Raw genomic sequence first — 67088 nt, forward strand, 5'->3', positions numbered from 1 at the left:
AGATGGTTTCCAGGTCTGAGTGATGTTTGTACATCGTCTCCAGGATGCTGTGGTCTGAAGTCTGAAGTGGGAGAGACGATCAAATCAATCGGGTGCGTGTCCAATTGAGAGGAAGAGGATGAGGAAGAAAGACTGACCTCCAGTCTGGCCTCAGTGATGGAGAACTCCTTCATCCACTGCTGATAGTCCATCATACCCGACTGGGTGCTCCTGATGAGTTGGGGGCGCAGGACCCTCCAGGGCAGACCCAGATTCAGGACTCTCTCGGTGGCGCGGGCCCAGTGCGGGAGGGAGATCAGCCCTGATAGGAAGCCAGGTGGTCATTGTCACATCCACACCGTCAACACGGGTCAGACCTGGTCTCTCTAGGTTCTACCTGTGTTGTCGGGGTCCAACTCCTGGAACGCACTCATGAGGTCGGATTTGTGAACGAACAGCTGCTCCCTCAGCGCTCGCAGAGCCGACCTCTCCGTACGGCCGACGCTGCCGAGAGACAACGCTTTTACTCCTGGTTGGATCCACAAGACGGAACTTTGTGGAACGTTCAGCTGTTCTTGTGTTTTCCGGTGTACCTTTGTCTCAGGGTCAGCTCTCTGCTCGTCCTGCTGGCCTGGTACTGGACAAAGTGGGGGATGAGATCATGGCCCATTCTTATATAGGCTCCTCTGTTGCTGCCGACCTCATAGTAGTTGGACGCAGAAAATATAGTCAGCACCTGATGCAAAAGGAAAAGCCGATCAATCCCAAAATCCCAGCCGGCGGACGTGTCCTCTTGTGAGGTGCCAGTCCCTAGGGGGTTTGGACTTTTGTGCTCACCATGCGGTTGTGGCAGAACTCGTAGCCCTCCTGTTTGCACTCATGGGAGCGGATGAGGAGCTGCAGGTCGTGTTTTCCCAGCACCTCTTTGGTGACATCTGGCCCCCAGTAGCAGCCGCCGCCTCGCACTTCATTGGGGACGCAGCCGTTCTGGGGCATTGGGTCGCTCCACAAGACATCCACTATCTGGGTGGTAATGACAGCAATCAGGTTCATCTTAAAACTTGTCCAACACCTCATACCTTCGGGTCGCTCACCTGCTTCCAGTCTTGCTCATCGGTCTCAGTGGTTTCTCCGCTCTCCGGGTCAGAGTCAGAGTCCGAATTGATCAGCTCTATGTAGGACTGGTCAAACCCAGCTAATCTGCGCCTCCTTTTCAGTTCCTCCTCAAGTGACCGGTTGAGTTGACCAATCATGGGCTGGTTGTGGAAGGAGCGGCGAGGGAGGTCCTGTTTGTGAGCCGAGGCGTAACTGTTGTAAGTCAGGGAACACGCTCGGCGCCGGCTTTCACTTGATCCGCCGGTCTTGACGTTGGACGCCAACTTGGGAGGCCTGAGAGCGGACACATACTGAAAACACCCAAAAACACGCATGTTAAATCCCCTTACCTTTATACTCATGGGGAGTAATGGACGGTCTTCACGATGACCTCTCTTACTTTGTGCCGGTCTACTCTGGCCATCACGTCCAGGTCCGTCGTGTCAGAAATGCCTCCATGAACAATCAGCACCTTGTGGTCAATCAGCGTGGCCAGAGGCAACCAGCTGAAGATCTTCTGCAGCAGCTTCAGGATCTTCTTACCATGAACCTGGAGTCATAATGGAAGGATTAGAGACAGTGGTGAGACAGAGACAAAGTCAGAGAGAGCAGACTCTGATGGTTTGGACACGTCCAGAGGAGAGATGGTGAGGATGGAGCTACCAGGAAAGAGGGCAAGAGGAAGACCAAAGAGAAGGTGGATGGATGTAGTGAGGAAGACGTGAGGGCAGTTGGTGTTGAAGAGGAGGATGAAGAAGATAGGGTGACATGGAAATCCTTTTATGCTAAAATACTAATTGGATTTGAATCAGTTCAGATGCACTGTTTGTTTGGAGCTAATTGTTAAGCTAACTGCAGTAGCTTTGTTGTTGTGAGCATTTAGCATTCCGATGAGACTCAGCCTGCAGAGCCAGACGTTGAGAATGAAACAACAGAGATATCTGTCACCCAAGCTACAGGGAGGCGGACGTGCTGAATCAGCGTTCTGCTGGCACAGAAACTTTCCTCTGGATCCGACACATTAATGGATGTCAGACGATACAGTGTGAAGCTTCATCTGACAAGTTCAGGCCTGAACAAGGTAAAAATGTCCATTGAAGCTACTTTTGTCTCCCTTCAGGCCTCCTTCCAAAGTTAAACTTTGAAACATAGGCCTACACTTCCTGTCATCAAAGACTGACCTCCAGTTCCATCTGGAAGATGTAGGACTGCCATGTTTTAATGCACTAATTAGAATTCTTTATTGTCACTCACTGCTGAGAGAGAAAAAACACAACCCACCCTGTATTTTCCCAAAACTTCCTTAGTGAAGCCGTATCTGTGGAAAGAAACACAACGAACAACCAGATCATTTGCCTTGAGATCGGGAGGTTGAACGCAAACAAAGAAGAGGTCACGGAACAGGGTAGAACCTGTTACCTCAGGTTGATGATGTGGTCCTCGTGGTTCCCCCTGTTCAGATGGACGTCATTGGGATAGACGAGCAGGAATCCGAACAGGATGAGCAGGATCTCTAGGGAGTTCTTCCCGCGATCCACAAAGTCTCCGTTGAAGACGTAGGGCTTCTCGGAGGACGGCAAACCGTTCTGGATGGCGAACTAAAGGTGACTAATGTGACATCCCGGTGTGATGGGAATAACCTAATGTTGTGAATACCTTATAGAATATCAGCAGCAGGTCCTCCAGGTGTCCATGTAGATCTCCTACATTAAGAACATGAATGTCAGCGACAGGGTGAAAGCAACGAGAATCAGAATTCTCTGTGAAAGCTGTGTGTTTGCTACCACATATGGTAATCTCCTTGGTGTGGCAGGCGGAGACGTGATTGATATTCGGAAGGATTCTTAGAAGTCTCCAAGTCTCTCCAAGAAGCTGCAGAACATATCGAGCATGGAGCTGCTACTGGGGGAAAAAAGTATGAATCACCTGCCGACAGGGTAGGAGCCGCCACGGCTTTGGCTCTGATGACCTCGCGCTCTGCCTGTGGACCTACTTGTTTGTGCTTGAAGGCCTCCACCAGCTTAGAGACCCCACAGTAGGTCATGGGGAAGGTCGGGCGGGGGCCGCCGTAGCTCTCGGGTACCTCAATGCTCTTGTAGCAGAGGTACGTCTCCCATTCTGCGTTGAAGCAGATCTCGTTCTTACGGAAGATGTGGGATATCAGGTTTCCTACGTCAGGCGCCAAGAGGGAAGGAAAGATAGGCGGCCTAGTGTTAGCTCGTGTTAGCTTGTGTTAGTGCTCGCCAGAAAGATAATGAAACCTGCGGTGGGTCAAGCAGGAGTCGGTCTTACGTTGGCTGCTGGCTGGGGTGAAGTGGTCCATCAAGAAGCCAAAGAAGTGGTAGAGCTTCAGACAGGGGACAGATTGGACTTTAAGGTTCAGTCGTCCAAGTTGTTCATCCACTGGTTATTGATACTGATATTGATTATTGACCTCACCTTGATCTGGTCTTGCTCCCCTGCATATTCAATAGACTGGAAGATGTTCCAGGTGCACCTGCGCCTCATCTCCAGCCGGGCCACATACTGCCGATACCAGCGCTGGATCAGGAGGGCCGCCCGGATCGCTTAACATAAAACAGGAAGTCATGGGTCAGAACTGCACTCCTCTTCTTTTACCTCTATCTCTACCACTACCTCTACGTCTATCTCTACCTCTACCTCTATCTCTATCTCTATCTCTATCTCTATCTCTATCTCTAACTCTACCTCTACCTCTACCTCTATCTCTATCTCTATCTCTATCTCTATCTCTATCTCTATCTCTGTCTCTATCTCTATCTCTATCTCTATCTCTATCTCTATCTCTAACTCTACCTCTACCTCTACCTCTACCTCTACCTCTATCTCTACCTCTTCTCTACCGGTACAATCATTCACTTCCCCACATTGACACAGGAAGACTCACCAGTGGCGGCTTTGGCGTGAGCAGTGGAATTGAAATGCAGACGTTATAGAACCTTTATTCTCATGTATTTTTTTTGCAAAAAATGGGATGGAACACATATTTACCTGGAACTGAGATGCTCACTGGAAAAAAACAAAAAAAGACAAATCATAAGGAACAAATTAGAAACATCTCTGAGACATTTCCCGAGCGGTTTCTTGAGCGGTTCCGATAAAGGACGCACCTTTGTCACATTTCTTCAGCTGTGGGTGCGATTTTCCCATGCCGCATCCCATCGTCCCGTTCCCCCGTCAAAGACAAAGATACTTTCATGTGAGACTCCACATCTGGGACGTCTGACCTTGTCCTCACCACCTGGGATTATGAATACAGTAATCCCTCGTTATTCGCGTTAATGCGAAAAATTAGTAACAAACTACTTATTTCATTATTTACAGTAATTTAAACATTTATGAACCCTCCCCATACTGATATTAAACCACCTTCTATCTGTACTACTGTAATGGAAATTTGTATTGTGTGTGTCCTGATTTGACTCTTATCATGTCATTACTGAGAACTTGCTTCAAAACCTCTCCATGCAACTGCTGGGCTAAGTCACATCTTAGTTTGTTTGGACAAAGAGGTCACAGCAGGTCACAGCCCATCCAACCAGATGGAGAACCAAAGGAGAACCGATGGAGAGGAGATGGAGACCTGTTTTCAGTCAAGGTGTAAGATGTTTTATGGGTGCATGAAAGCCTTTAAATTACATTCCGATGTGTAATAAAGATCTCTTAGTTTTCTTAGTTTTGGTGTGATAGGTTTGGTGCATTCCAAAGGTGTAAGGTCTCCTGATACAGATGGTTTACGAGTGCGTGAAAGCTTCCTACACTGCATTCTCGAGGGTGGTGATGTTTATTCCTCAGCGGGGGGTACCACCAAAAGGAGGGCTGCCTGAGAGCTGGAACTGGCCATTCCTGCTCGCATGCAGGCCTTTCTTCTTAAAAGGTATAAAAGGTGAGGAGTTTCAGTCTCAAGTAGAGAGAAAGAAAGTAAGAAGAGAGTAAGAGAGCGAAAGGGAGTAAGACTCAAGAAGAAGTGAGAAAGAAGGTAATAGAGAGAAAGATAGGAAGATAGAGAGAGTCAGCTGCGGGTTACAGACGGACGCCCAGCCTGGTTGAAGCTACTCTGCCTGGGTTGTAGGCTCTCCTTCCCTGTGTCAAGGTAAGAGGCCAAGCATATTTGGAATGCCACCATATATTGCCTTAGCTCAACCAACTATTTGTTTGTTTCTGTGCTCTGTGGGGAATTAAACTACAAGTTTATTCTAGCACCATAGAATTGTTTCTGTGCTCTGTGGGGAATTAAACTACAAGTTTATTCGAGTATCATAGAATTGTTTCTGTGCTCTGTGGGGAATTAAACTACAAGTTTATTCGAGCATCATAGAATTTGTTTGTTTGCATTGCTATGCGCTGCGGGGACTAAACGACACATTTGGTCTAGCATCATAGAGGTCTTTTGACTTATTGTTTGTTTGTTGTTTGTACGTATTGTTTCTTAATATCTCTATTCTCTGCGTGTAATAAATCACACATTTATTATAGCCCTAGAGGAGTGGCTTGATTCATTGTGTGAGTGAGTTTTCTGTGTACCCACCTCCTACGAACCTCTTTATTCAAGTTTTTCACAAAACAACTACCTTTTCCCCACACTCTGAGAGACTGTTTAAAGCACTTTTAAATGAAAGACAAGTGTTTCTTTAATACACGAACAGTATCATGTGACTAGCTATGTCAGGGACATTCTTCCTGCTAAATTAGATTTGCTAATTCTCAATTCTTATAAATTTCAAGCCCATCCCAAATACAGATTTGCATTTTACTGCACACAAATGTTCACCTTCTAGCTACCTTCTAGACTTCATCCCTTCTTGGCCCCCTGCAATCCAGGAAGGATCATCACCCCCTGTGACTGGGCTTGTTTAGGGTCGGTGACATGTCCCTCAATGCATTCACAATCCTTTTGATTGAGGCCATCGGAAAATCATATCAAACCCAAAACGGCACATTGACTCTGAGAACTTTAATGCAAAAATTTCTCACTCCTACTAAAAATCTGCGATGTAGGGAAGCTGTGCATCTTTAAGCTCAAACATGCGAGAAAATACTGTATAAAAGTTTAACAGTTTGTCCTATTTCATGTCTTCACGAGTTTTTATGGTATTAGAAAAATGTGAAAACAGAAACATGTTGCTTTCAGTAAACGGAGGTTGTCCAATATGACACATAACCGGTTACTTTGATGTCTAAAGGGTATATTTGAACTAAAAGAAGCACCTGATTGGCCCAAAGCACCCTTACCTGACCAGGTTAGCGTTTTCTCTCCACCTCTTCTCACTTCATCTGCATCTTTAAATGAAGTTGGTTATTTGAAAATTTTCCATCAACACTTTTTACATTTAGCAGAAGTGTAAATGGACGTGTCTTTATGGGAGGTGCAGCTCAGGTCCAGGAGGACATGAGGTGGTGTGGCCAGGGTGTTGGGCGGGTCTAGTGTCCAACACAACAACAAGATGAGACTGGATTAGGATTAAACCTTACTACGACTGGCACCTAAAATGAATTAAGGGATGAGGGCTCTGATAAAGGGCAGACGCGTTTTCTGAAAAGGGCTTTGTGTCGGTCGGTGTTATTTCATCACTGGTCATTCATTCAGGTAAACCTGGGTGGTTACCGACCCTCAAGGACAGCAGGAACATTTTGAAGATTGAGACGATGTGAGCGGCAATATTTTCCTCAGTGTTCCATCATCCATCCATCCTTTATACATTTACTAGAAGTATTTTCATAAGTTATGATTCTAAATACAGTACAGACACAGATGTGAATTATTTTATCTTTATAATAAAGTCCAAATGTCTGCTCTTTATTCTTATCCCCTTTCTTGTCCTGATTCTTAGATTTATTTATGCTTATCTACTGAACATTTATTGTACAGTAACATGATATTATGTGCTTTCAAAGTGATCTTCACAGTGCAGTATTTTTGGTGGACAAACGTTAAGTTCAGAGAAATGACGTTTTCTTGGTATTCTTGGTATTTTCTTGGTATTTTTTTCTTTGAAAAGCAACGTAAAATCACAGCGACTGAACTCCAAATGACCTGAACCTGTATTTTATTTATTATGTGTTGTTTTAATATCCTTTAATTGTTTCTGGTCAGTCTGAGGGAATAGAACTTCAGTATTTAGAGTATTAATGACATTTAAAAGACCTCAGATGGAGATTACAGATTGAAATTGAATAAATAACAACTTACAAACAATTCATCTTACAAACAATCTCTAGGAACCAGTTGTGTTTGTAGGTTGAGGACTGTTGGAATTCTGATGGGGTCTTGACCGACTCTTTATTCTGCAGAACCAACAATCTTTCATGAGTGACTTGAACAGACAGAAACCTCCAGCAGAGCCTAGATTGTAGGTGGGCGGAGCCTCTACTTGACCTGCACGGGCCACTGACCCCCTGCATGATACCATATTCTGTATGAATGTATGGCTGTATTGTTTAATTTCTGCCACAAGGGGGCAGAAAGAAAAAAACAAAAAACAAAAGAAGAAGGTCTTTGTTTCTTTAATGCAGATTTGCATCATTTAATTTAAGATGGAGCATTTCTGACCTCTATTAACACCAACAAGATGTTAATAGAGGTCAGATGTTTGTGCGAAAAGGTCATAGCACCTAAATCATTTCATTCTATTATCACTTTATTATGTAAAACAAGAAAAACGACTAAATCTGACGTGCTTTCTCCATCAGGACTATCACTGGATGAACCCCAGGTTCAACTCTGAGCTGAGCTCAGGTCTGTCATTTCTCACAGGTTGAGACCTGATCATCTGGAAAGAGACCAGATCTTGGTGGTGTTGTCGGAGCATGTGCATCTTACCCAACATCTCATGACATATTTGTGTGATGTTATCACGGACACGAAGTGTGTTAGGTTTATCATTCGATTCAATCAAGTTCAAGTTCAAACAAGTTTTATTTATAAAGCGCTTTATCACGTCAACAGACATTTCAAAGCGCTTTACGACATCAGATCCTTGACACAAGTATAAGTACAAGTACTTACACGTTTAAATGTGTATATCGTCTACACACATGCACAGTATATATCTATCTGTCTGTCTGTCTATCTATATATATATATATCTATATACAGTATATATATATTGCTATCTATCTATCTATATATATATATATATATATATATATACACACACAGTATATATATACTGTATGTGTGTGTGAGTAATTGTATACACTGTATATATATATATGCTGCATACACATATATGTACAGTATATACATAAACTGTTTACATTTTATGTATATAGAGTCTATACAGATTATATATACATACACTGTATATACTGTATGTATATGTATATACTGTACATACTGTACATAGCTCTGCCGGGTCGCGTTCTCTGCTGAACAAAGTGACTTTTGTTCCAGCGTGTTCCAGGCGTTCCTGCGCTCTGTTGATTAATTATGGTTTGATATCCACCGCAGCAGATATGCAGGGTATTTTGGGCTTCATGGGAAAGTTTCTGCTGCGACCCAGTTCTGGCCCCAGCGAGGAGGACTCACGAGGGGAGGGGGGGGGGGCATTTTTGGCCATCTCTTGGCCTCGTTGGCTCACGCCACCACCGGCGCCGATCCGGGCCTTCAGATAGGAACACGCCTGCAGCGGCCATCGCCGTGTGTGTGACGCCGCTCCCCTCCACATCCTGTCCTTGAATGACAACTGCTCTTCCTATCAGGTCAACAAACGGGAGGCTAATAGGGGGCCGATAAGCACCCCAGGCAGGAAAGAATGGGCATCTTGTGTCTAAAGGGTTTTGGGTGGATTATGAGAAAATATGTTTTAAAAACTGTAGAAAAGTTGACTTTTTTGTGTGTTTCATCTTTTTTTTTAAAAAAACATACCAAAATCAGGATCAATATATCAGATTGATATAGTACAACTTTATCAAAGATATAACAAAGATGATATGCAAAGAAGAAAAAGAAGAAAAAGACTGATTTGATTTTTAAATTCATGTTTATTTAACAAAAGCCAAATTACAAGATGGTCACTGTGACACAAGATCCAAATGAGATTCACGCAAAAAACAACTCACGTTTCAAAAATCATGAACCCAAACACCAACTGAACACACGTTCCTCCCTCAACACGGAACATAACACACCTTTGACACCTTTGACACTTTTGTAAAAGTGTTTAAATCAAGAAAGAGAAGAAAACCGATGATTTCTGTCGGAAAATTGGTTTTTTTCACTCTTTATTGTTGTACATGTATTTTATAGACGTTTACACACCGGTGACCCTCTGGTACCCCAACTGGGACCCTGGACTGGGCTCCTGCCGCCCCCTATGGAACTACGTTATTTTAATTATTGTTAATTATAGTTAGGTCGTAGATGTATTAACACTCTGATTCGACGGTTTTCTGGCAAACAAATCGCTGCGTTCGGCGTGTTTCCCATGTTTAGTGATTCCCCCCCAGGCGTCTCATTCCTGCCTGTTTGTCTGGGGTCTCGTGGTTCTTCTTCCTCTCTGCTGGGTCGCCCACCTCGGGCCCGTTCACAGGGGGAGAGACAACATGTTAAGTATCTCAAGGCCAAGCCGCCGCTCGCCAAGATAAAAACTCAGGTTCCCAGGCCCTGACAAACAATACCTAGTGCAGCATCACGTCTGGTCACTCCTATCTCCTCGTCCAACCAGACGCACACAACCGACCGCAGGCTGTGTCCCTGGGAGTCCAAGTCGAGCAGGTCGTCTATAGGTTAGCGTCCGACCCGTGCACCATGTCCTTTACCTACACTGTCATGATGGCGCTGCTGGGCTCTTCGGTGGCGCTCGCATTCGTCTTGCGGCCGTCCAAGGAAGAACCTGCACACGCTCCTGCTTCCCATCGCAGGTCAGTGTCGAAACTGTCGTCGTTTGGCGGTTTTTAACTCTCACATCAGTTTTTGATGCAAACCATCTTCTACGCCCATGAAGTGTCTTTTTGTGTCACACAGCTTCTGTTTTAAAAGAAGACTTCCATACTTGTCACGTTGACCGTATCAGATTGTTCAGGTTGATGTGTTGTTATTTATTTTCTATTTTATTTTATTTGACTAACCGCCTTTGCCGTGTGATGTCAGGTGCGAAGGCGGGTCCCTGCAGTCCATCAGGAAGAGCCTCCTCGCCTCCCTCCGCCTGCAGGTCGAGCCCCAGCTTCCTGCCGGGGGGCTGGATGCCATCAGGGAGCAGTGGAGGAGCACCTTCAGCAGCATCCGTCACGTCCTGGTGGACGCCGCAGGTGAGTGGAGCAGCTGTGTGATCGCAGCTGATGTGGATCCGCCAGCCAGAAGCCTGACTCCCTCTCCTCTGCCCCCCCCACCCCCCACCTCCACCCCCAGCTCCTGCAGCCTCCGGATCAGCCGACGGCGGGAACACCACCGGCCTGAGGTGCTGCTCTCTGGACTCTCAGGTGTTCATGAAAGGTGTGCAGCATCAGCCTGTGTTCACGTCTGCGTTCACGTCTGCACACGTTTAACCCGACCTCTCCTTGTCTGACAGATCTGGGCTGGGACAGCTGGGTGGTCTATCCCGACAGCCTCACCATCACTCAGTGTGCACTCTGTGACCCCGAGGTGACCCCCGTGCAGTGCCCGGCGTCCCACAGCCACGCCCAAGACGCTGGCTCACAGGTATTGTGGACGTTGGAGGTTTAACCCTTAGAGACCTATTTAAATGTCTACACACATTACCTAATCGGGTCACAAAAGGGCCGTTTCATAGAAGTGAAGAAAAAAAAAAAGTAATACAGAAATATTTTTTTGTCTTTCAGTGCATCAAATCTTTTCCATTACTTCAGACCTATCCATAGATATAAAGTTTATTATACTTTTATTATTATTATAGATGTTTGTATGGAATTTTTTTTTCTAATGGGAAAAACAAAAATAGAATATTTCCAAAAGTTAGTGCACAGTTTAATACTTCTAATAAAGATATGACAACACTTGACCATGCCAATAATTGGTATCATTATTAACTTTAATGCATTATTAGTTTTTGGTACAAGTAGGATTTTAAATTTTACTCACACATTATCTAATTGGTCTACAAAAGGGTCGCCTCATTAAAAAGTGTTAAAAAAAAATAATACATAAATATTTTTTTCGTTCAATGCATCAGATCTTTTCCATTACTTCAGACCTATCCATTGATATAAAGTGTAATATAATTTTTTCATTATTATTTGTGTTATAATTAGTGCAAAGCTTAATACTTTTGATAAAAATATTATAACCTTGACCATGACAATAATTGGTAACATTATTAAATTTGATGCATTATTAGTTTTTGATACAAGGATAATTTAATCTTAATTTTACTTGAAGATGTTTACCTTTACGTTTGAAATTTAAAATTTACATTTATTAGTTGTCACAAATTCTCATTTATACATGTGTGCAGTTCATTTATGAAAGACCACATTGGTGATTTGGTCATGAATCTTTATGCCTGACTCTTCCTCTCCGTCCCGCTGCAGCGGCCATGTTGCCAGCCCACCTCCCAGAAGATGGTGCCCGTGGTCCACGTGGACGAATCCCACACCGTCTTCATTTCCTCCGTGTATCTGACCGCCAGCTGCGGCTGTGGACACGGCGACGAGTAGAGTTTCCTCCCTCAGTGTATGTGAAGCCTCTGCCCACACTCAGATATAACGTGCACAGTCTGCTGTCTCACGAGCTCACGTCAGCGTTATCGTAGGCCTTATGTTGTGTATTCAACACTGATCGTGGGATCCAAAGCAAAGTCTCTCCAAGAAACTCAGCTTTGCATTCCAGCTCCTCTGTTTGAACTTCAGTACCACAAGTTTAAAAACAAATTGACTTTTTTGTTGCTGTGGGAAAATAAATTTGAAGATTGGGCTTTAATCCAGCGTTCCAAATCATTTTTTTGCACGGACAGAAACACAGGAGATAGTTTTGGACGTGAAGGGTGCTGCAGAACACGCTGCCAGTTTGTCTTTAAATAAACGTCAGGAGGTTTATTTAAAGGCCGCCAACTGTTACTGAGTGTTCCCTCCAAAAATGTGGGGCGGTCGTGAGCCAAACCTTCTAACCGGGGCCAGATTTCTCTCTTCTGATTGGGAAAACAAGGAGAAGGAACCTGAAGCAGGACGAAAGCAGCTGAATGTGCAACTTTTAGAGTAACAGGAGGAAGACAAGTTGCATCCAATAATTCTCCCAGGCTCAAACATCTGCGCTCCACCAACGCCCATTGGCCGCGTTCCATTTTTCCTGTTTAAACTGGTAGAAGATATAAAGAGAACAGTGCAGCCCTGCAAACCTCCCAAAGTCCAACTTCATTAGTGCACATTTGAAACTCTCCCACACAAAAAAGTATGAGAAAGTGAAATTAATTCTAATGAGATGTAAAAAACAACAACAACAAAAATCAATGCTTTAACGTGTTTAATGTCACATTTCAGTTTGCATAAAAAAGAAAATTACAAAAAAAGAGAAAATATAATCCTAATTTCTTTTTTATTCCTGTTGTGTTCTGATTTTATTATTTGATGTGGGGGTTTTTTTTAAACATTTTAACAGCATAACTTTTGTTTTTCTCTGAATTCTATCTTGTATTTTTTTTTTGTATTATATCTGTTACAGTATTGTGTGTTCTTATAGAAGTGTGTTCCCACTCACTCTACAGTTACCTCACCAGTCACGTTTGTGTCGTTCACGAGTGGATTACCACATTTAATCCAACATGTTTATTATCTTTGTGATCCTGATGAGAAATATTATTCATTTGTAACAATTTACTGATTTCTTGCTCGCAGTTCTTTTGAATAAAAGCTGGTTTAAACGGATCGTTTTTGTGTCGACTGCTCAGTGCCGGTGAGGTTTTGTCTTGGATGAGCATCATATTCTTGAAAAGCGTTCTGATTCGTGGCGGCCGACCCGTCCAGGCGCTCAGGACGTCTCTCCAGTCAGACGGTTCATGTTTAGACAGGGGGGGGGGAGGAAATAGCACAGGAAGAAATCTTGGCTCTGCACTCCAGGCGCTGGTGAGGAGGAGAGCAACATGTTGCACACTTTCCAGACCTCCTCTGTATTTCCAGTCGCTCTGCATCCACACTCATGGCTTTTTAACTCTTCCTCCTGCTGCAGCGGGATTATAATCTGTCATTCTGAAAGTGTGCAAACCAGATTTAATCCGGGACTGAAACAACTCTGAAGGAGGCCAGGAAAGGATCCGATCCCCAGCTCATCTCAGCTCCAGCTCAGTGTTCTGACCGTACGGGACAGGATGTCCGGCTGTTTGACGGCGTTGGTGTCGCTCTGCATCCTGTCGCCTCTCCTGCCGGCCGCGGGGGGGCTGGTGTGTTCGGAGAAGGAGACGCTGCTGAGGCAGATGCCCAACGCGGGGGCCCAGCTGACCGACTGTCTGATGGAGTGCACCGGGATGACGTACTTCAGGAAGATACAACTCCAGGACGAGCACAACATACAGTTTAAAGACTCCACGGAAGGTAAGACGTGGTAGCCTCGAACACCAGCTGCGTGACATCGTTGTTTCCAGTGACGTCACAGGAGCTGCAGCTCAAAGCCAGGCTTTGAGACGGTTCATGGAATGAAAACGGAAACCAAAAACTTTGGGTGTTTTGCCAGGAACAAAAACAAAAGCGAAGACTTTATGTATTTTTTAATGTTCTGGAACAAAATCGGGACAGAAAATAATTGTAACCGGTTAAAACCGGTGTTTGTTTGTTTGTTTGTTTTCGTCATTCACTCAATGTGTGATAAGAACGGAGAGAAGGTGAGACAAATCAGCAGCAGGAAAGGACAAGGCAGGCTGTCAATCTGGATTATATTCATAACAAGTAAACAGTGCAGACAGTCAATCTGGATTATATTCAGAACAGGTAAACAGTGCAGACAGTCAATCTGGATTATATTCATAACAGGTAAACAGTGCAGACAGTCAATCTGGATTATATTCAGAACAGGTAAACACTGCAGGCTGTCAATCTGGATTACATTCATGATGGGTAAACAGTGCAGACTGTCAATCTGGATTATATTCATAACAGGTAAACACTGCAGATTTTTAATCTTAAAAAATGTTTAATTTTATAATTTTATTTTTTTAATAGAGATTAACTCATTTATTTTTGCTAGCCGTGATGCTACTTTAGGGTCTCATGTTCCTTCCATCAGTGCTTGATGAATCATTTGCCCCCCCCCACCTTGACCCCCCAGGTGACCTCGGGGAGTACTGCTGGGCCACGGAGCTCAAGTGCACCGTGGGAGAGAGCTTCCAGCGCGCGTACGTCGTGTTGCCCGTGGACACATCCGCTATCGGACACGAGATGCTGGAGGTCAAAGGTCAAACCTCCTCCGCCGCCGTCACACTTCAGGCGCACTGGAGCCACACCGTCATCTCAGACCACTGCGGCCTCCGCTACGACGTCACGCCGCACTTCAGCGCGCAGGACCCCGAGGCGGCGAGCTGGTTCTGCGTACGAGTCGCCGCCGCGGGGGACGTCCTGGGGGACGAGGCCCTCAAGTGCCCCCCCTACCTGGTCACCCTCTGGAGGAGGAATCGAAATCTGTCCAACCAGGAAGGAGGAGGATAAAGTCCCGGAGCGGCCCGATGTTTTTGCTCCTGATGACACTCAGTCAAGTAAACGTGAACGTACGCGAGTATAATCAGAATTTATTACTTTAGACTCCAAGTCCAAATAATTAATGAATATTCTGTCAGTGATTTGTTGTGTTCACCATGTTGGGTAGTTTGATGTTTAAGAATGAACGATACTTTATAAGCTCTTCATGCTGTGGTTTAATGGTAAGTAGTAGCAGTAGAAAAAATGTAATAGACTACATCTGAGCAGTATTTAGTTACATTCAACCAGTGTAACGTCCACAAGGATCACTGACATCTGCTGATTCATGATTTACATGGAGTGTTCAGTCTTTGTGTTATAACCGTGATAATATCTGAGTCATAATTTATTTACCGCTCACAGATCTTTTTTTTTTTTTTTTTATATCCTCTTAACTTTCCTGTCTGTGTTGGACGTCAGTTAAAGTTTTTTCTGTTCAAATCTCTCACGGGACGTTTCTGAAAAAGCCTGTCGAGGTTTTCCTGTTGGAGGAAATGTGGATCAGGTTGGAACAGAACTTTACAAAGAGATGGGAGATACTTCGTTAAAAAATACAATCTGGATGCAATGGAACAGTTCTCATTAAATGAAGGATGTAAATAGATTTGAACAAATATTAAAACTTTTTAAAATCTTCCTTTTCTGTCATGTATTTGAATGTCGGGAAGCTTTAAAGTCAGAACTTTTCAATTAGAATCTATTATCGCAAATGCATTTCTTGTTTCCACTTGATCACTGATGGGATTAAACCAGACTAACAGTAGTTTAATCTGGTCTGCTTCATTGTGCCTTCAGCTTGGATTATTGGGAACTTCTTGTTCCTGCTTGGGTCTGAATGGACCCCTCAAAGTCCTACTAAACTGATGTCAGTTAGTGCAGTTAGTACTGAACCTAATGTAACCCTAGTCCTCCACGAAGAAAACAGTATGGCGCCACCCAGTGGTTGTTAGTGGAACTTCTAGAAGTGTTGGGCCTCGGTCTTTCCTGGATAGCCTCTGGATGGCGCTGTTGTTTCATCACCATATCCTCTGAAGCATGTCTTTCACAACAGGAAGTGGAAACGGTTGAAATGTGGTCAGAAATATGAGTGATTTTAAAATCCACACGTTAAAGTAATGTTTGTTTGGACCAATCACTGCTAAGAGATTGAAGGAAGGCAAATGTTTGTGACCCTGATTAAAACGAGAAAAGGAGCTGGGGCCGTTTATATTGGCATATTATCAATGTTAACTATAACCCCCCCTTAAATCTATCACATGGAGCTTCACAGTCATCTGACAACACCCCAAAACATCTGCAGACCAGGTGTCATCAAGGCAACCGCTGGGCGGCCTTTAGTCCGGCGGGGGCAGAGAAACGAAACAAAGCTAAAAAGAGCAGAAAACAATTTAATGCTTCTTGAACAGTGGACAGATCAAAGTTGGGGGTTTTTAGTTGGAGTTTTAAGAACAGCAGAATTTCAACATGCAAAGAACATCCAGGATGAAATCCATCAGGAAATCTCTAAAGATATGAAGATGCATAATCACATATCGCTTTAACCTGTTTATGTTCAAAACAGCTTTTCAATGAAATAATACAGCTGTTTTTTTTGTTGTTGTTTTTTTAAAGTTGTTCAGCCTTTCTGTGGAGACTCAAATCTTCCACTGTCACTCCAACGCTGGAAACACATGTTTGGAAAGTGTCCTTGACTGCCACGCTCAGGTGCTTTTAATCCATTACATGTACCGTTGTGTTCCATCCATCCATCCATCTATCCATCCATCCTTTCCTTGAGACATTTTCCACCACTGGTCGGTGTTTTCCCCCACCAGCCTCCATCCCAGCCGTAATCCTCCTCCTCATGGACCGAATCAACTTCCAGAGGGCGCCTACTCTTCAATCAGGATGTTCATGTCATCACATTCACTCATTCAACCAACCCCATAGGTCTGTTTTTAGCTGTGATGTCATCCCCCTGCAGTAATGAAATGCACCCAGGGGTCCGATGACCTCGTCCTGTCAGACACAAACAGTGTCTGCTGCTGTGGCGGTGGCCTGTCCAAACCGGTCTCCGACATGCAGGAGACGAATATGTAGACCGGACTGTGATTCTGGGTCGATACACATGGCTAATCAGGACACAGGCGGTCTGTCATTGTTCCTCTGTCCACCACGAGTGTAGATTCACTATGGAGGAATGGGTGTGTTCTCTGCCCTTTGTACCTCTCTGCTGGACTGCCCTGCCTCCAACATTTAGTACAATCCTAGTCTTGCTGCTACAGCAGTTATTCTCACAGATGTCATTTTTCTTCCAAGTCTTGGTAAAAAATTTTTTTTAAAGTTATTAGCTTAACAAATATTGAACAAAAAAAAAATTAGGTCAGAGTCAAAAGTAGAGTTAACAATGGCCAAAACGTTGTATGCTGAGAATCATCACAAACACGTTTTGAAGGTAAATAAAAACCAGTTTTCATTAAATTGATTTGAGAAGTCAGTGATTTATTTTTAAATTAATTGAGTATTACATTACTATTATATCCCTTGAAGATCATTCAAAAAAATGTCCATTTTCAACACGTAATAAATCACACGGAAGAATAAAAACAAAAACATTGGATTTTAAATCCGGGTGTCACGTGACAAACGAGGACGACCTCACAACACGAGCTCATCCAAACACAGCGGACCGTACCAAGTACGTCAGGCGGGGGGTGACGGTGGAAAGTTTTTCCAACTCTAGAGAAGAAGAAAAAACGTTGCATGACAAAACTTCTGTTCGGCCCACCCGTTATATTAATATTTAATCTGGATTTTTAACAGCAACAAAGCGGGTTTAGGAATGTTTTCCGACGGGTTTGCGCTGCATTGAGTGCATAAAACCGAGCTGGACCCCCGGATGGCCGAACGGAGTGGAACAGTCCGGTTCCAGATAGATTGGACGAGCCGAACGGACGACTAGCAAAGAAGTCCGAAACAGCGGCGGCCTGACGGCCATTAGAACCGACGACCTGCCTCCACCCGTCAACAATGTGACCGCATGAGGGGGACGCCGCGGTGAGGACCGTCAGAAACACATGACAACCAACTTTGGTTGTTGTGAAAGGCGCACCATGGCATCTCCACCGAGGTAGGCAGCCCCCGCCGCGGCTAGCCGCTAGCAGCCGCTGGCTTAATTATCTTGGCTCGTTAGCCGAGCTGCTAGCGTCTGCGGGAATGTTGGCCCCCAGAGTCCGTCAGAGTACCAGAAAGGGGGTGCTGGTAGGGTCCTGGAGGTACTGGTGAAATGTTCTGTGGGGTTTTCAGCGTGATAAGCACTCCTGGGTCGGGGGGAGGGTGCGTGGGGTGGGGGGAATCAGCTGGTAAGAGCAGCGGACGTGATTCACCAGTCAAAGGCAAGTCTATTCAGGTAGGTCGTCTACACCAGGTGATAGATGACCTACCTGTACAGGTTTACACCAGGTGATGGATGACCTACCTGTACAGGTTTACACCAGGTGATAGATGACCTACCTGTACAGGTTTACACCAGGTGATAGATGACCTACCTGTACAGGTTTACACCAGGTGATAGATGACCTACCTGTACAGGTTTACACCAGGTGATAGATGACCTACCTGTACAGGTTTACACCAGGTGATAGATGACCTACCTGTACAGGTTTACACCAGGTGATAGATGACCTACCTGTACAGGTTTACACCAGGTGATAGATGACCTACCTGTACAGGTTTACACCAGGTGATAGATGACCTACCTGTACAGGTTTACACCAGGTGATAGATGACCTACCTGTACAGGTTTACACCAGGTGATAGATGACCTACCTGTACAGGTTTACACCAGGTGATGGATGACCTACCTGTACAGGTTTACACCAGGTGATAGATGACCTACCTGTAAAGCCTTCAGCCTTGTACAAAGTTTTACACACATTTTAAAATAATGTATTCTTCTTTCCTTTTTCTTTTTCCTCACTTGTTTTTGAATGAAAACATTTTTTTTAGATATTTGTCTGCATGTTTGAGCACAAGAACGTGCATTTTGTAAAATTTTTAAACTAATTTAATGTTTAGGTTAATTTCTCTTCCTTTGTAATTAAAGTTTTCACATTATTGGATTTTCTCTGTTCTGTTATTGCGGAGAAACAAATTCTTAATAAGAAGAGTGACATCTGTAGGAAATGTTACAAAGATGTTGTGATAATCTGAAGTTAACATCAGCCTTGTTACCTTATTCATACTGGTTTTCCTGCTTTTGTGGTAAATGCATTTCACCTTGTGTGTATGGCGTTCTGTAATTACGACTATTCAGAAGTGATCTATAAGAGTTACGCCTCATGACCAGAGAAACAAGATTAACTGAGGGACCAAAGATCTGTGAGGAATAACAGCCCTGCTGGTTCATATTGTTTGATGTGTTTTATTACCACAATATCAGTATTTATTGTTTAATATCGAGTCTTGGTCGAGACTTATTGCGACATCTTTTTATAAATTTCAAGCTGCCTGTAGGACAAAAGCCGGACTTCCACATTATCTTCCAGCCTCCAGTCGCCCTCAGAGGTGAAGTGTTTGTCAAGAGGAAACCTGTTGTGTTACGATGGTCCTAAAAATTATCTGCTTCTCAAGCTCTTGGCTCATATTCTTACGTATTATTTTTTGTTAAGAAGAAAAGTAAAGTTTGAACTTATTTGGAAACAAGGTGATGCTTTTCCACTTTGTACAACTCTGTCTTAAGGTAGGGGGAAATTATTTTGATTTATTAATTTTTTTCAATGTCAAAACTCTTGTTTTAAGGTGATTCTGGAATTCATCAAATCGGTACATTCACATTTATGGACCAAATTCAGTTCATCTCCCAGCCTCACCTGTCACTTTTACACCTGACACGCTGCTTTGGAAAATTTTAATTCTTTTTATGGTTTTAAAAATATCCGTTCTGAAGGGGCTGTCAGGCTGAAGGGGCGGTGTGTTAAATCCCAGCAGGCTCCTCTGCCGCTGGGCTTTACCAATACCGGGTTCAACGACTTGGGTGGACACTTTCTGCTAAATTAGAAAGCGCTCATCTGGTGTTGCTCCTGTGGTTGTCATGGCAACGTCCCATCGAGGTTGCCGAGGGAATGATCATCCCTTGTATTTTTGGGTAGGAAAAAGTGGCGAATCTGAAAAAGCAGACGAGTGGTTCTTACGCAAGTGTGATAAAGGGTCTCGTCGGGAGGCTCCGCTCTCAGGGGCCCCCGGCGTCGATCTCACCGGAGTCCGGTTCCGTCTGCGCTGACAGAACGTCAGGAGGACGGGTCGTTGTCATCACCCAGTTGATGTGTGCGCGGCCTGCATGCCATCTTTGGGGAGTAGAGATGACAGATGTGAGTGTTGCGGTGAATCCTCATGGCGTCTGCTGGTCTAATTACTCTTGTCTGTAGATATAATGGGCACTGTCTTCTCCCATTAGACGTGGCTGTTCTGCCCTCAGGGTAGACAAGGCCCTGAATTTTCTGGTGTCTTCAGCCAAAACTGATTTTCTGCTAAGAGCCAGGCTGGAAGAGTTTTAAATCAGCCACGCGTCTCCATTCTTCTCAGGAAGTTTAGGTTTTGAACTCAACCTGCTGATCCTGAGTTTTTCCTGGTTATTTGTGATGAGGGTGTCGGTTGAAATGATGCTCCCGGCCCCGTGGTGTTCTTAACGCCGTCTGTCATGTCCTCCAGCGCATACAGTGAAGACAGGAACCTTCTTCGCCTGCGAGCGTGGGAGCAGAGGAACCTGGGTGTGAGCCCAGCCAAAGAGCTGAACGCTGAAAACGTGCCTCTGTTTGGGGAACCGTACAAGGTGAGGCACGTGGACTCAAACCGGTTTGGTTCGATCGCACGTGAATACCAGCGTAGCCTTTAACCTGTGGATGAAAGGATGTTTGTTCTGGACTTTGTGTCGCATTTCAGTGCGAGCGTGAGGGAGTTCTGCAAGTGTGGGTCGTAATTAGACAGCTATGTCCAAATAACAAAGAAATGTTTTCTTGCTCTTCTTACCCAGCTTTTAGGAAACTTGGACTAAAGATGTGAATACATATTTTTTTAAGAGGTGTTTATCAACCTCCAGCAATAAGCCAAGAAAAGATTTCATCAATATTTCAAATATTAATCAGTTTTTTTTGTGGGATTATAAAAGTTTTTACTTTTTCATAGTTGTCTTAACGTACTCTGGGTTTGTTTTATTTTTATGGAGGGTTTAAACATTTATTTGTAGGATAATTGCAAACTAATAAGATGTTTTGTCGTCTGTTTTGCAGACAAAGAAAGGGGATGAACTTTCTAATCGGATCCAGAGGATGCTGGGTAGTTATGAAGATGTGAACAACCCCTGCCCCTTTGCTCTCGAGCCGTTACCCGTTCCTCCTTACGTAACCTCCTCACAGTCCGATCGGGGTCAGCCGCACACGGATAATCCAACCAAGCCTCCATTCCATTACCAGGTCCAGCACATGCCCACCCACAGTCAGCGCGCCCCACCCACCAGTAGTTTATCGTCCCAGCCCACTCGGACCGCCTCCTCCTCGCCCCCCCACCCGGCCGGGCATTCGTCGACGTCCTCCAGCGCGTGTCAAAAGACTAGCGAAGCTCCCTCACACGTCACCGCAGAGATGGGTTCGCCGTCTCCTGATGCTAAACCGGAGCCCTTCTTGTGTTCCGGCGGACGTGATGACATCACCGCAGACGCCGTTCACAGACGCCACGCAGATCACCCCCCCGAAAGTGTCCTTAACCTAAAGCAGTCCCCCAAAGAGGGCTCCCTGCAGCAGGCCGGCAAAGGAAGCGCCCTGCCTTCCCAGACCTTCCCTTCGCTCCTGTCCAAGCAGCCCAGCGCCGCCGTGACCCAGAAGCCCACGGCGTACGTGCGGCCGATGGATGGTCAGGACCAGGTGTTCAGCGAGTCGCCCGAGCTGAAGCCCTCACCTGAGCCGTACGTGCCTCTACCGGAGCCAATCAGCAAGTCTGAGCTGGAGAAAACCAGCTTATTTCCACAGTACCTGGAGGTGAGTGGATCATCTTTAGTCTGGAATAAACTGTTAGTTATTCCTGTTGCTGCGGCGCAGCAGAACATTCCAAACGCTGTGGCTCTGAAGTTCCTGCTTGACTGAAGGTATTCAGTCGGGTTTGTGTTGTTTTGGAGAATCTGTCTGACCTCCAGTTTAACTCTGTGTGCACACACACACACGCACACACACACACACACACACACACACACACACACACACACACCTGCAGCGCTCCTCCCTGCTGCTGTTCTCACTGCTGTGACTGAACATAGCAGCTTATCAGCGATCCTTAACGAAGCCTCAAATGCGTGTCCAGGGCGTAACCTCACCATTACCCAGCATGCCTCTGGGGTTTAATCAAATGTCAAATGCATCGTTTTGCCAGAAAAAGGATTCCAATTTGGTTGTGCAAACCAAAACGAATCCAGTGTGCCGTCGTTCCTCGTGGTTAATGCATTCCAGGAACCACACGCAATTAATAAATTCCGCGATAGAGCGACAACCTATTTATCTTATTATTTACAGTAATTTAAACGTTTCTGAACCCCCCCTCACTGATACTAAACCACCTTCCATCTGTATTACCTTTAAAACACTCTGATAGACTGTTAAAAGCACTTTTGTGTCTCAAGGAAGTCTGAGACTCACAGAACGTAGCGCACTTTTTGGATGCAGTCAGCCAATAGAATGAGCGTACGGTATCACGTGACGGCCTACTAAAAATCTCATCTTCAGCTGCTTTTTCCTCATTGTGGATCACGGGGGTTGCTACAGACTGATATGATATTGTGTTTTATTCCGATTTATTGAACAGTAATCTGATATTATGTGCTTTTAACGGTTTACTAGTGGTTTTATAATGCTAATATTTGTGGCGGACAGACTTAAAGTGGAGGGAAACGACATCAACTTGTTTATTTTTCCGTCTATTCTTTCTAAAAACTGACGTCTAATCAAGACCGACCTGAGCCGAGGTTCACCTGGACCTGCAGAGCTGTGGAAACTCTAACCTGAAGGCGCCAGCTGACGTCATGTCGCTGCGTTGTTGTTTCAGGTGTGTGTTTCCTTGGCTGCTGCAGGAACACCAGAACAATAAATGATCTTTGTCACTGACTTGCTTCACCACTGCGGGGCCCGTCAGTCGGACCTTATCTCCATCCATTCAGACAGAACACCTGAATGACAGCGCTGCACACACACACACACACACACACACACACACACACACACACACACACACACACACACACACACACACACACACACACACACACACACACACTCACGGTTTATCTAGTGTTGGCCAACGTCAGCGCTGGTTGCGTCACACGGTCCTGACATCACAGGACGCGGCGTTTTAACAGCTCATTCTAGTGTACCCGTTACCATGGTTACCAAATGATTTGCGTAATCGCTGACTGGACTCTTCCAGATCATCTTGAGCTTCGAACACTTGGCTAACGGTTTCATTCATTGGTTGAACTTCTTTAAATGTGAATCAGAATCGTGACGCAGACGTCCACCTCGGCGTCACGGTTCGGAGTGTAGCCTGCAGCGGCAGTTTTCAACTTGACACCGCGGGCGGAGCTGCGAGATGACGCAGAAAGAACTGGAAAATCCTCCTCCGGTCTGAAGCCACTGGTTTAGCAGCTCTGGGCTCACGGCTGAGTTATGCCCAACTTTAGGAGATTTGACAACCCGCGTAACTACCCCCGCCATCGCGAGTTGGTGAATGTCGGGTGATTATCGGTTATTAACTGGTTTATTAATGCAGCTGCTCTCAGCTTCAGGGGTTTTGTTTATGTTAACCCAACTAAAATGTGCTTTTTGGAACACTTCCTGTTTTGACTGTTGTGATTGGATGGTCAGGAAATCCCGGACTGGAGCGTTTCTGTCGAGTGGACTGGACTGAATCCTCTGAAGCTGTGTTTTTATTTTTGATCTTTTACTCTTCACATGTTTTAAAATGTGATTCATGCTGTGGGGAGTTTATTCAAAATTTTTTTCCTGCAGCAAATGATAAATTAGTCATGATAAATGTCTTTATGAAAACATGAACGCATCATGATATGCCTTTGCCTTCTTTTGCATTTGCGTTCATTGTGTTATAATAAAGTTCAGACCTAAGACTTTTATTGAGCTTTATTTTTTAAATCTCATGCATGCGTGTTAAACTCTCATCATTAACCCGTTCCTTTCCTGTGTCGCCAGCAGAAAGAAGCGTCCATCTGTGTTTGGATGAGAGGCTAAGCTAAGTGAAACTATGAATAATTATTCCTTTCTTCTCCTCAGACAAAAACCAGTGAAGTTCACTGTGTTGACGACATACTAAAGGTAAGACCAGACCACTGAGAGACACACACATGTGAAAATCAATGGTGTTTAAATAAAAACCAAGCATTTTTTGGTGTTTTTATATGAGATGTTTATTTTATTTTTGTCGTATATCTGCAGTCGAACCTTCTCCAGATGTTTGCTCACGGCGCACCCGTCACGTTGTGTGGTCACGGACGTGTTTTTACCCGTGTTACTACCTGTTCCTGCACAGATTCAGCTGCATTCTGAACCTAACAGCCTTTTCTCAACACAAGTTGAGCAACTCCTGATAAACTGTCCTTTATCTGCAGCTGCAGGCTTTCGGTACAACACGGGGTTTATGTTCATGTTTGAAACCAAAAAATGTTCAAGGGATTTTTTTCTTTTGACGTTTTCTTATTTCTCATTAGAAATAAACACCCAGGGAGAGAAGAGTTCAAACTCTCCTCTATTTATCCCTTTATTTCTAAAGTCAACTGTCAGGTTTCATATTTGTTTAAGAAAACGAATGCGAGTGAGGACGCGCTGTCGCAGCCGTGACGGAGCCAACGAGCGCCGGCACACAGAAAGCGTCTTAAGTAGCCATGATGTAGAACAGACAAGGTCTTCATGTGAATCTGCTGGGATGGGAGTCGATCCCAAAACCACCGTGTGTCAAGAAACTGAGGTTTAAACATGATTCAGAGCGACGGTGACACGGCGCCGTCGGTGGCTGAATTTTTTAGACGTCCTCCCTGCAGGTTTCCTCTGGTTTGTTTAGCCTTAGTTTGAGTTGACCTTTGGGCGGCGAGGGCTTCGACGTCAAGCGTCTGTTTGCTTTATGCTTGATTTTTAACCCCTTCCTTCCCCACAGGAGATGACCCACTCATGGCCCCCCCTCCTGGCAGCCATACACACACCTAGTACAGGTGAACTCTCCAAATCCCTGTTCTCAGCCAAGGTAAGAGGCCGTTCTAGTGAATGTAGTTTTGAACAGCGTGCGTCAGCTGTTTCATGACATCAAAATTACAAGAATAAACTAATATGGATTCAAATAATAAATTGTGTCGGTGGTGTTTTATTTCTTATCAGCTGTTTGTCTTTGCAGGAGGCAGATCATGTGTCTTCAGGACAAAGTGAGTAAAGGGGGATTATTTACAATATTTTCTGAAACCTCCCAAAAGCCTTTCTTATCAAATTATGATGATGGTGTCTTTCTAAGTTAATTAGGACCCCTAACCTCGGGCTCATCAACAGATCCGTGACGCTCCGTGTTTCCTTTGCTCTTCTTCCAGAAAACGATGACTCCACTCGTTCAGATCCATCCCAGCTCCCCCAGCAGAGCTCCTCACCGTACGTTCAGTCGCTCCACATCCATGTGACGACCCGGGTTCGACTACACGACCCGCTAGAGTCATCAGACGACAGCCTTAACCCGTCGTGATTGTTGAAGGTGTGTGTGTGTGTGTTTGTGTGCGCGCGCTGCAGTGTGCTCGAAGCGGCTCAGTCCAGGGGGGTCGAGTCCGCCAGCTCCAGCGACTCGGACAGCAGCTGCAGGTCCGAGTCGGACGGCGAAGGCGCCGCGGACGAGCGGCATCAACGCTACGTGAAAACTGAGGTCACTAGTTTGTTTTTGTGTTGTTTGTAGAGAGGAAGTAGATGTTTCTAGTCCTGATCTTCTTCCTGCTTCCACAGCCCGACATTCCTTCGGCGACCCACGACTGGCAGCTGGTGAACTGGATCCGGTCCAGCCTGAAGAACTCCAGCGCCGACGGTCAAGGCGTCAAACGCCCCTCGGAGAGCCTCGCCGGCAAACGCCCCCCAGCCCCTCAGAGCTCCACGAGCTCCGGTGTGGAGGGGGAGGCCGCCGCCGCCGCCCGTGAGTCAAAACCTCCACACCCTGAACTCCAGGAGTTCTGTGGTGGTGCCGGAACCGTTCCCCAGCAGAACCACCACAACAACAACGATTCAGAGAGCCGCAAAAGGAAGCCGGCATGCCCCGCGTCCTCCTCCAAGCCAGCGCGGGCCGACGGCGTCGGCACGAAGTGCGAGGAGGCGGTGGCCTCGCCGGACGAGGACCCGTGTTTCACCGATCGGCCCAAAGTCAAGATGAAACCGGGGCGGAGCAAAAAGAGCCGGGACAGAGGCGGCGCCGCCAGAAACCACAGGAAGAGGACTCAGAATCACACGTCTCTGGACGAGTCCAAGGTGGACTGTCCGTCATGTGGGGGGCGAGACCCCAACCCCTGCTCCTGTCCCGCCCAAAGCCCCCCTCATCCTGACCGGCAGTCTCCTGCCCCGCCCCTCAGGATGAGCAAATCAAAGTCTGAGACCAACTGCAAGAAAGACACAAAGGTCGCTGACAGAACCGCCCACAAGCCCCCTGGGAAGGCAGGGCGCACATCGGGGAGCACCCGGGAACCCCCCCCACCTCCAGTGTGCCTCATTGTAAGGATCGATCTCAGTTTGCTCTCCAGAGTCCCCCCCACCTCCAGCAAAGCGAAGACACCGAGACGGGTCACCGCGCCGGCCGGAAGGGGCGGGGACACGCCGGCGGCGACAAAACGTACCAAAACCAGCAAAACCCGCTTACCTCATGAGGTGAGACGAGACGCCGTTTTCCAGTCGGGGCGCAGGAAGAGTAGCGATGCGTTTCTGACCCCCCCCCCCGATGTGTCATCTGTCGTTTTCAAGGTGGAGGTAGACGCGTCTGCTCCCAGGAAGAAACCGAGACTGGAAAACCAGAATACCTCAAGTCACACCGTCAAACCAGAGTAGGTGTCACTGAGACCGCGACAGCTTCTTGTCTGTTGTGGCGGGGATGATCGATCGATTGATCTATCGATTGATTGATTGATCTTATCACCTGCAGAAAACCCAGGAAGTCCACGACGGGCCGGGATCGAAAGAAAACCAACAAACACCCGGTTCCTCTGCAGCAGCCTCCGACTCCCAAAGACGCCGCCAAAGAGTTAAAGGTGCGCAAACGCAAACCGGAGGACACTCCCCCAACCAGGAAGGAGGAGACGAGCGAAAACGCAAAGCGCAAGAGGAGCGGCGGGAAAAACGCCGAGCACGAAAACGGTTCGAAGGTGAACGTCAGGGATTTCCAGCAGCGTTCGGTGATGTTGTTTTTCCTTTAGCGTTAAAAACGGTTCTTCAGGCTTTCATAGTTTAGTGATTGTGTGGATTTAAATAATAATGAACTGAACGTCTGCGCAGCAGAAACGGACAAAGAACGGGTTCGTCGTCCCGTCGTCTTCACAGCCCACCAAGAAGGGTTTGACCAGCAAACCAGAGGACAGGTAAAAAAAAACCCAGTTTTTTTCACCGATTCAGAATTCATTCATTCACTTCATTCATTCATTCAGTTTTTGTCCACTTTTGTGTTTTTTGTCATCTACGCGTTGATCTCGAATTGCTAAGTGCGCTAACGAAGCTGCGTGTCGCTCGCAGGGAGTATCCAGTGAAGCATTACATCAAAGAGGCCAAAAAACTGAAGCACAAAGCAGACGCTGAGGTGAGTTCCCGTGCCGGTCGTCATGACGACCGGCCGTCTTGGAGAGTTCATCGGGCGTGATTCCGTTTCTCTTCTGCAGCCAGATAAAGTCCGTAAAGCTCTCAGCTACATGGATTCGGCCATGTACTTCGTGGAGAGCGGCATCGCCATGGAGAAGGATCCTCAGATCTCCATGTCCTCCTACACCATGTTCGCAGAGACGGTGGAGCTGCTCAAGTACGAAACCGCTTCCGTTAGCCGTCCGCTAGCACGGCGTAGCGTCCAGACGGTGACCGTCTCTCTCTCTGCTCGCACAGGTTCGTACTGAAGCTGAAAATCCCAGAGGACCCCTCGGCCCCGCCCGCAGAAAAAGACTTTTTAGCTTTATGGTAAGAGAATTGTTTTACTTGTCATTCCTGTTATCAGGATTATTGATTATTGTTCATTGGAACTCGACCTGAGCACTGAAGTCGTTTATGGAAGGACTGATATTACAGGTAGTCCTCAAGATACGAACATCCGACTTATGAACCACTGCCGAGCAGCGTAACATCAACATATGTTCAGATTCCACGTGTCATGTTAACGTGACTCAGCAGATGTCACACTCAGTGACCAGTTTGCTCTGATGTCACTTCCTGTGGTCTTTTGGTCTTTCCTGTTGGCGTCATCTACCACGTTTCTCATTTTCTCCACATCTCTGTGAACTTCTGAGCAGAAAACGAACCCACAATGCATTTCTGTTCATGGAGACGTACACACACCTCAGTGGATTAAAGCTGGGCTTAGCCTCTACACCCCCCAGGAGAAAATTCCTTCAGCAGAGGTAGAGATGTTAAAGTTACATTGCGGTACTACAAAATTTATTATTATGGGATGTTTTAATGTCCTGCAATTGTTTCTGGTCAGTCTGAGGGAACAGAATTTTAGTATTTACAGTAGTAATGACATTAGTATTTAGAGTAGTAATGACATTAGTATTTACAGTAGTAATGACATTAGTATTTAGAGTAGTAATGACATTAGTATTTAGAGTAGTAATGACATTAGTATTTAGAGTAGTAATGACATTAGTATTTAGAGTAGTAATGACATTACTTTGGTATTAAAGTAGTAATGACCACTAAATGGCCTCAGATGGAGATTATAGATTGAAATTTAATAAATAACTTATGAACCATTCATTTTATGAACAGCCTCTCGGAGCCAGTTGTGTTTGTAGGTTGAGGACCACTTGTTCGTAGCTTGAGGACTACCTGTAAGCCTGTCTGTGGTGTCTGTGCTGAATAATCCAGTAATCGTTGTGTCTTTAGTTTGAAGTGCCAGTCTCTCTTGCATATGGCCATGTTCCGCCACAAACACAAAACTGCACTCAAGTATTCAAAGATGCTCTCCGACCACTTCAAGGTAGATCATGAGTTCATATATTTAAAGCGAGTTTGAAACAAACGCCTCTACGTTGACGTTTAAATTTGGATCTTTTCCAGAACCCCTCCCACAAAGCCTTCAGTCCTTCTGTCGTGACGTCAAAGTAAGTCCTCTCCTGGGATACGTTAACCCCTCCGTCGCTGTAGCACCTCCTGAAGGCGTTTCTCCACCCTCTCCAGGGTCGACACCCCCACCCCCGGCACGCCGTCTCCCGCCAACACCTCCAGCAGCTCGGGTCCCGGCTCCAATCAGGGCGTCGGCGGCTCCGTTGTGGATCCCGTCTGCGGCGGCGTGACGGTCCCTCTGGCCATCGAACAAGTAGCTTCCTCCTACGTGAACATCACCTCGTTGTTCCTGAGCGCTCAGGACACCTGGGAGCAGGCTGAGGCACAGGCGCACAGAGGCAGCGGTAAGAACGGCGGATTAAGGTTTCGGCTTTAGTGTGATGGAACGACTCGGAGGCAGAGGCTTCTGGGAGATGCTGGGTTGTTTGGAGATCTTCAGGAAATTTAACTGTTGCTGGAGCCACACAGCTGATGTGGGTTTAGTTTTGTAACGTCTGTGACCTTTGAACCCGTCTGTCCCTCCACAGGAATGCTGGCGGAGCTGGACAGAACTGTGGGCCGACTGAACCTGATGTCCAGCATGAGCGCTCTGGTGCGTTACACGAGGCAGGGCGTCCAGAGGCTGAGGCAGGCCAGCCAGAAGACCAAGTGACCAACCAATGACCCCCTCCTCCCCGTGACCTCTATGACCTCTGACTCCTGTAACCAGAACCGGCTCGTCTGTGCAAGCCGGCGCTTTCTTTACGACACATAGACTCATCAAAAAGTACGCTTGTTCAGTTTCTCACGTGGATGTTGGTGTCACTTCCTGTCTGTTGCTTTCCGGTTTTTCTCAGCTGATGTCACGACGAATCTTTGAATCAGGGCTTTTATTCCATGAGTGGCCTTAAAAAACGTTTGGATAGACGTCAGACCCGAGCTAAGCCAATGGAAGCTGACTAAATGCAGCCTCAACACTACTGTAGCATCAAAATAAAAGCAGGATCATGTTTGGGCTCTTCTGCCACAAAGGTTTCATGGTTTAGTTTCTCTTTAAAAGAGATTGATTTTCCCTTTTTCAGTGTAAATATTCTTGATTTGGTTTCAGGTATTTTTTTATAATCCACAAATTTTACCCCAAAATCGGAGGGACTTCAGATGTGATTCACACGCGGTGAACGTCTTCTTGTCTTCACTGGTGAAAAGAAGGGGGTGGAATTATTGCTGCCAAAAATATTTAGACATTTCTCTCACGTCTGCATTCAGTGTACCTGACCTACGCTGTCAGGCCTCCAAAGTGTTGCCAGATTTAAAGCGCGTATCAGAATGAATTGTTCACTTCATGCATCAATAAGGAAATAAAGAGGTATTTTTGGGGCATTAATGATGTCACTGTGAAGAAGCCGGTGTCTGATTGGCTGAAATCTCACTGAACCCCGCAAGCAAAAAAAAAAAGACGACGTAAATTAACAATCTTGAACTTCTAAGTTTAAGTATTAAATACTCAAGGAAAAGAAATGAGGTGCAAAGATTAAGAACAGAAGCACTTCGACCACGTCTTCATGAATGTTCTGCGTCTCAGAGGTTTCATGTCGAGAACGAAGTGCAAGAACAAAACGGGGACGATATTCCAGCCCTGACTCTGGTCGAGGGGGACGTATGTGTTGATTCAGACTGGCGTTAAGTTTTGAAACGGTATGAAACTGCATTAGTGTTCCCTTTCTTTGTTTTTGCACCAGTAAGCTACCTTCCTGTGTTTTCCACACTTTTGTTGAGTAGCAGACGTTGCAATGGAACGTTTTCCTGTAGCTGTGGGGTTCAAATAAAAAGCCAAACGATAGCTTACTAAAGAATGCACTTTTTGAGTATTTGTAATTTCAGTGTGTTGTTCCACCGGCGGGACTGTGCCAGACTTTACTCTTATTTATTGTAACTTTGATTCTCATCAATGAAGAGTTTTGTTGTCCCAAGTTTTTTTTTTAGTCACAGCCTTTTATTGGTTTACAGGGGACACAAAAGTAATCAGTATGAAATCGTGACGCGAGAACAGAAATATGGGATTGACTTTCTGGGAATGAGCATTGTTGTGTTTTGGAATGTTTTTCCCATTAAGTCAGTCTTCGACGATGAAGGGCAAAATGAGGATGACGAAGTTGATTTTCTTTGAACACTGTGACTCAGAAACCATCAGCAGACCGCTGCCGAGACGATCGCACCCCAGGTCGTCCCGGCAGTCGACATTCAGAAATTATACGACTTCAACGGTTCATTTGTCACGTTCGTCGTTTCCGACCTGTAGTTTTATTTTAAATCATCCGAGATTGTTGGTGTTTCATCTGTGAATCTCAAGTTTACACTTTGTGTCCGAAGAATCGCTGGGAAAAAAAAAATGGAAGGATGCTTTTTTTTTGTTTTCCTTTTGTGAAATATGTGAAGAATTTGTGTTGCGGTGTACAGAGAAATAAACACTGAAGACAAGGTCATTGTTTTATTGTTTCACACAATTTGATTTCTGCCTGTTATTTGAAAATGAGTGGAACAGCTTAATTACGCTCTCGTATCGCAAATTGCTGTAAACATTACAAAACATGTTAGTGCAAGTTTTACTTATCTAACTGTATTAGAATATTTACATTCAAATCTTTAAGATTAGGATATTACTAATTTAAAAAAATTCAGATTTACTGTACAAATCTTGAGTGAAGGTTCATATGTCTGACTCTCCTGAGAAGTTGGGGTTTGTGAAAGTAGGCTGCAACAGAAGAATCACGCAACTTAGTATTGACACATTTAAAAAAGTCAACCACATTCAATAACGGGCTAATCAATAACTTACCACATCCACGGTATTGGTTCTTCTGATTGGTAGGCTCAGACGGCTCAGTTTGTACCCTCGCACGTTGAAGATGTAATACATCAGTCCAAAGATCAAGACGAAAACCACGATGGCTGCGACGATAGCGCCGGCTATCACCCCCCCGTTGTTCGCTAAGATGCAGAAACAAACCAGTCAACGTGTCTGTTTGGTCGTTTTAAAGCTGCCCAATGTTAAAAAAAACGTTGGCACAACTAAGTGTGACGTCAAGTTGAAGGTACTAATGGGGCAGTCAGAGACTGCAACAACCCACGACACCCCAGAATTCAAAATTTTACCCTGACCTACACATTTTTGTCCCCCTCGCTTCCTGAAAATGTGGCTTTTGTTTTGGAGTTATATCTCAACAGGTTTCTGAGATGTGTACCTAAAAAGGTATAAAAGGGAAAATTTAACCTTGATGTAGATTTTCAAGGTTGTGGTTGAATTGTCATCCCCTTACCTCCCTGAATATAACGCCTTTTGTTTTGTCTTTCTATCTTTATCCAGTTCCTGAGATAAGTGCACAAAAGTGTACAAATGTTGAAATTTGACTTTGGCCTAATTTTCTCAAGGTCATCATCTCATTTTCATCCCCTTTGCTGCCCGAGTCATGTGCTTTTTGTTTCATCTTTCTATCTGCAACGGTTGTGGAGATATTTGGTGGACTAATGGACGGAAGAACACACAAACTCAATTACAATACATCACCGCTTCGCGGGATGTAAAAAGCTAATCAAAACTATAGCAGGTTATCCTCAGGGAAGAATGAACATCTACTCAGGAATCAAAGAATCAATCCAACATCGTTTGAGAAATTGATTTGAAACTACGTGAACCTCATGGAGCTAAATTCAACTTGGTGGCACCAGGAGGGAAAATCAGGATTCATCATCTGGGGACCAAGATTGTCTGAACAGGATATGGTGACAATGTGCGAAACTTACGGGGGCGGGCTGTGGTAATGGTAGAAACCGTAGTTGTGAACGGAGTGGTGGTGGTAATCAGATCAGTCGGGATAATAGGGCTACCATCGGTACCCGTTGTGTAGTCTGAAAGAGAGTTTCAAGAGGAGTTAAGTTCTGCTGGTATCCGAGCGCAGTCTGATAAAAAGTATTGATACTCACACTGACGGTGGCGACAAACGAAACCTCTCTTCTGCAGGCAATTGTTGTCATTCCAGCGTCCGTCGGGGTACATCTCGACGCAGTTCTCCTGGGACACATCCCCAGGATGGAAGTTCTGATTTGGCTCCCCGGGAGCCCAAAAGACGAAGCCCACCGGCGTGTTGTCGGTCCAGGCCCAACCAACTAGAACACAAACACGAGGGGGGGTACATATTCACAGCTCAGATGTAGATATACTAGGGATAGAAATGGTATCAGATTTTTCCTTCCCCACCCAACCGGTCAAGGCGGTTGACCGCCCTCCAGAGTCTGGGTCCTGCCTGGAGTTTCTTCCTCAATGAGGGAGTTTTTCCCGACCGCTGTCGCTTATGCTTGCTCTGGAGGGTTGTGTTGGGTTTCTCTGTATGTTGAAGCGCTTTCAAATGTCTGATGTGATTAAGCACTATATAAATTAAGGTTGATTGACCGATACTCAAAAAAAAAAAGAAGGCAAGTGCTCACAGTGGTTGTCCCTAGTGAGGCCGATCCAGACGTTGTGGTGTTTGGTGTGATTCAGGCTCCGGATGAAATTCACCTCCGCCCTGCTGTGGATGGAGGTGAGCTCTGCCCTGATCGACTGACAGTAGTGTCGGGAGTCTGGCCAAGAGTAACCCTGCTGACCGTCATACACGAAGTAGCAGTAGCTCCCGTAGGGCGTCCAGAATGGTAGACACTTCCCGTCACCGGGGGCAGGGGTAGGAGGTGGCTTCTCTGAGGGGGCGACACAAAGTTTAGATGTTTTAAACCAGTGGTGGTCAACCTTTTTGTCTCCACGGACTGGTTTAACATCAGAACATTTTCAAGGACCATCCTTTAATAATCAGAAAGATCAGAACCAGATCAGAAACAAAACAGAAATAATGGAAGTTCTGGATTCGTTCTGTGTGACCTAGTACTGGTCCACGACCCATGGGTTGGGGGCCACTGTTTTCATGTGTATCCTGTGGACAAATGAAGCTGGAGAAAGGGGATTCAGCTCAACGTCCGTGTTTTACATACCTACAGAGATCTTGCATAGGAAGGGCTTGGCCAGGTCACACCTGGTGTCGTTCCAGGTCCCGCGGAAGGTCAGGGACCTGTCCATACTCACACAGCCCTCATCTTTATTGTTGGTGGGCTCTCCTGGTCCCCACTGGGTGAAGAAGACCGGCCAGCCATCTGTCCACGTGTATACACCTTCTTCCTGTTGCAAGACGATAGAAACCTGTTTACCTGATGCTCTTTCTTACATCATCATCGTCCTAGTTTGTAACTTGTGATCCTTTCAGGTTCATCCAATGTGATTTCCTCTTGACTGCACCTGACGCCTGAGTCCGATCCAGGCGTCATCGTTGCCCTGGAGGAACAATAATGCAAGGAAAGCCTGGTCGTAGCTCATGTCTATGCTGGCCAGGTTGCCTCCTTCCGTCTCACAGAACTTCTGAGCATCGTCCCAGGTCTTTGGCTCCGCCACCAGCCGGTAAAAATTTGAGTACCAGGGGGTGTAGCCGGAGACGGGGCTTGTAGTTGGAGGTGGAGGGTCAATGCTACTTGCTGATAAAGAAGCAGATGGAGAAACATTTAACAGAAGGTTTGAAAAGAGTGTTAATCAAGGAAAAGGAACCGGTTGGATTACGGACATTTCTTCATGTAGCAGACAAAGCTGTTTTCCTTATGACAAGCGTCGTCATTCCACTTGCCGCTCACCAGGTAGCTGTGAGTCATCGCCACACAATGTTCCTGGAAAGGAAAAACAAAAAATTAAACGAACTACACGAATCCAGCTACCACCTGGATTTAACTACGCAAATAGGTAAGAACTTTCCAAACCCTTCAAACCCCTAAACAAATCAACCAGAGAAGTTATGAAGTAAGAGAGATGGAGAACTCTAGGGATTTGGACTAAACATTTAGGGAGATCGAGCTGTTGGTCAAACAAAAGGGGTGGTGTACTTCCCGATTGTAGCACTGCTTTCCTAGACATCTCTACAGTGAATCCTCACCACGCCTCCGGCGTTGTTGGGCTCGTTGGTGTTCCAGTTCGTGTACTTGACGGCGCTGACCCCATCACTCCAGCCAAACTGATTCTCCGTTATGCGATCTGACAGACCGATCCATGCTGGGAACTCCAGGTCCCTCAGGTAGCTGGACACAAAGTCTGGAGGAGGCGAGCAGAATATAACAAGCTGTGTGCTTGACCAGGAGCCAGAATTAATTTTTTCTTGTTGATGAAAGTTCACCGTTCTCATATTCGTCGTCGATGACCGCCAGCTCTCCGCCCTGGTCTTTGCACCAAGTGCGAGCATTGTCCCAGTTGGCTTTGATGTCGTCTTTCTTCCCTTTGAAAATGAAGCATTTGTTTTTGAAGCGCAGCCAACCTGAGGGGAAGGAAGGTAGATGGGTTGCATCATATTTCAAGGATAATTCTGGGTCAAATGAGGATGTCTATTTAAAACAGCATGTCTTACCCGAGGGGCAGTAACCCTCCCATGGCTGGGTGGGTGGAGGGGGGGTGACGATATCTCCGGGGAACTTCTTGCAGACGTAACCGGCTGAATCCCAACCACAGTTTACATCGTTCCAGTCGCCTTAACAAGGAAGAGTTCAGCTTGACATTCGGGACCAGGAGGGGGGGGTCTTGATCCACACAACCATTAAAAACATCTATGTAGCCCTATTGTCAAATCAGTGAAGGGGGGACTGGGTTCAAATACCTCGAAGCCTTTTCATGTGAACACAGAATTCCTCCCCGTTGTAGTTGTTGGGTTCACCTGGCCCCCAGTGAGTGTAGGTCACAGGGGAGGAGTCCACCCATCTGTGCAGGTAAAATAGAGAACCCTTGGAACTGACCTTTTGTCAGAGTATCACCTTTTGTCAGCAGCAAACCAGAGCTTCAAGACTTTTGATGCTGAGATTGCACGACATCCTACTACTAGAATCATCCTTCACATACCTGTGTTGTCCACCTGCGATGCCAAACATGACCAATCCAATCCAAGCCTCAGCAAGTTGGCCTGTCCCCACCTGGAACACACAAACAGATTTCCCTCCAACATATTCCAAAATATTGTAGCGTAAAGACATTGAAGGGTTGAAGGAGAACGAGTGGGCGTACCATGCTGTTGACGTACGCCTGCTCGTCTCTGGTGAGGATGGACACCAGGTTGGCCTTCTCTGCCCAGCAGCGCTCCGTTGCCGTGTGGAAGTCGACTACATCCGTGTCGTTGTAGTAATAACAGATTCCGTTGTTCTTCCTCCAGCCAGGGTTGGTACCGCAGTCAGGAGCTGAGGGTTGAGAAAAGAGACTCCTGGCGATGCCTCAAACCCAACTTTAGGCATTATATTCAGTAGATTTGGACTTAATCCAACTTGAACTATGTCTAAATTAAGTTTCTAAATTGCTCTGGCAATGCTAAAGCAAAATATGACATCATGTAGGTCCAACTTGTGATAGTTTACCTGGGACAGGAGGTGGAGTCACTGGGGGCACAATTGGGTTCTGCCCTTTTGGAATCATGCATATCCAGTCCTGGTGAGCATCACAGTTGATATCGTTCCACCAGGAATGGGTTCCGTCAGTGTTGGTCATTAGCTCCACACAGTCCTCCCGACCCTCGTGGTTGTTGGGCTCTCCTGGACCCCAGTTGGTGTGGGAGAGGGGCGAACCGTCACTCCAAGAATAGCCTACATGACGGAATAATTAGGTCAGTACGAAAAAATACACATGTATACATATAAGTACATTTTACCTCGGCTTACGTCATTTGGAGTTACACTGTTCTCAATTAGATGTCGGTTTTCAAAAAAAAATACAAGGAAAAATAAAAACCAAGTTTAAGTCATTAACTCTACTTTAAATCTGTCCGCCACAAATACTGGATTCATAAACTCACTAGTAAACCGTGAGAAGCACATTACTGTTCAATAAATCTGAATAAAACACATATTATTATCTCGTAGCAACCCCCGTGAACCACATTGAGGAAGAAGCAGATGAAGACCAGACATAGATGTTTTTTCTGTACTATATTAAAAAATACAATTTGTCAGCTTCAAATAGAATCATAATTAACCAAATATTATTAAAATGGATTTATTAATACAGTTCCATATAGAACTAGGAATGGTCTAGGAATATCTTCACTTTAGTCTGGAGACGAGTTAATTTGACTTCATTTTTTTGACTTATGTCACGTCTCCCTGTCGGAAAAACAACATAAGCCGAGGTTTAGCTGTATAGAAATGTTGTTTTCCAGTTGTTGTCCGACTCACCTCCCTCTGTGGGGTTATGCTTCAGACCGATCCACTTGCTGGTGCCTTTGGTGTACTCGGACAGGAAGTTCTCCTCCTCCTGACCGTGGATGCTGACCAGATTAGCTCCTCTTGCGACACAATCAGCAAGTGCTCCTCCCCAGCTCTTCTTCATGGACCAGTCCACGTTGTGGAAGAGCTGGAGGGAACAAGATCATACGTCTGCATGGACTGTTTGCACATAAAGAATCATAGCTGTCTAATGCGTCGCCTTGTGTACCTTATAACAGTATCTGTGGTGAGGCAGACCCGACCAGCCTTCAGAACATCCCTGTGGTTGAGGAGGAGTTGGTGGTGTTGTGGGTGGGGTGATGTCAGGCCTGGGTTTCTCACAGAAGAAGGCAAATTCCTCCAAGCACTGCTTGTCATCCCAGAACCCACCAATCACACCTGAAGTCATTGCCACGCAAGTACCATCCCCGCTATCTAGAGACATAAAAAGCACATCGTCTTTTTCAGGTGTGGACAAATAATGGGGTGTGGCTCGTATTTGAGTTAGTGTTACGTCGTTACCTGGCTGGTCTCTGTCCCAGTGAGTAAAGGTGAGCGGTGCACCGTTGACCCATTGGTAGTCCACCCCCCCGCCTTGTCCTTGAGCACGCAGGCCAATCCACCAAAAGCCAGTCTTCCCTGACAGCTCTACTGTAAAGTGTGACTGCTCGTAACTGAAGTGAAACAGAGATGAATAAGTGAAAGTCAGGGGTGTTCCACCGGTCGGCGTGTCGCGTCCTTTCTCCCTTTATTTACTATATGCACCAAACGATAGCACACATATGAACATTAGGTTTGCAGAGAGGATCATTGTCGTGTGACTGACTTTCATTCTCTAACACTGTTGGACTCACATGTCTCCGATGTGCAACAAGACGCCTTCCTTGCCTTCACAGAATTCCTTAGCATCCGACCAGCTCCTAGGGGTCTCCTCCATCCAGTAGCAGGAGTAGGCGTATGCACTCCAGCCCTGACACATACGGCAGAGGTTAGCGCACACATGTTCTAGTGTCACGGTCCGGTTTAACGTCACAATATTTTCATGGACTGTCTTTTAAGGTTTGGTGGATAAATACAGAAAAATAAAACGAGACGGCCAGGAGATGCTTGACTGAGGCAAGCATCTCCACTCCACAAGCGTCAAGAGCGACTCATAGACAGAAAGCTTGGAAAGAGGACAGACAAAATGTTTGGTTGGGCCTCCTACCTGAGGGCATCCGTACACAGTGGGTATGGGAGAAGGCAGTGGGTAGTGAGCTTTGGGCATTTTACATATGAAGGTGTTGAGTTCCTTACAGCTCTTGTCGTTCCATCGCCCACTCTGGAGCATAAATTAACGTCAGCGTCACCACAATCACCACCATTAACACATTATGGGAAAGTTGGATTTTCCATTTTTCTCACATAGTGGAAAAGCTCAACACAATCTTCATCAAACCCTAGATGGTTGTTGGGTTCACCTGGAGACCAATGGGTAAAGGTCACCTCGTGTTCGTCAGACCAGACAAAGAACCCAGATAGAAACAGGTCATTCAGACCAGTCCACACGTCAACGGTAGCTGTAATGGTCAAAAAAGAAAGCATCAATATTTTCCATCGTTTTTCCTTTTACCTGTGGGAAATTCATCAAGACGTTTCTATTTTCTAGATCTGTACCCATGTACAGGTAGCTTTCCAGCCAGCTTTGCTCCGCCATCGAGAGGATGGATACGAGTTCGGCGCCCACGCTCCTGCAGGTAGCCTGGGCGTCATGCCACGTCTTCCTGTCATCGAAGGGTTTGTAGCAGAACTCTCCAAACTCATGCCAGTCATACCCGGGACACCTGAGCTCTGTCGAAGGAAGGCCGGTTCAGCGACACACCACAGGTAAAGTTGTGAGGACAAACTTCTGATTAATTCAACGAACTACAGTTGAGTCTTGACTCACCTCCATCTGCAAAAGTATAAGAGACTTCATAGGCTCCAGAATATCTGTGGAAACACAATAGTCTCTTAGGGTTACTTCCATCAAAAAGGGTTCCATTTCAAATGCGACTACTTACTGTCGGGAGGTGATGCCATTCCTCGTTGACCCAGGGTAGAAGTCCAGTCCGTCCATTTTCACCATGGTGCAATCTCCTCCGACTTCATTCAGTATCACGCCCGCGTGGATAGCCGCAGCGCAGGTGTTTGAGTCCTGTTAGACGAGGACGACCAGACAGAAGTTCACGTCGTTGTAGAAGAACATAACAAGTCATGACACAAATAGGAAAACAGGATAACACACCCCACGATATTTCCCAGTGCCGTACACGAGGTAATTGGTGTTGGCGCAACGTGCCGGGCAGTGGACCCTGAAAGACTCATGAGAATCAAGTCCAGGATTCATTGTAGCAACACAGAACAGATCAATCCAGGAATATCGGTTTGAAAATATTGAATTTCACTCACGTCATTTTATCATGGTAGGAGTCAAAGATGGGTTTATGTTCACATGTGACCGCATCTGTGGACCCACAGCATTTCATTAGGGTTGCAAACATTTGTAAAACACACAGAAGCAGAATCTTACTGCAAATAAAATGTCTTTTATTGGACAGTGGATGTGAATTTGTGGCACTGGTGGTGTTCTTACAGTCTGGTGAGCACCCTAAGATGTCAAAGCGAAGGCCCGTCTGACCGCTGAACTCCACCGGGATGATGCGGACGTACTTCGCCGACACAGGCGTACCCAGCAGCTGAGTGTCCGGAGTGTTTCGATCTGTTGAGCCTGGAAGAGACTGGAAATCCAGGAAATCCCTGGTGACTTTTCCACGTTCAAAAGCTGGTTTCAACCTGGTTTCCGTTAACTCACCTCCCCATCATCGACGTAGTCGCTCCAATCTGCTCCATCCATACTGTGCTGCAGCTTGAATCTGGTGACCCAGTGGTCATTTTGAGGGCAACCCTGGATCACTATCCCGGTCACTTTTCTAGTTTGGCCCAGGTTGGCCTGGATCCAGCTGGAGGTTGCTGTAGATACAAAATCTTGTGATTGGAGTGAACACTACCCTACCTTTCACAATGGTCCCATCGGTACTTACGGTTTCCTGAGGGCATCCAGCAGGAATTTCCGTTCAGACGGGCTTTGTCAGGCGTGAACGAACCACTGGAGGAGGAGGCAGAGAGCTGGGCGTCCGTGATGTTCCCGGCCTCGACGCCCAGGCCGTGAAGACACACTATAAGCAGCCAGAGCGCCAAACAAGACCTTCAAGCGCCATCGTGCCGATGAAGAGGTACGCTGAAATAATCAGTGAAAATGAGTAGCCCACCTTTTTGTTCACAGCTGTAGACAACCTTCAGGTATTTAGCAACAGTGGGACAGGGGTCCACGTCCACGTGGGCATACAGGAAGCAGTAGGGACGGTTGTCACAAGACTTCCTGTAGTATGGGAAGATACCTTCCACTGTGCAGCTCCCTACAGGACAGGGATGAATTTTGCATTAGACACCGATCAATACTTAATATTATATGCTTTTTTTATGCTATCATTATGGATCACCTCCTCCAGATCCATCCAGGTGGGGACAAATGTCATCACTGTCTCGTCCGTAGAAAGCTGATTGGATGTTGATCACACTTTCCTCTGGACAGTGAAGGACAGCCGAAGAGTCTTGGCATACCAACGCTGTCATGAAACCTGTAGCAGGAGAAGCGTTTCCTGTCTTCAATCCATAAAATCTGTTTTATGAAGGAGCCATGTCAGATATTGAGGTTTCGTTACCATCGTGAGGTGGAGGAGGCTTGGGTGTATTTCCTGAAAGAGGAAACATGAGTCAGTACGCAACATCTCCTTGTTTGCAGAGAAGAACAACAATCAGGGCCATGTCCCCACCACTCCTCTTGCAGATGTATCCTCTGTTGTAGTCGCAGTTGTCATCGTTCCAGTAGCCGTTGTTAATGAGTATAGAGAGGCAATCTTCGCCGTAATAGTCGTCTGGGTTACCTGTGAGAAAATGCCAGGTCAGGGGATTTGTTTCCGAGCGGCGTCCCACAAGAAACGATGGAAGACATTTTAAATTAACCTGCGTTCCAATGGACGTATCTGAAAGGAGAACCATCCGTCCACTCCCAGCCACCTTCAGTGATGGAGTCGTGTCCCCCCATCCAAAGAGAGATACCCGTGAAACCCTGCTGAATGATACCTGAGAGGAATTGAGGAAATGTATGAATACAGCCAAGAAAACACTTGATATGCGTGGTAAAAATTGCTTACTGGTGAAAGTTATAGTTCAATAAAGTTTCAAGAGTGCAGTAAAGACGCCCAACCTTGTATGAAGGCCTGTTCAAAGGGTTCGGTGATGCTGACGAGGTCTCCGCCCTGGTTGACGCAGTCGGCTCGAGCGTCCGACCACCTCCTCATGGACAGGTAGTTGAACAGGTAGCAGTAGTCATTAAACGGATCGGACATCCAGAAACCACATTTTTCATTCCATCCTGCAACAAACACGGTTGTTTAATCCACATCTCCAGAGAAACCGATCATCAGGTCACGACTTAAGGGTATCAGTCATTTCCAGACAACCTGGTTCACTGGTCGGAGGTGGAGGAGGTCCTTGTCCCTTGGCTGTGGAGACGAGAGGAAAGTGAGTGGAAAATAAAGGATGGATGCAACAAGTGTGACTAAAATATTGGCACATCGAACCTTTTTTGCAGATGAATTCTTTGGTGGCGGTGCAGAAATCGTCGTTGAGCTTCCCGGATTCGTAGTGCCCCGCCCCTCGGATGAGCACACAGTCCTCGTTGTTCTGCCAGTTGTCCGGCTGATTTGGAGCCCACGGGAGCAAATCCTGAGAGCAAAATCACAAGTAGATGCTCGAACATCAGCTTCAGTCGCCGCAGCATTCGTTGGCGATGGATCGTCACAAGCGAACATCAGTACGGTCACGACTTCAACGCTTACTGCTGGAGTTCCATCGCTGTACACAAACACGTTTTCCTCGTTGATGTCATTCAGTCCCACCCAGGCTTGGGTCGGCATGTGACCTGTAGACGAAGAGAAGGTTGTGTTACTACCCAGCCATGTTTGACCTAGACTTCTTCTGCAGCTCTCACCTGTTAGGAAGCTTAGTTCTGCTTCTGAATGGAAGCTGGCCAGGTGACCCTGACTGCTGACACAGTAGGCCTCAGCATCATGCCACGTCTTCACAGACTCGGTCTCAAAGTGATAGCAGAAGTCTCCATACAGCAAATAGCCGGGGTCACAGTGGGAATCTGATGGGCAAAGCAATAGTTATTACACCACTATTACAGTTATTGTACAGTACAGGTAGACCTCAACCTACAAACACAACCGGTTCAGAAACGCTGTTTGTAAGTCGTTATTTATTAAATTTCAATCTCTGATCTCCGTCTGAGGTCATTTAAATGTCATTAATACTCTACTAAAGTAACGTCACTACGACTCTAAATACTAAAGTCATGTCATTACTGCTGTAAATACTAAAGTAATGTCATTACTACTCTAAATACTAAAGTAATGTCATTACTACTGTAAATACTAAAGTAATGTCATTACTACTCTAAATACTAAAGTAATGTCATTACTACTGTAAATACTAAAGTAATGTCATTACTACTCTAAATACTAACCACAGGAAGTGACATCAGAGCAAACAGGTCACTGAGTCTGAGATCTGCTGAGTCATGTTAACATGACACGTGAAAGCTGAATCTAGGGGTGTTGATGTTACGCTGCTCAGTGGGGGTTGTGCCAGGAAGGGGAACTACAGTAGTCTGACATGGCGGAGTTTGATTGTTTGTATTTACAAATGTTCGTATCTCGAGGACTAGATGTACTTACAATCATCACACAGTAGTTATGCAGGTATTTAACACAGTTTCAGATATATGAAACAGGACCATGGGCTGTGACCCACCTGGTGCTGAGGTTGGTTTGGGGTTCTGGCCTCCTTTCATCTCACAGATGTAACCCAGCCTCTTGAAGCAGTTGGTCGTTTCCCACTTGCCTTCATAGTTTCCTAGAAAACAGCATCAACCCGGTTGATGTTGGTCTCGTCCAGCTCAGGCGTTGAGATACAGAAGTGTCAGGTAGGTTGTACCTGTGAAGATCTGCCCACAGTCCAACATGTTGGGAGTGTTTCTGGGCCATCCAGAACCATAGTTGGAAAATGTTACGTCAGATTTATCCACCCATTTGAACTGTCCATCCTGGTCCTTATCTGAAGAGGAACAACAGTGTGTTTTCACAAATCACATCGTAGACTTTTTTGGTCTGTCGCAGTGAGGATTAGATGTGAAGTGCGTTGAACCTGATAAACCAATCCAGATGTCAGGAATGTCCACTTGGTGAAAGTCTGGAAGAATCCCATTGATGAAGTACTGTTCTTCTTCACTGCAAACGGAAGGTTTAAGGTTGGACGTCGTGGCAACAGAATACCAGTTTTCATCCTGGTTGTATTGTTTTATTTGGTTGTTTTATCTGTCAGGCCTTAAAAGACGGTCCGTGACGTTAAACTGGTCTGTGGCGCAAAAAAGGTTGGAGACCAATGCTCTAGTTCAGGGGTATTCAATTAAAAGTCACGGAAGATTTCCTCTTCGTGAAAGGTCTGAGCCCAAGTCCAGTTTGTGTCTTATAGCTGGTCCCTACATCCACATTATCATCTATTATCAATTTTCAATGCAGGTTATGTTTAAATCAGTGCACAGCTAGCTCTTTGACCTCACCATAAATAAAAGTAGACCCAGGAAAATAAATTTCAAACCTTTATGTTACTCTAGATTGAAGAACACACAAACCCCAGTATTAAAAATAGACATCCCAGCCTAAAGAACTGAAGGCCGACGCTTCAAGTAAAAAAAACATGAACATGTTCAGAAAGCATGAATAAAAACCGGCTCTTTCAGGGGGAAACATGCAAATAGAACTTTCTTCATGAGAGAAAGGGGCATGTGGCCTGACAGTCATTTACTTGGGCACAAGGTAACATGTGCACCATTTGGGGTCCGCAATCTGCTGACCCCTGCTCTAGTTCATTCAAGCTACGTGTCTTTGTCCACCTTCCAGTCTCCTCAATGCCAACCTTCGTCAGGTTCCCTAGGGTCATCAGCCACCACCACCAGTGTTCCACCACACCGTTTCCTCTCTTTCCTACCTGTCTATGATCAGCAGGTTGGTCCCCCAGTCGGAGCACATGGTGGCGGCCTCATGCCAGCTGGTCAACAGGTTGATATTACTGAATAACCAGTAGCAGTTTCCTCCGAAGCTCCGCCAGCCAGCAGGGCAGATAGCTGCAAGGGGGGGGCAGGAAGGGAAATGATCCAAACCAAATCAACACCCTTAAAAACATTTCTTCTTTGTGTATTTCGAAACCCATCCATCTTACTGTTCAGCGGCCGTTTGCACATGTATGGACGCTCATATCTGCACACGTGGGTCTTCCATTTGGCAAATTCATCCGTTTCGTCCTTGATGATCGTAGAACATGACCCCACCTGTGCGTCGCCACTGTCGGGAAGGCACGCGTTGACAAATCTTGACAAATCAACGGTGAATCTAACGGAAGATGATGGGACATCTTACATTGTGGGTTCATCAGCGGCCCAGTTTGTGTAAGTCCCAGTGTTGGCGTCAGACCAGGTGAACTGGGTGTTTCCTGGTTCCACTTTACAGGAGATCTTGGTGCATTTCTGGAGAAACAAACGCATCGTTATAAGATGAAATGAAATTTATATCCAGTGTTAGAGACTACACCCGCTAAGCTCGTCTCACCAGCGTGGAAAGCCCGATCCAGAGGTCAAATTGGGACGAGTCCAGTATCCCTGTGATGTAGTTCTGCTCTGCTAACGAAGTAATGGACACAAGGTCCCCCCCCTCGTCAACGCAATCATGTCTGGCTGCAGACCAGCTCCTACTGGTCTCTGCCTTCAGTTTGTAGCAGTTGGAGCCGTACTGCGTCCAGCCGTTGGCGAGGTCACAGCGTGGGGCCGGATCAGCTGAGGAGCAGAGAGGAAGTGTGTGAGGCGGATGGATACGACATCAGTGAGACCGTATCTCGTTCTTTACCACGTGTTGGAGGATGGATATGACATCAGTAAGACCGGATCTTGTTCTTTACCGCGTGTTGGCGGATGGATACGACATCAGTGAGACCGGATCTTGTTCTTTACCGCGTGTTGGCGGATGGATACGACATCAGTGAGACCGGATCTCGTTCTTTACCACGTGTTGGCGGATGGATACAACATCAGTGAGACCGGATCTCGTTCTCGTTGGTGGAGTAAAGACGTAGCTCGTGTGCTCTCCTGACTTTAGCATTTCTTTTCATTCTTTATCATTGTTTACGTAACTTATATATAATTAATTATACGCAGGTAAAGTCTGCGTGTCTATTGGTTGATAAAATTTTTTTAAAATTTAATTTAGGGGGTTTGAACGAATTCAACTCACATCTCAAGGTACTGCTGTTCCTGCATAACCCTGTATGTGTGATGTGGTGGAAGTAACATAACAACAAGAGTATAATAATATAATAATAATAGTAATAATAATAATAGTAATAATAATAGTAATAGTGACGATAATAAAATAATAGTATTAATAATATAATTATAATAATAATAATGATGATGGTGACAATAATAATAATAATGTATGGATGATAAAATGAATCTAAACGACTGCAGTGAACACATGACAGACTTACGGTTGATGTGCTTGCAGATGTATTTCCTTCTGACGTTGCAGTTCTCATCATTCCATTTTCCATAGTTGTACCCGAGCACCTGACCACAGTGCTCCCCGTCCTCCCCCCAGTTGTCCGGCTGGCCTGGTGCCCAGTATCTACAGCAGGAGGGAGACCAATCAACTACTTACATTTATGACTTAAGACAGGTAAAACTGAAGCATTACATACGCTATGTATTCCAAATAAGGAGTCCCGTCGGTCCACTCCCAGACGCCTTCTATGACCCGGTCGTTCAGGCCGATCCAGTAGATCTCTGTGCTGATTTGAGTTCTCACCCACAGCTGGAAACACCACAGAACACGTGAGCCCGTCAGTGTGAGCAGATGAACCCACACCCACCCGTCTGGGGGTACCGGGGGCATGTGGCCTCACCCTCTCGTGGATGTCCTGGATGCTCATCAGGTTGCTGTTCTGCTCCAGACAGAAGGCGTTGGCCTCCATCCACGTCTTCAGGTCGATGGAGAAGAAGTAACATCTCCCCTCGTTCTCCCTCCAGCCCTGCGGACACTGGCCCCGGGCTGCAAACCCAACGTGACACACGATGTAGGCCTACTGGTTCACGTGACAACACTTCAAAAGCTCCTCCTGGGACCCAGGAACAGCTTCCGCCAGGCTTAATGCTGACATTTATGAGAGGGTGGATCATCTGGATGCCCATCGGTCATAAAAGTCTCATGACAGAGCAGCAGTTGGGTCGTGTCAGTCAACTCTCGGAGCCTCGTAGCGGCTAATGTTTGACTTTAACAAGCACAGAATCACATGCTCGTCACATCTGTAATGGTTTTATAGAACATCACCACCAAGAGGAAGATGGAATGATTTGGAAAAATATCCATCCCTCATCTGGGACGAATCCCACCGGCGGCACGAGTCGGAATTCAGTTATTATCTGGAAATATTAACAAACCCCAAACAGTAACTGGTTGTTATGAACGATTCAACATTTTTAGTTTTACTCCAGGAGAAAAGTGTTGCCTAAAAGTCCGAATCAACCATGAAGAATATTTCACCATATAAAATATGGATTTGAATTTACAGCTGAAAAGTAAATAAGATTTAGTTGGGGGGAAAAAAATCAAAATGAAATGTTGAGCAGTTTATTTGGCACGTTTTTAATTTATTTTCTAAAAAAACCGTATTTAAAATCACAGGGTTACACTTCAACCTCTGAACAATGGACATAATTCTCAAATTCATTCTCAGGGATGAAGAAGGATCCTTTATCAGAGGGAGACTCACCACAAGAGAGAAGAGCCACCAGGCTCAGCAGCTGCAGAAGTTTCCTTTGTCTTCTGTCCATGTTGTTTCTGCGTGCACCTCTTCAGGCGTTTCTACACATCCTAGAATCAGGACGTGGTCTGATGTGTTCGGATGTTCTCAGACCTCTGAACATCCTCTCTGACAGGCGTCTCTTTTCAGGACGCCTCCAGGGTCCAAAGACTGGCAGCAGTAAAACACTGATGACAAACACTTGACCTCCTCTCACAACTCACCGTGTTTGTTACAGGAGAAAATATCAACTATTTGGGTCAAGATTTTTTTAAGAGTAGATTAAAACAATATGTAACCAATTAAAATGAACAAAGATTCCTGCAATAAAAACTTGTTTACTGAAATCCTAACGTAATCAGAGTATATTTTATTTATCAGGATACTAAATGCAGGGGGAGGGAACATAAACATTTAAATTACTGTAAATAATAAATTAAAAAGTTTGTCGCTGTATCGTGGAATTTGGTTTTTCAGGGTAGGTCCTGGTACGAATTAACCGCGAGTAACGAGGGATTACTGTATTTATTAAATAGTAGACCGACCAGCCTAAAGAAAAAAAAAATTTTTTTAGATGACCGACTGACAAAAAAAAATTTTTTAGACCAACCAACCGACCATCCGACCAAAGACAACATTTTTAAGACGGACGGACCGACCGAAAAAAAATGTTTAGGCCGACTGATCCCAATATTTTTTTAGATTGACCAACCAACAGACCATCCGAAGAAGAACAAAAAAGTTTTAGACCACATCTGTCAAAGCCACGGCCCGCGGGACAGATCTGGCCCGTGATTGATTATTTATTATTTATTTATGATGATTTTTAATTACTATTAGAACCGGTCCGCAAGCCGCATCCGCCCGCAGGTGTTTAGCGCGCACCAACACTACATTTCCCACAATGCAACGGTAGCGGAAGTCAGTGCAGCGCAGCGAGAGGGCTTTGGTTTGTTTACCAGCAGTCAGAGCGAAGGGTGGATTTAGTTACCCCCCCACCTCAGAAATGGATAAAACGAAGGTGGACGCTGGGGGGGTTCAAGACAGGTGGGGTTCAGAGTTCATGTTCAGAGAGGTCAAAGGTAAACCTGCGTGTCTTCTGTTGAGTTTAACCGTTTCATCCCCGACACAACGCCCCAGCTGAGTTTTAACTCAGTTACGTTTTTACGTTTGTTTCTGCAGACGTGACGTGTTTGTGTGTGTGTCATAGATTTTAGTATTTAATTTATATTTATTTCATTTGAATGAACTCAGGTTAAATTGCAGATTAGAGCCACGAGAAAGAACACAACTGTTTTGATTTACATGTATTTATTTTATTTTTTTACTATTTTAAAGCACATTTTCAGTTTTTACTGCCTGCAATCTAGTTTCAGTCCTGGCTCCGCCCACTCCACCTGTTCCATCCCCGGCTCCTGATTGGTGCAGAGTGTTCTCCTCAATCAGAGCGGGAGTCCTCAAATCGTCTTCAGCTGTTCAGACCTGGGGGGGGCTGTTTGCTCCTGGAGATGTTTGAACCAAACTTGTGACCACATTGTGAAGAGTGGGCCGAGTTAGTCACTGGATTGTGTTAGCATTAGGAGTGGGGGGGGGCTGCTCACTACTTTTTTAGTACAACTGTAATCAGATTACTTTGGGGGTTTTGTTTCCGCTTCACTAGTAATTTCCAGAGGACTCCAGCGGTCCTCTTGTGGTTCTGTTCCTTTGAGCAGCTTCCTTTGGCCCTTTAGTTAATCTTGAAAACCTTTACTCTGTCCAGGGATTAAGATAATCTCTGGTTTATCAAATATTTTTACGTTAACCCTTTACGTCGGTTTCTTCTTGTTACGACTCTTTCTAACGCTCTGGGTCGTAACAGAGATCCGTCCTGGAACTGGTGGATCATGTAGAGCAGCGGTCCCCAAACTAAGGCCCGCGGGCCGGATGTGGCCCGCCTCCACGTTTGGAACGGGGAAGTTGAAGAGAGCTGGGGACGGAGTCCACGAGCCTCCTGGACCCGACAGAAGGGTCGGTCAGTCCAACGGGAAGTTAACGTCCAACGGGAAGTTAACGTCCAACGGGAAGTTAACGTCCAACGGGAAGTTAACGTCCAACGGGAAGTTAACGTCCAACGGGAAGTTAACGTCCAACGGGAAGTTAACGTCCAACGGGAAGTTAACCTCAAAGACCTTTTTCTCTGTAGGTCCCAGAGAGGTTCTTTGGTTCTCATCTATGTCATCAATAGTGTCTCCATCCTGTTCATTCAGTCTACTGGTAGACGTTACTTCACCTTCATGATAGAAAAAACCTCGCTGATATTTTTCTGTTTATCACATCACAGGTTCTTCACAAAAAAAAAAAAAGGATCATTTCCTACAAACCTGACCTCACCGAAACGTTCTTCGCCTGGCGGCAGCAACACCACCATCACCTAATAAATTAAAATGTTGTTCATGAAAGCAGTAAAAGGTCAGCCGGTTCTGGCCCAGGGCTCCATAACCCTCTCTTTCTACACTCCAGACAACGCGGAGGGGACACGGCCCCCCCCGGGCCTCGTTACTGCGAGACACAGTTTTGATCCAGAACCTGCAGCGCTGGGTTGGGACTTGAATGTGACACCGGGGGCTCAAATGGTTACGGGCTAACCCACCACGCTACCGATTCCTTCACGCTCACACCTTTTCTCCGGGCGTATTTGTCTTCGTCGTTCAGGAAACATCCAGAAAAATGAAGGGAGGGGTGGGATTTGAACCCGTAACCTCAGGTCTGAGCTCCTCCTCTCATCTCTCTGAGCTAAACCTTCAGCTGCTGGATCTGGTTTGGAACTTGTATTTATGGGTTCACAGGTGGAGGAAACCACCAAAATGTTTGTGTAACCAGGTTTAGAACCAACTCCCACTACAATGACCCCCCAGGTGTGTCCTCACACCCTCCTTCACACCTATTCTCATTTTAACTTGAACTATGCGCATGTTTTTGGAGCCACCAGACACGTGGAGAACATGCAAACTCCTCACAGAGAGGCCCTCAGTGGGGTTTGAACCCCAGACCTCCTGGCTGTGAGGCCACAGCGTTACCGCTGCGCCGCCGTGCTGCTCTGGTGAGAGGACGAGGACGACTACCAGAACAGTTCACGCTTCACACAAAACCTTCTTTTACCGCCTGAACTCTTTAACTGGACCAACTTCTGCTTTATTTGAAAATATCTGGACCTTCTTGGTTCTGACCCGTAGGTTTAAAACACAACTTTCAAACTGACCCCGGCCCCCCCATTAGAGAAGGGAAAAGTCATGTGGCCCTTCCGGAAAAAGTTTGAAGGCCCCTGATGTGGAGGATCAACGGTCGGTCCTGTAGACCCAAAAACCAGACGCGTGTAAAACCTAACAAAGGTCTAATGACACAAACAGGGGGGGGGTAACTTTAATCCCCAGGATATTAAGTCAGCTCAGTATAGAGAGTTTAAATTAAAATACCTTAACCCACAAAATAAATAGGTCAAAAGTGTGCTTTGACCAAAACTGCATTTCCCACAATGCAGTAGTTCAGTCCATCTTAACTCTGACTAAACGTAGTGAACAAAGTTAATGTCCTAACTTGTGTCTGATGTTATTTTTCTTTATTGATTGATAGTTTGATCCTTGATTGATGGAGTTCTGTGGGTTTAATAACCTGACAAATTAAAAGGATTTATGTTAGAACAGAGAAACAAACATGTTTAAAAAAACTGCATTTTTGTTTAAAAAAGAAATTAGAACATTTTTCACTTTTTAGTTTTTGTGATTTGTTTCTCAGGAAATGTTAGGACAATAGTTCCCTTTAGCATCTGATGTTCTGAATCAGATAAACAACAAATAGAGGTTATTGAGACGTGATGAAAGTCAAATGACTGGATCGGTTTCAGGTAAAAGTTCTTTTTCTACATAAATAACTGGTGATTAACCTGAACATTTTGGCGTTTCAGAAGAACCTTAACCAACACGACAGGAACAAACAAATCCTGCTGGACTGAAACTGTTTATCAGGAACACGTGAGCCGACTGTAAACTTTATACTGCAGACGTGTGGCTGAACCGCTGACTCTTTAACCGCTTTGATGGGACGTCAAAGATCAAAAGACAATCACTGGATCTCATTCAGAGCCATCGATCGATCCCTGATTGATCCCTCATCGAGACTTTTAGTCACCAGCAGCCAAGAACCAAAGTGCCACTGGGGAGGGGGCTTCACTGGTGTTACCAAAATAAAAGCAGACGACCTCAGTTCAACACAACTTTATTACAATTCGTACTGAGATCATGTCAACAGAAAGAAAAAACACAAAATCCAGTTTAAAGTTTAAACAAGGTTTAACATCCCCCCCCCCCCCCCCCCCACCAACAAATATTGATTGTATATCGGTGATAACATGCACCAGTATTAATATATCAATACCAGCAGGACACAAATGGAAAAGGAGTGTCGGATTAGTATAAAGTGATTATTATCTGTAAACCCTCTGAAAAAGACTTCTGGTCACTTCTCTTTGAGCAAAAATACAAGAGTTAAACGATTATCACGTGAAAAATATACTCAGACTTCACAAGTATTCTAGGAAAATAGTGCACAACCAATGGATTAGATAAAGTAGGAAAGAATAATCCCAAAGATACACCTATGTCATACAAAATGTCCATATATTAAAATATAACGCGGCCATCCCGGCTGAACGGACTCTGATTCGGGTTTCTGACAGTCCAGCTATCGTCAAACTGAAAAATCTCTCTGTACAATAAACCGACAGCGACCGGGACAGGTGCGTCCTCGGTTCAGGGTTCAACGGCGTGTGTTTCGCCCCCCCCCCATCCACCCCCCCCCCCCCCCCCCATTGCTAAAAACAGCCTCAAATCGATTGTTCAGATGTGATTAGGGGTAAATCCCCCAAAGGGAAAACCTGGAAAATGATGGAACTCGCTCGTCTAAACTCAGATGCTTCAAAAGGATGTGGAAATGTTTCCGACTCGTTGGCAGCAGAGATCGACCCCCCCCCCCATGAAGCTAGCACTCCAGTAGCAAACTATGCTATGCTAGCCTTACAGGAGACGCCTGGCGAGTCCTTTCCCGTCAAAACATTTCAAAAGACAAAGACAACGCCGTTAAATTTAAATAAAACCAGCAGGAGTCCAACAGAAAAGCTGTGCTTTCAGGTAACAGCGCCCCCTAGTGTCCCTGCCCCCGGGTCAGGGTGGGGGGGTCACATGCAGTTGGCCACGCTGCTGGAGCCTTGGCCCACGTCCCGGATCTGGCTGACGTGGGACGAGCAGACGGCGACTCCGGCTCCGGCGCGGCAGTGGGACACCGACCCGACCAGCTCCCACCTGGGGGGGGCGACAGAGAACAGGAAGTTAGAGCGGATTGGATCGGAAAAGTGTCTGGGGGGGGGTTATCTCACCGGTTCATCCGAGGCTCGAAGGCCTCCACCGTGTTCAGGTAGATGTTTCCGTTGTGACCCCCGACGGCGAACACCCTCCCCATCACCGTCGCCACGCCAACGCCCCCCCGGGGCGTGGTCAGCTCGGACACGTACTCCCAGCGGTGCATCCGCGGGTCGAAGCGCTCCACGGAGCTCAGGGGGGAGTTGTCGTCGAAACCGCCTGGGGGAGAAAGATGGGGGACGGTCGTCAGCGCCGGACAGGAAGTGGGACAGGAAGTGGGACAGGAAGTGGGACAGGAAGTGGGACAGGAAGTGGGACAGGAAGTGGGCCGTGTTGTGCGTTTCTTACCCACGACGTAGAGGCAGCCGTTGAGCTTGCTGACGCCGTTTCCTGCACGCCGCTGCCCCATCTCGCTGACCTCCGTCCACTTGTTCAGGTGGGGGTTGAAGCGCTCCACGCTGGACAGCGACGCCACGCCGTCGTTCCCTCCCACGGCGTAGACGAAACTCTGTGGGGGGGGGGGTGGTCTTATCAGTCCACAGTTGTTGTTGTTACAGACGTCAGATGTTGCTGCGCCCATCTTACCCCCAGAGCCACGGACCCCACGCCCCCCCTGGGGGTGTTCATCGGCGCCACGGCGCTCCAGCAGTCGCCGTCGATGTCGTAACGCTCCACGTCGTTGAAGCAGGAGTTGTCGTCCAGACCCCCGATGGCGTAGATGGGGCCGCCGAGGGCCGCCAGAGCGATGCCCCTCCTGTATGGGGGGGGGGGGTGTTAACATGACCTCATGACCTCTCAGCCCCGCCCACCTGATGCGACCTCTTTACCTCTTGGTGTTCATGGAGGCCTTCATCATCCACTTGTTGGTGAGGGGGTCGAACATCTCCATGTTGCCCAGGTGTTCGTTCCCATCATGCCCCCCGACGGCGTACACCTTCCCTGAGGAAACCCCCAAACAGGATCACATGACTCCAGGGATTCCCTCTGAGTGCATTCAAGCATTTCTGGTTGTGTTAGCTTCAGCTAGCGTGGTTAGCCTCACCCCCCACAGAGATCACCCCCACGTGGCGCCGCCTGCTGTTCATCTTGGGGCCGAAGAACCAGCTGTTCTTGGTGATGGAGTAGCACTCGATGCTGCGGAACGGATCGCCCGAGCCCCCCCGGCCCCCCACGCAAAACAAAACACCTGCAGAAGAGACGGGGAGTCAGTACAGGACGGCCGGAGCTGCTAGGTGCGAAAGGGTGCAGACGGGCGCCCCCCCACCCGCGGTGTGTTTCCGGGGTACGGTGCGGACTGAATACTCAAAGTCCTGCACCGCCTTGTTGCTCAGGTGGAGGTGGAAGTTCCTGGCTTCATCCATCAGGTCGCGGCAGCTCAAGCTGCCCCTGATCATCCCGTCCTTCGCCACCGTCCCCGTCAGGAACTCCACCGGCAGGAGGGGGAGGCGCACCTGGAGACACGACCGGGGTGGGGGGAGGTCGTTACAGGTGAGCCTCGGCTAAGGTCGTTAGCTCGTTCCAACGCAAGTCCAGAAATGAAGACTAAACTGCAGATAAACGTTCACCGTTCTGTACGAATGAATGGATTTTAATATTTGGTTAATATGAATCTATTTATTTAATCATAAATTAATTGTCTGCTTAAAATTTTTAATAAAAATTTTTTTTTTTAAATATTAAGCTGACAATTTCGTTTTTTAATATCATACAGAAAAAACATCTCCGTCTCGTCTTCAGCTGCTTCTTCCCCATCGTGGGTCACGGGGGTTGCTACGGGCTAATAATGTGACGTTATATGTTTTATTGTGATTTATTGTACACTAACATGATATTACGTGTTTTTAACGGTTTCCTGGTGGTCTGATCGTTCACAGACGTAAAGTTAATCATCAGATGATTATTTTTCCCTGTATTTTCTGTAAATAAACGGTGCACCTTCACACACCGGCGACACAGGCTGCAGGTTTACACGCCGTTACGTAGTTAACCCTTTAAATGACCACCAAACGGGCCGTAACAACCAACCTCTGACCTGAGACATGATCTGGTCCAGCCAGGCCTCGTGGTGCTGGGGGTTGGCTTTGAGCCACTTCACGGCGGCGTGGTAAACCTGCGTCTCAGAGTGGATGTTCAGCTCGCCGGACGACAGCAAGGTGCGCAGGTGCTGGGGGGACACGCAGGTGAAGTCCTCGCACTCCACCACCTCGGTAAAGTGTTCGCAGGCGTAGCGGTCCGCCATGTCCATCAGGTCCACGCGGTTGTGGCTCTCCGCGAAGGTCCGGACCGCCAGGCAGTTGGTGGGGTGGAAGTGGGCCTTCATGTACTCGCAGCAGGCTCTGGCCACCAGCTCTACCTGACAGGTGTGGGGGGTAAACGTCAGAGAGAAGAAGAGACCGACACGTCCTAAAAGAGCGCCGCCGCGCCCTCACCTGGAGGATGCAGGCTGCGTAGAGCAGCGGCTGGACGTTATCCACCGTCAGGGTCAGCTTGGAGGAGTACGCAAAGTGGACCAGGTCCTGAATCGCATCGCCGTCAAAGTCCTTGATCTCGATCAGTTCCTGCTTCGCCTCAGACATGTCTGACAGGAACATGGCCCTGAAAGGGGGGGGGGGGACGAGCAGCAGCCGTTTAGAGCAAAGTGGAACACACCCCAGAAACTCATTGAAAGTATGTCTCAACTTGTATCTCAGATTTTCACTCGTATGTCGAACAAAAACATGGACAGAGCGACGGCTGGTATCTCGAATGACTTGTATGTGGAGGTTCTATTGTGTATCTGCATGGAATCACTGGAGTTATAATCAAAATGGACATAAAGTAGGATCAAGAAACCCTCCAGGCGTGAGAGTGGAACACACTTGAAGTAAGGGATCACACACGCCAGCACCAGTTTGTGACATGGTATCAACCTGCCGCCGACCTACAGAGACAAACACAAACGGAACAAACTTAAAATAGATCCCACAGCCCCCCACAGGCGGAGGGATTCCCCACAGACAGACCTTCAGTGTGACGTCACACAGCTCTTGGACTTCGTAGAAATGCCTGAGGGAGTTATGGAAGTCCTTCCAGGCCTCGAGAGCCTCAAACACAAACGAGCCGTCGGGCTCGCAGTCGGCTTTCGACGATCTGTTTGCAGTTCGCTTCTCCTTGGTCTTCGGCTGCTTCACATGGTTCAGCCCCACGTCGCCTGGTGCCATAGCTGGCTGCAGGACACCCCCGCAAGACGCAACACCTGTGAACAGGCTGACAGAACACAACCACATGTTGGAAAAGCAACGGAAGACAGACGCGGGTGTTCAACTGATGTTTGCCTTTTAAAAATCTTGATACAGTATTTTCCGCACTATAAGGCGCACTGGATTATAAGGCGCACTGTCTGTTTTTGAGAAAATTAAATGCTTTTGGGTGCGCCTTATAGTACGGAAAATACTGCACATATTTCCAGATTTCTTCAATTTTATGAGGAGATCAGAATTTTTAGACTTTTTTTTAACATTTGAGTATCAACCAAAAAATAAATTAAAAGAATAAATCTGATTTTATGAAACAAAACGTTTGAATGAATAAATAATGATGATTTAAAGTGAGTAAATAACAGAATAGACCTGACTCCCCCATGATATTTTCACTGATGCTGCAACAATAACCAAACAGATGATCAACAGTTCAGGTAAAATCATTCAAATACAAAAGAGAACTTTTAATCCCCAACGGCCTTCAAGTCTTCCCTTTAACTCAATCTGGGAACAAATACTCAAGACAAAAACAAGACGAGCCATCGTTCCAGCCAACAATCAGTCCATAAAGGAAATAACATCCAATCAAACCTTAAAAATTCCAACCCACAGCTGAATCAGACAGAAACTATCCTCAGTGGATTGATCAGAGCAGCTGATGAAAGCCTCCCATCACAGAGGATGTTCTGTCTCCAGCGACTCCATGACAACCAGCATCAGCCCGTCGCCCTCATCCCCCTCATCACTAGTCCTGTCAGCTCCACCAGCAGAAACACCCCCACACCACCAATCAGACCAGTCCTCTCCTTCTGCTTCAGTCCCACAATCCCTTTAACTCAAAGTCTGAGATGGAAACATCCTCATGTTCTAGTATTTATGAGGAGACGGTCAATAATTTAACAGGAGGGATGTAGGCTGAACAGCTTCTGTTGAAGGGATTCTCTCTGACCAGAATGACATCAAAATGACAACAATGATGCTACAGGTTATTAACATGATTATAACGACATGAATAATAAAATAAAAGTTTAATCACTAATTAGAAGGTAAATAAAGAGGGACACACCCTCATGTTCTGGAGATGATGACTGCCAAACAGCCAGGGGCTACATGTAGACAGAATCCACCCCCAGGATTAAATCTGACGTGTTCCTGCGTCCATCATGCGATGTCACCAAAAATATAGAAAACACAAGTAAATGAAAATAAAAGATCCGACCTAAATGTCGACACAACGCTGTGGATTCAAACACAAGCAGCTTCACGTCAACACAAGCGTCGCGTTAGCACGAAGGCTAGGTGTTTAGCATTAGCGCGCTTTAGCATCTAACTTTTATCTATTTATCTATTATTATTTTTTGTCCTCGAACAGAAGGAAATTAAAAGATACGACATTTCAGAGCAGGATCAAAATAATATGAAAATAAAAATCGAAAATCGATGCTAACCTTTAGCTCGTTCGCTAGCAACAACCTAGCAGCCAGGCTAGCATCAGCGCGAGAGCAAATGTTTTGTTGTTACGGACCGGAAATCATTTAACAAATGATTTAAAATAAACACAAAATACAAAAAAAGGGAAAAACTACCGTAAATCATTAAGTTATTATTCCCTCGGGTCAGTGAGTTGTTAATTTAGATTCTTCGTGTCGAAGTGAGATTTAAAATGCCGGCTTCACTGAGCGAAATGTTTATAGTTAGCACGCTAGGTTGTTTTTGCAGCTGCATGATGGGATTTGTAGTTTTTAATAATTATCGGAAAACAACTCAAGGATGAATTTAAAGTTCTTTTAAACGTCTTTATAGAATCGATGTCCTTGTCCTTTTTTTAAATAAACCAATTCACCCGAATGCCTTAATTACAAAATAATTCATTTAAAATGTTTTAATCAATGTGAGCAGAATCCTAAAATAACATGATTTACTTTATTTACAATATATGGTCTTTGTTAGACTTGATGTTTTACTAGTAAACTATAAATTTCTGTACATAGAGCAGGAATGACTAAATTATTACAATATTAACCATAATGAAATCAGTGTGGTTTCATTGATTCACCTTTGATTTTATTCATACATGGATGCATTTTAAACTCTTGAATTTTGATGACAGTTTTTCACTCACTTTTGCCCTCTGACAGGTTTGCTGTAAATCAACAACTCCAACTCAATGCAGTTAGAAACGCTTGTAAAGGGAGTCGTATCCTTCATACTCCTCTCACTCATCCGGTCATAAAACACTGACGCTCAAAACGAGGCACTAAACCACAGGCTGACATGGACACCTTGGAAATGTTACTGTAATTAAAATTGATGTATAACTAAACTGTGCAGTTTGATTGTTATCTAAAATTATTCATTAACATCTCCACACTGTGATGGAGTCCCACTGACTGGAGATCAGTGCAATCAGTGGGACTATATATATATTATATTTATATATATATTTCTCTCTCAATTGAAGCTGTCTTAAATAAGTCACAGTAATTCAAATAACAGCATGTTCTTCAAACCGTAACCAACGGCGACCGTTCATCAGCTGACACACAAACGTGAGGCCTTCATGTTTACAGAGATGGTTTATTTAACAAAAGCAGAAATAAAGATTTGTTTTCCACAAATGTAACTGTTAAATTATTGGTCTTTAAATGCGGATCAAACACGACTTCCTGTCCGTCGTCTTCATTTCTGCTTCCTCTTCTTCAGCAGTGAGTCGCGCAGAGCGAGCTGGGAGAACAGAGCAGAACACACTCAGCCAATCCGGACGCGTGCTGAAGCTAAACGCCCCCCCACCCCCGACGGCTCACCTGTTTCTCCCTGAAGGAGCGTTTGCCTTTGGTTCTGACGTTCCGACTCTGCCTCATCATCATGAAGTTCTTGGTCCTTCTCTTCTCCTTGTTGCTGGTGCTGGCGTGAGGGTTCAGCTTGGACCGCTTCTTCACGAACTCCTTCCTGTCGGTCCGACCCGCCTGGACACAAAAAACAACGTTCATTTATACAGGTAAAACTGTAAAAATGACAGATTGATTGGCGACTGATCGGTTACCATGGCGGTTGCTAGGCGCGTCTCCTTGTCTGCTTTGGGTTTCTTGTGCAGCTTCTCGATGTTCCTTAAGGTCAGCAGCTCCCCCCTGAAGGACGTGGATGAACGCTGGTGACCACGGGGCCCCATCAGAAGGAGCCCCGTGGTCACCGTAGGGTTAAACCCACCCTGACCTGCTGTCGCCTTCGTCATCGCTGTCGCCCGTCTTCCTCTTCTGGCCCCTCCCGGGGGCGGCGTTCACCTCCTTGGCCATCTGAACCAGACGGATCTTCTTGAAGTCGTCTTGGGTCAGGAGGCGGCTGCCGCTGACCGCCGCCGCTCTGGCCTTCCTCTCCTCGGCGGGGATCGCCTGGAGCTTCTCCGCCTGCGTCGACATCATCATCATCATCATCATCATCACAGTATGGACTTACCTCACCCCCACCCCCAGGCATACAACCCGTCTCACCACTTCTCCTGTGTCTTCATCGGACGAGTGGTGGACATCCACCCACTCCCCGTCTTCATCTTCGTCGCTCATGCTGGCGCTCTCCCAGCCATCTGCTGGGGGTCAGAGGTCAGTTTGGAAAAGCAGCTTCTGCTGAGCAGCTGGAGGCAACGCTCACCTTCGTCCTCCTCCCCCTCTTCTTTTTCCACCTCCAGGACTTCAGCTCCGGGGATGTAGTCCTTCGCTTCCAGCTCTCCGTAATCTTTGATTCTGGCTTCTGTCGACGCCTCCGTGGGTCTGCCCTGAGGGGAGATCAGGATCCACAGTTAAAGTAGGACCTCCAGACACGAGCTGCTCCACATGTGGGGTGTTTGAAGTGTTTCAGGACAACACCGCTAGTTGGCGGATGGATACATCAGTGAGACCGGATCTCATTCTTTACCACTTTCTAACCGTCGGCTTCTCTCACCCGGTCCTTCTTGTGCAACATCTGAGGATTCAGGTTCCTGAAGAGCTGGATCAGCCCCCTGGCTGACATCATCACGTCTGAGGACAGACAACAGGAGCATTTAGGACTGAACGCCTCCATGTTTCCATCATGGAGACGAGAACAACAGGAAACACTGACTCTTGTCTTTGTGGGTTTTGTACTGGGCCAGGTCCTGCAGCAGGTCTTCATTGATGGCCAGCGGACAGCGGGCCGTCACCTCCTTGATGGCGTTGATGCTGGAAGAACCAAACAGGTGACGTTTAGCATGATAGTGACAAAAACACGAGTGTTGTTTGTCACCCACGTGACAAATCCGATGGTTTTTCAAATCATCAGATTTGAAAAATCTGATATTTCAAATCTGACAAATTTAATTTTGTCAGATTTTTCACATTCCATCAAATCTGATGATTTCCATCAGATTTTTTAAATCAGATTTTTTAAATCTGAAAAAAAACAGACAAAATCAGATTTTTCAGATTTCATTAATTCTGACTGTTTTCAAACCATCAGACTAAAGCTTGTTTTTACCCCACGGTCATGACCTCTCCAGAGTTTCTGTCCGTCACAAAGTTGTTGGCGATGGTCATGATCACAGACTCGATAATCTGTGCGCGAAAGTAAAAAACAAACAAACACGTGAGCGTTCCGTCGACACGCGTCACCTGACAGATCATACATGCAGGTCTCCACCCACCTCTGGTGGGACGAGCTGGTGGGACGCCTGAGCCGCACAGAGCAGAATCTTCGTCACCTCTAGAAGACAAAGGTTTGTTTAGAACGTCTCTCAGCACAGCTGAGAATCACTGACGTCAGTAACGGTTTTCTGGACCTCTTTGGTGGGGCTGAAGGAACCTCTGGACGAACGGGTAGAAGTTAAAGAGGAAGAGCTGAGAGGAAAAAGGAGAATTAGACTCACGATCCTCCTGCACGCCTTCTCAAATATATTGACGCTGAATCACCAACGTTCACGAGGAACGTCTGAACCCTCAGGTTCCCACGAGCCTCGTCTCACCTCGTGGATCCCGACCAGTCTGGAGATCAGCTCCATCATCATGATCTTCACCTCGAAGCGCTCTTTAGAATCCTCCAGCTGCTTCAAAAGTTTCTCTGAGAAATCTTCATCAAACAAGAAATAATGGGGTGCGGGGGGGGGGTTCAGTTCTAGATCGAATGACGTTGACGTTACTGTGGAGGAAACAGCTGAGCTCACCCTGAGGGTCATGAATGAGGTGGATCGCAGAGAAGTTGAAGACTTCTGCTTTCCCTTTCTTCTTGTGCTTCTGTTTGGTCCAAATGGAAAAATCAATTCATCTGAACAGACGTACAAGTAGAGCCTCGAGATACCAGTCGTTTGAGATACGAGTCGGGCTTTAGGACACAAACACTACTTGGCGGATGGATACGACATCAGTGAGACCGGATCTCGTTCTTTACCACGTGTTGGCGGATGGATACGACATCAGTGAGACCGGATCTCGTTCTCGTTGGTGGAGTAAAGACGTAGCTCGTGTGTTCTCCTGACTTTTGCGTTTCTTTTCATTCTTTATCATTGTTTACATAACTTATATATAATTAATTACACACAGGTAAAGTCTGTGTGTCTATTGGTTGATACAAATGTTTTTCTTTAATATTACAGGGGGTTTGGGTCTTTTTTACAAGACTTGAACAGATTAAAATGATTTTAATTATTTTAAATGGTTAACTTTTGTTTGACTTCTGGATTCAACTTGTATCTCAGGTTCTACTTTACGAGAAAAGGATTCAAGCCTGTGCAGCAGTTCCTTCTGCGGTACCTTGAGGACTTTCATTGCCTTTTCCAGCTTCTTCTTGTTTTTGGTCGTTTTCTTTCCAGTGGAGAACCTCACCTTCAGATCCCGGACCGACGGTCCTTCTGCCTAAAGCACAAAAAAAAAACCCAATAGCACAACAAACCTAAATGGTCCACCTTAAACGATAAATAAAGATCAGCACACAGACTGACTTTTACTCACATCTGAGTCTGAATCACTCTCATTTTTTTCATCCTCATCTTTGCCTAAAAAGAATTTCAGACCTGCAACGAGGATCTAAAAGAGGAGGAGAGGCGATGAGGAGGAGCGGCTCCGGAGCTGCAACCAGTAAGAGTTTTCTTCTCCTGTGGAGAAACTTACCTTTGTCACCTTGGAGAAGCACGCTGTCGTGATGACATTAACCGTTTTGCCATCATTCCTGTGACACAAACAAAAAGATCTTCAGGTTGACGCAGTGAAAAAATATTTTATCAAGTGTAAAATTCTTCCAGAGCGCTGAGAAGACCCACCAGATGTTCCTCTTATAAAGCTCCACCATCACATCTAAAGACAGCTTGGCTGCTATGGGGTTACTGTCCCTCAGCATCGTGTACATGAAGTTCTGTAAGGTCTAGAACACACAGCATTCATCAAACGACACGTTTACATGTTTACCTGCTTGACACAAGTTTGTGTACTTACTGTGTTAATCTTGTTGTTTTTGTGTTTAGCGTTGATGTTTTTGATATCAGCTACGATGTGTGTGTACAATGTCTGTGGAGGAAACAAAACCAGAAAAGCAAATTATTTTTCCCACAATCCATAAAACTTGACGACTCAAAATCAGATGAGATATTTTGAAACAGTCATTATTTCCTGGGGAAACAATCCCAGTCGGAGTGCTGACCTTTCTGAGGAGTTTATCGTGACATCGCAGCAACTCGAAGAAGAGCTCCAGGAGGCCGGACGGGTCGATCAGATCCTTGTTCCTCAGAAGAATCAGAGCTTTGCAGAAAGTCTACCACAAACAACCAAACACTCAAATTCACACACAAATGCTGGGGTGACATGAAGATTGTGTAACTAACAAAAACATTTATGTTACAAGTAAAATTAGTGAACTGATCAGGATCAGAGCAGGTCTGACAGGGGTTCTCACCATCCTCAGGTCTGGCTGTAAGACCGTGTGGTACGTCAACAACAGCTGGGACAGCTCCTGTGGGAAGGTGGACAGGTGCTGCAGGTAGCAGTGACCCACCTGAACCACACCAGGAAGACATGGAGGGGCAAAGAGATCAACAAATAGATCAACTTTATTGATCCCAAACTGGGAAATTCACATGTGGCATCAATAGACATCAAAACATAGTTAAGAGGAAGAATAAAAATTGTGGGGAGAATAAAGAATAATATATGTTAAATAAGGAAGGCATAGTGTAGTATATAGATTACAGATGTACAAGCAGTGCTTAGTGAAGAAAAACAGACATAGGTTATTAATAAATATGAATTATTAAATATGAAATGTTTAATAAGAAATACCTGAGCGAGAAACATGACGAGATCCGACAGCTCCTTGTTCGGCTTGTCGGGCTGCAGTTTGAAGATCTGGACATTGGACTGGTAGTGTCGGTACTGCTGCAGGAACTGTCATAGTCACACACAAACACAAACAAACAAACAAATAAACACCGGGGACTTCAGTCCAGCTGTGCTGTTTGTAGTTTAACCAACATGTTAGCATCGCCGGCTAACAACACGTACCTCCTCCACGTAGGACTGCGGATCTCTTTTAATGAGATTCTGAAGTTGTGGCAAATTATTCGGTAATTTGTTGTTTTGTCTTCCGGACATGTTTAAAACGGATTAAAATAATGTTCAGGGTGGGAAAAAACAACAGATAAAAGCCGATTTTACAAGGCAAGCGTGGCAGACATGAGCGCTGCCATTAATTACGTCACGTCCGCTCATGTATCTTCACTTCCAGTCTGATTTAAAGGGGACGCGTTTATTTTTCCACTCCGGCTTCCTGTTTTTGTGTGTGTCCTCCTAGGTTCGAGTCGAGACAACAACAAAAAAAGACAAAAATGAAATTTTATTTATCCAATTGTAATTTATTTTCTTAACTTTAATGTACTTTATTGCTTGTAATTTTCAACTAAACCTTAAATGTTGGTTCCGATTGTGGACGGTCAAGGTGTGGAGGAGTGTGGGAGGGAAATAAAGCCTCATATTAATCCTGTGTGGGGAGTCCCAAATTGTAAACCAGCTGTAAACAAAAACATCAACACGTTGAGCAATATAAGCTTTATTTTGTTTAACTGGGCGACTGAACAGCTGTCCAGGCCCATGACTATGAGGAAGGAGTTTGGAGACATGGCAAAGCTTTATTTCACAGCGATGAAAATGGATTTTGGCACCACATGGTGGTGAAACTGGTACACAACACATCTTGGATCAGATTGCTCAGGGTTTGTGCGTTCAGTCTGCTTCAACAGTTCATACAGAAGTTCCAAAAGCTCCCGTGAATAAGGTTCCAAAGAAACATGAAGGCTGTAGCGTTGGATCACATCGATCCCAGTCTGAGACCATTTTGTGTGTTTGTTTGTGGTTTTACAGCAAAGACGTTTGATCCATAGAACGCAGACTATCATCACTAACCATAGCCCCCCCCCCCAAAAAAAACAAAATCCGGTAACACTTCCCAGACAGGCACAGCACAAATATTACAAGCGTCCTCGTTGCGTCAGGGCGTAGCTTATGTTGTGTACATGAAGTCCTTCTGAAGTCATCAGCTGTCAAGTTGTAGCTTCTCTTCGTCAGGCTTTTAAGTGGTTTCGTAATTCGCAAAAACTGGAAGTTGTAGTTTGCGTGTGTCGGAATCCTTTAGACACAGCAGGGATGCTAACGCTATAACGCTAAGGCTGACAGGTTAAAGAGATTGCTGAAAGGAAAACATCTGTGACATTTAAAACAACTGAAACCTTCCTCTACGTAACATTTAAAACGGATCCAGTTTAATTGTCAGGAGATGAATATTTACACTTTTAATTTCATCACTTACCATCGAGCAGGAAGCACTTCCTGTATCATAGATTTACAAGCAAATACTGACATAGTATTCTGTCAAGGCATGTTCCAGCATCGAAATAGGATTTAAAATAGACAAGCACGAGTTTGTTCCACATAAAATATAAAAATCGTCGATCTTTCTCATAGTTATTTTAGAATTTCCAAAAATTAGCAAGAAGACACAAACGGTGGGCAGACAGAGAACTCAGAAAGCAGACATAAAAATAGAGACTTCTTTACATGATTTACTGTCAACGATTCTGAATATTTTGAAGGCATTTTAAAATATGTAGAGTAATTTGGCGATTTCTGCCTGTGTGAATTCGCCGTTCTTGCTTCGCTTCCATACGTCGGCGACGCGTGGTTTCCTCTATCCTGAGATGTTTTCCTCTGCCTGGAGGCATCTGAGGACGTAGAGGATCACATGGTAGCAGAAGATATACTGGTCCTGAGAAGAAGAAGAGGAAACGTGAGGAAAGATGAAGCGATGAAGAGCGAATGAAGAGAGGAAGAACAGAACCCACCTCTGTCTGGACCATTCCCTGCCTCTGGAGTCTCATGTTCCTCACCACATCTGAAATATCAAACTAAAGGAGCGCGTCTGTTAGCCTGCGATCGTGAGGAACGTGGATACGGAATAAATCATGTGAGACTCACGTCAGCGTCTTTGCTGATGAGGCCCAGGACCGTGTCGATGCAGATGAGGGTCCCCGATCGTCCGATGCCGGCGCTGCAGTGCGTGATGATGGGCCCCGATCGGTGCACGTGCCTCATGTAGGAGATGAAGGTGAGCAGCTGCTCGGGCTGCGTGGGCGTCCCGTGATCGGGCCAGCCCGTGTAGTTCAGGTGCGTCACCAGCTGCACCTCGTCGGTCTGAAGAAGGAGAAACGCGTCAACGGGTCCGCTCTGCGTTCTAGCTGGCGGTGGCGTCACCGTTTCAAACCCACCTGCACGTCCTTGACCTCGATGTGTCGGATGACGAAGTTGTCCAGGTGCTGGTCTCGGACCAGCGTGATCAGCAAACGATCGTCCACCATCTCCGCCGCCCCCGGCGTGTCGGGCCAGTAGCGCTGACACTTCACTTTGCCCCCCTCCACCTCTCGGGTCATCATGGCGATCACGTTGGACTTCTGCTCCAGCACCATTTGCCAGAAGTCGCAAAGCGTTGTGGGTAAGGGGCCCTGACAGGCGATGTACTCGTAGCTCTCGTCCTTCACCGGCATCTTGATGAAGTTGGCGTTGATGTAGCCGCCGTTGGTGCCCAGAACCACTCGGGTCGTGTCGACTAGAAGACACGGAAAAGGACGGTCGGCGTCAAGCGTTCACCTTCAAGCTTTAAGACGTTAATGGGTAGCATGAGCGCCCCCTGCTGGGGAAGTTCTTACAAGGAACAACGTTCTTGTAGCGATTCTTCTTCTTGTTCTCCTTCGTCTGAGCCGCCAGGCAGTCGTCCAGCGGCTGGAGGTTCTGGAGGTTCTGGAGGGACGAAAGACGACCGTGAAAATCTAAAGAGTGGGAACAAAGTGAAGTGAAAAAGAAAACGGATTCTTACCTCAAACTCCTGCAGCGGGACCTTGTGCTCCAGAAGCCCCCTCATCATCCTCACCACGGCGTTGAGCTCAGATCCCGTGTACTGGCCGTCAGGAACCACTTTGACGAGGGGGAGGGCGGTCAGCTGATCCTCAGTGATGATCGGCCCGTCTGGGGAGACACAACTCATCATAAACTCTTCTTCTTCCTGTGGGCGTGTCCAAAACACCAGTTTCCTAAACCACGTGTCAAACCCAAGGCCCGGGGGCCAAATGTGGCCCTCCGCATAATTTTTTGTGGCCAGCGAGAGCATAAAAGGTCAGTGAAAAAATAAATGGGTCAAAAGTGTACTTTGAACAAAACTACATTTCCCACAATACAGTAGTTCAGCGCATTTTAACTCTGACTAAACGTTGTGAACAAAGTTAATGTCCTAACTTGTTATTTTTCTTTATTGATTGATAGTTTAATCCTTGATTGATGGAGTTCTGTGGGTTTAATAACCTGACAGATTAAAAGGATTTATGTTAGAACAGAGAAACAAACAAACATGTTTTTTCTGTCTAACTGTAATGTTTGGAACTAGAATCAGTCAGAAATTCAGTTATTTAACATTAAGGAGTAGTTACATTTAGTTACATTACACTGAGTTACATTTAGTTACATTAAGGAGTAGTTACATTTAGTTACATTACACTGAGTTACATTTAGTTACATTTATTAGTTACATTAAGGAGTAGTTACATTTAGTTACATTACACTGAGTTACATTTAGTTACATTTATTAGTTACATTAAGGAGTAGTTACATTTAGTTACATTACACTGAGTTACATTT

General features: G+C 45.9%; 7 protein-coding genes across 25 annotated transcripts in view; 2 read left to right on the plus strand and 5 right to left on the minus strand.

Annotated features, from left to right (window-relative positions):
- LOC137608056 (serine/threonine-protein phosphatase with EF-hands 2-like) overlaps positions 1-6514 on the minus strand; it is a 7114-nt gene extending 600 nt beyond the window's left edge. Inside the window, exons 1-17 of one of the 2 annotated variants that reach the window (XM_068334071.1) lie at positions 6328-6514; positions 4206-4336; positions 4087-4104; positions 3514-3641; positions 3367-3421; positions 3068-3243; positions 2859-2973; positions 2731-2777; positions 2494-2660; positions 2356-2392; positions 1475-1624; positions 1074-1385; positions 817-1002; positions 573-715; positions 377-483; positions 138-301; positions 1-61 (exon numbers count right to left, since the gene is read on the minus strand). The exon at positions 1-61 is cut by the window's left edge and continues 27 nt beyond it. In XM_068334071.1, the coding sequence (XP_068190172.1) occupies positions 1-61; positions 138-301; positions 377-483; positions 573-715; positions 817-1002; positions 1074-1385; positions 1475-1624; positions 2356-2392; positions 2494-2660; positions 2731-2777; positions 2859-2973; positions 3068-3243; positions 3367-3421; positions 3514-3641; positions 4087-4104; positions 4206-4257 (1918 nt within the window). In that variant the 5' untranslated portion in view covers positions 4258-4336; positions 6328-6514. Of the gene's footprint in view, positions 62-137; positions 302-376; positions 484-572; positions 716-816; positions 1003-1073; positions 1386-1474; positions 1625-2355; positions 2393-2493; positions 2661-2730; positions 2974-3067; positions 3244-3366; positions 3422-3513; positions 3642-3982; positions 4105-4205; positions 4337-6327 lie in introns of those variants that run through there. The other variant, XM_068334072.1, reaches the window with a different exon arrangement.
- Positions 6515-8982: 2468 nt separating this feature from the next.
- gsdf (gonadal somatic cell derived factor) lies at positions 8983-12340 on the plus strand. Its single transcript, XM_068334075.1, has 5 exons — positions 8983-9957; positions 10187-10344; positions 10445-10528; positions 10605-10735; positions 11584-12340. The coding sequence occupies exons 1-5, from the start codon at positions 9845-9847 to the stop codon at positions 11707-11709; spliced, it is 612 nt and encodes a 203-aa protein (XP_068190176.1). The 5' UTR covers positions 8983-9844; the 3' UTR covers positions 11710-12340.
- A 5091-nt stretch (positions 12341-17431) lies between these two features.
- On the plus strand, positions 17432-31495 carry aff1 (AF4/FMR2 family, member 1). Of its 6 annotated transcripts, none has more exons than XM_068334343.1 (19): positions 17438-17821; positions 20401-20521; positions 20979-21722; positions 24018-24059; positions 24895-24981; positions 25129-25156; positions 25316-25373; positions 25509-25638; positions 25716-26621; positions 26715-26794; positions 26893-27142; positions 27243-27325; positions 27477-27540; positions 27620-27756; positions 27837-27908; positions 28833-28926; positions 29007-29050; positions 29127-29356; positions 29540-31495. In XM_068334343.1, exons 1-19 carry the CDS (start codon positions 17769-17771, stop codon positions 29662-29664), a joined length of 3348 nt encoding a protein of 1115 aa, XP_068190444.1. In that variant the 5' UTR covers positions 17438-17768; the 3' UTR covers positions 29665-31495. The 6 variants fall into 6 exon arrangements, with proteins under 6 accessions (XP_068190449.1, XP_068190444.1, XP_068190445.1 ...); XM_068334344.1 differs by having other exon boundaries at positions 27246-27325; XM_068334345.1 differs by having other exon boundaries at positions 26893-27112.
- Positions 31496-31616: 121 nt separating this feature from the next.
- Positions 31617-47564, minus strand: LOC137608195 (uncharacterized). Its single transcript, XM_068334350.1, has 50 exons — positions 47259-47564; positions 46392-46537; positions 46188-46300; positions 45978-46114; positions 45044-45267; positions 44855-44961; positions 44658-44779; positions 44427-44562; positions 43584-43666; positions 43374-43493; positions 43191-43292; positions 42367-42525; positions 42215-42297; positions 41957-42101; positions 41837-41878; positions 41581-41748; positions 41337-41456; positions 41147-41257; positions 41036-41068; positions 40814-40951; positions 40583-40729; positions 40355-40489; positions 40126-40283; positions 39907-40051; positions 39723-39777; positions 39559-39625; positions 39335-39468; positions 39220-39263; positions 38949-39122; positions 38697-38851; positions 38500-38613; positions 38147-38262; positions 37815-37966; positions 37522-37727; positions 37263-37440; positions 36450-36674; positions 36106-36275; positions 35944-36014; positions 35705-35805; positions 35459-35578; positions 35231-35368; positions 34994-35148; positions 34631-34730; positions 34312-34544; positions 34011-34194; positions 33474-33722; positions 32973-33155; positions 32793-32897; positions 31828-31979; positions 31617-31743 (listed from the first exon to the last, which is right to left on the minus strand). Exons 1-50 carry the CDS (start codon positions 47317-47319, stop codon positions 31699-31701), a joined length of 6561 nt encoding a protein of 2186 aa, XP_068190451.1. The 5' UTR covers positions 47320-47564; the 3' UTR covers positions 31617-31698.
- A 4572-nt stretch (positions 47565-52136) lies between these two features.
- Positions 52137-57867, minus strand: klhl8 (kelch-like family member 8). 4 transcript variants are annotated; one of them, XM_068334374.1, is made up of 13 exons: positions 57504-57867; positions 56984-57069; positions 55681-55924; positions 55537-55598; positions 55108-55273; positions 54711-55031; positions 53943-54129; positions 53721-53864; positions 53506-53617; positions 53264-53432; positions 53027-53186; positions 52696-52897; positions 52137-52621 (listed from the first exon to the last, which is right to left on the minus strand). In XM_068334374.1, the coding sequence occupies exons 3-13, from the start codon at positions 55876-55878 to the stop codon at positions 52498-52500; spliced, it is 1845 nt and encodes a 614-aa protein (XP_068190475.1). In that variant the 5' UTR covers positions 55879-55924; positions 56984-57069; positions 57504-57867; the 3' UTR covers positions 52137-52497. The 4 variants fall into 4 exon arrangements, with proteins under 4 accessions (XP_068190475.1, XP_068190474.1, XP_068190476.1 ...); XM_068334373.1 differs by lacking the exon at positions 56984-57069; XM_068334375.1 differs by lacking the exons at positions 56984-57069; positions 57504-57867 and adding an exon at positions 57366-57500.
- Positions 57868-58478: 611 nt separating this feature from the next.
- sdad1 (SDA1 domain containing 1) lies at positions 58479-63634 on the minus strand. Of its 4 annotated transcripts, none has more exons than XM_068334369.1 (22): positions 63414-63634; positions 63192-63296; positions 62809-62907; positions 62557-62667; positions 62352-62423; positions 62180-62280; positions 62031-62088; positions 61872-61946; positions 61674-61775; positions 61088-61157; positions 60890-60993; positions 60707-60764; positions 60572-60630; positions 60406-60482; positions 60013-60110; positions 59854-59930; positions 59563-59686; positions 59406-59497; positions 59125-59321; positions 58961-59045; positions 58722-58883; positions 58479-58641 (listed from the first exon to the last, which is right to left on the minus strand). In XM_068334369.1, exons 1-22 carry the CDS (start codon positions 63501-63503, stop codon positions 58597-58599), a joined length of 2061 nt encoding a protein of 686 aa, XP_068190470.1. In that variant the 5' UTR covers positions 63504-63634; the 3' UTR covers positions 58479-58596. The 4 variants fall into 4 exon arrangements, with proteins under 4 accessions (XP_068190470.1, XP_068190471.1, XP_068190469.1 ...); XM_068334370.1 differs by having other exon boundaries at positions 59131-59321; positions 59406-59500; XM_068334368.1 differs by having other exon boundaries at positions 59406-59500.
- A 307-nt stretch (positions 63635-63941) lies between these two features.
- Positions 63942-67088, minus strand: part of ptpn13 (protein tyrosine phosphatase non-receptor type 13) — a 34269-nt gene continuing 31122 nt past the window's right edge. For all 7 annotated transcript variants that reach the window (XM_068334367.1, XM_068334364.1, XM_068334362.1 and 4 more), the window contains 6 exons: positions 66274-66422; positions 66107-66197; positions 65669-66006; positions 65379-65594; positions 65246-65308; positions 63942-65169 (listed from right to left, as the gene is read on the minus strand). In XM_068334367.1, coding sequence (XP_068190468.1) covers positions 65092-65169; positions 65246-65308; positions 65379-65594; positions 65669-66006; positions 66107-66197; positions 66274-66422 — 935 coding nt within the window. In that variant the 3' untranslated portion in view covers positions 63942-65091. The remainder of the gene's footprint in view (positions 65170-65245; positions 65309-65378; positions 65595-65668; positions 66007-66106; positions 66198-66273; positions 66423-67088) is intronic.

The sequence above is a fragment of the Antennarius striatus genome, chromosome 15, assembly GCF_040054535.1.
Source record: "Antennarius striatus isolate MH-2024 chromosome 15, ASM4005453v1, whole genome shotgun sequence".
Taxonomy (NCBI): Eukaryota; Metazoa; Chordata; class Actinopteri; order Lophiiformes; family Antennariidae; genus Antennarius; species Antennarius striatus.

What these genes read in the sequence shown, in the direction of transcription:
- gsdf (XM_068334075.1), top strand. Translation starts at nt 9,845, where the DNA reads ATGTCCTTTACCTACACTGTCATGATGGCGCTGCTGGGCTCTTCGGTG. An exon ending in GCTCCTGCTTCCCATCGCAG is followed by an intron (nt 9,958 to 10,186) that starts GTCAGTGTCGAA and finishes GTGTGATGTCAG; the next exon opens with GTGCGAAGGCGGGTCCCTGC. An exon ending in CTCTCAGGTGTTCATGAAAG is followed by an intron (nt 10,529 to 10,604) that starts GTGTGCAGCATC and finishes CTTGTCTGACAG; the next exon opens with ATCTGGGCTGGGACAGCTGG.
- aff1 (XM_068334343.1), top strand. Translation starts at nt 17,769, where the DNA reads ATGACAACCAACTTTGGTTGTTGTGAAAGGCGCACCATGGCATCTCCA. An exon ending in AACGCTACGTGAAAACTGAG is followed by an intron (nt 25,639 to 25,715) that starts GTCACTAGTTTG and finishes CTGCTTCCACAG; the next exon opens with CCCGACATTCCTTCGGCGAC. An exon ending in AGCACAAAGCAGACGCTGAG is followed by an intron (nt 27,541 to 27,619) that starts GTGAGTTCCCGT and finishes TCTCTTCTGCAG; the next exon opens with CCAGATAAAGTCCGTAAAGC.
- LOC137608195 (XM_068334350.1), bottom strand. Translation starts at nt 47,319, where the DNA reads ATGGACAGAAGACAAAGGAAACTTCTGCAGCTGCTGAGCCTGGTGGCT. An exon ending in GCACTGGGAAATATCGTGGG is followed by an intron (nt 39,469 to 39,558) that starts GTGTGTTATCCT and finishes CTCGTCTAACAG; the next exon opens with GACTCAAACACCTGCGCTGC. An exon ending in CTGGGACAGAGACCAGCCAG is followed by an intron (nt 37,728 to 37,814) that starts GTAACGACGTAA and finishes TTATGTCTCTAG; the next exon opens with ATAGCGGGGATGGTACTTGC.
- klhl8 (XM_068334373.1), bottom strand. Translation starts at nt 55,878, where the DNA reads ATGGCACCAGGCGACGTGGGGCTGAACCATGTGAAGCAGCCGAAGACC. An exon ending in TGTGTGATCCCTTACTTCAA is followed by an intron (nt 55,274 to 55,536) that starts GTGTGTTCCACT and finishes CCCCCCTTTCAG; the next exon opens with GGCCATGTTCCTGTCAGACA. An exon ending in ACGCAGCCTGCATCCTCCAG is followed by an intron (nt 55,032 to 55,107) that starts GTGAGGGCGCGG and finishes CACACCTGTCAG; the next exon opens with GTAGAGCTGGTGGCCAGAGC.
- sdad1 (XM_068334368.1), bottom strand. Translation starts at nt 63,503, where the DNA reads ATGTCCGGAAGACAAAACAACAAATTACCGAATAATTTGCCACAACTT. An exon ending in TCGTCATGTTTCTCGCTCAG is followed by an intron (nt 62,908 to 63,191) that starts GTATTTCTTATT and finishes GGTGTGGTTCAG; the next exon opens with GTGGGTCACTGCTACCTGCA. An exon ending in CAAAACCCACAAAGACAAGA is followed by an intron (nt 59,931 to 60,012) that starts GTCAGTGTTTCC and finishes GTCTGTCCTCAG; the next exon opens with ACGTGATGATGTCAGCCAGG.